General features: G+C 38.0%; 1 long non-coding RNA gene across 1 annotated transcript in view; it reads right to left on the reverse strand.

Annotated features, from left to right (window-relative positions):
• Window positions 1-1,996, reverse strand: part of LOC136244041 (uncharacterized) — a 4,528-nt gene extending 2,532 nt beyond the window's left edge. The window contains exon 1 of the long non-coding RNA XR_010695043.1: window positions 1,868-1,996. This is a non-coding gene — a long non-coding RNA (uncharacterized lncRNA). The remainder of the gene's footprint in view (window positions 1-1,867) is intronic.
• Between the last annotated feature and the right edge of the window lie 70,093 nt (window positions 1,997-72,089).

Genomic DNA, 72,089 nt, shown 5'->3' on the forward strand with positions numbered 1-72,089 from the left:
GTCAGAAGACATCAAGAAAATAATCCACAGGTGCTTACATAAACCATCATAATTATATGGGTGATGGCTCTATTGCATGTATTTTGTGGAACTGTCAGATACTTTGATGAAATGAAATGTTAAACAGACAACGAGATACATTGTTATAGATTATACACCAACAACTATGTATAAATCAAGACATATTATATTTAATCCCCTTCCTTTGATTTATACTTTTCAGACTTATACTATATGTTGCTAGGTGTTATGTTTTTTGTAAAGCTTCCAACCCAGCTGATTGACCTTTATTAGTTTTGACAATGTAGAACTCTATCAGATCCTACCAGATCAGCAGGACTTAACACAATTCAAGACTGGATCTGCCAACAGTGTGATGAATTCATGATTGTTTTTATCATATATTGTCCTAAATCAAGATGTCAGTTTCATCACTTATATATATATATATATATATAGTCATGCGAGATATCATGTTATTCTTTTATTTTAAGGAATGCTTTATTTTAAATAGGTTTGCATCATGCAGTAAAGTAAATCATATCTTAATCACAGTAAAGCTAAATTGATCTTAGCTCTAGAGAATAGAATAGCTATAATCAGATCAACTTACCCTGCCGTTCACTAGAATTGACACATATAAATCCAGCTTCTTTCCTTCCACTGCTATATGGAACAACTTGCAACCAGAGACTTTTGAAGCTTCATCTATCACCGTGTTTAACAACCTTAATTCTTATAAATGAACTATAAAATCGTAATTAGTTAGCTGTAGCTATATATTTTGATTTGTATATATTGCATTTATACTCGCTGTGCGAGGTCTTGCAATTATATAATAATAATAAAATGTATGATTGCTCTATTGAGTATCTCGATCTTCACTGAACAGAAAGACTAGCTCCTCCCCCCTCCCTCTTCCCCGAACAGAAATGAAAGCAGAGTGTCATCAGGCGTAGTCAATAGGTACGGCAGTGCAAAAACCTTCTGCTTAATATTATACGCATACCAGGTTAGCTATACTCAGATGGTACGATTTTCCGTACCATACGCGTATGGTTGTACCGTACGCGTATACGCATATGGTATGTACCATACGCGTATGGTACAAAATACGCATATGGTATAGAACATATACACTGGCAAAATGATTGTTGAAAACATTAGCCATCTCAGTGTTGGAGTGTGTCATGGAGCCATCAGCATGTTGTAGACAACTGATACTAGACTTTGATTTTAATCTGGAGTTTACATATTTCCAAAATACTTTCTGGTTAGTTTTAATATTGGAGGCGATTTTCTCTTCATAAGACTTGCGAAGAGACCTTGTCAAACTACGCAGCTCATTTCTGGCTTTGCTATATAGTGAATAGTCTGTCTTTGTGCCAGATAGCTTATACTGTTTCCAAAGCTTACATTTTTTCTTCTTCATACGAAATGCTTCACGTGTCATATAAATGTTTTTCTTCTTCATTTTAAGTGCATGGCAGGGTATACATTCCTTAAGAATTGACTCATAATGAGAGGCAAATACATCCCATGCTTGATGAATGTCTAAAGAACTTAATGTATCATCCCAGTCAATAGCCTCCAGCAAAGTCCGCATCGAATTATTAGTATACTAGTAAAATCCCATTATCCGTGTTTACGGATAACATCCTGTCTCTAATGGCTACTCATAAGGTTTACACAGTAATAATGATGGCAATAATAATAATAATAATACTAATACTAAGCTTGGCAGATGGAGTCAAAATAGAGTGGACTATCTGTCTATAGTGACTACCTGTCTATACAGTCTATAGTGACTAACCTGTCTATACATTCTATAATGACTAACCTGTCTATATAGTCTATGGTGACTAACCTCTGTATATAGTCTATAGTGACTACCCAGTCTATATAATGAGTTTGGCAGATGGAGTCGATTATCATTTGCACGAACGAAATGGAGATCACTAAGTTTGGCAGACGGAGCGCTATTGATGAGACATCTTATTGACAGTTGTGACAGATATATTCCTTTTTGTTTAATTGTCATATTTACTGTTGTTTCATTGTGTATGCTTTAATGTGTTTGATTTCAATAATAATAATAATAATTGATCTTTCGTCTGATGGCATCTCGGTCGAAACTGTCTGCATCAATACGGACTCGAAAACGTACTTGACGATTACAATTGATCGGGCTTGTGCAAAGTACTTTTATACCTTTTTCTTGGCGTAGAAAACCACCCCTATTATCGTACTCCGTTCTAATTCTTACAATGGATGGTTTTGAAGTAGCGTGATGCATCCCAAAACCCAGCAAAGAAGGTATAATACGGGAGACCTTCAAGATTCTCTTCTTGATGTTGACGGAAATTTTTTGTCTTGTATTTTTAATATAAAATAATAATAATGAATAATAAAAAAGATCTTCATGCTCAAACAGTCCCATAGTTTAAGTGTGATCCCATAGTTTCATAAGTGGATACTTCGTCTGGTTGTTTAACATCTTTCCAAGAGGGTTTCGCTCCGCACTCGCTGACACTACACTGGACGCCATGATCTCAATAATTAAGTGCGGTCTTGTGACATGAGCTACAAATAAATGTGTCGTTAACACCATCTTCAAAGCCTTTTGATCTTGTATGGCGTCTTAACCAACAACCCAGGAATTAGCTTAACGCGTACGTACTATATATAGCTTATTGCCTTTCGTTGAATGGGAGCAAAGCTCAGCAGAGGATCCTTGCATGACATAGCTTATGCTATCTTGCGTACCACTAGAATGTGTATCCGCGGTTCCTGCACCAAGTAGAGGTCCATTGGACTTAATGATTGTACTGCAATTACTTTGGACTAAATTATCGATCTGTTTGTTTTGTTATTTATGTGTGTGCGTGCTTATTACATATTAATCATAATATAATAATATTAATAAATAACATAGCAACACTATTACTTACAAACACTGTGTCATGAGTTTTCGGATACTTTATCTGAGGAATCGCTATTGACATCAAATTTTGGTAGCGGTTCCGTATTTGTTTTTTTGCTTGCTTGTTTTGAAGCATTGTAAAGCTGATCATCATCGCTAATATGATGGACGTCTATTGTTGTCGAAGCACTATGGCTGTGTTTTAAATGATCGGTGGTTTTTTTATTTAAAATATCTGCATTAATGTGATCTAATCTTATTGGTGATTCATCTTTACCTATCGGTGATTCATCATTGTTCGCTACATCATTCCCAGTATTATTGCAATAATTCTTAGTTTGACTAAGATTCGGAAAGCCCTTGCTATTTTTACATGATAAATCTTTGCATTCTTCATCCTTTTTTACTACTTTTTCTGTAATATTCACTTGAAAAGTGCATTTCTTAACTCTTGACATAGAGCCTAAAAGCATGCAATCAACACCTTCCTTGAAGTAATTTGGAAGATTAAAATGATGCCAATTTCCATCACCAATCCACATATCATTGCTATAGTTCCAAACCTTTGTCGTATTGCTTACTTCACCGTCGAAAGAAATGATACACCAGGTGTTATTTTGAAGCGAAAAATATTTTAAAAATGGATCATTAAAGTAAATTACGACTGCATGACATCCAGTAGCTTTGTATCCTATTAGACCATTAATTCCATAAGACCCTGAAACTCTTATCTTTACAGTTTCACTGGGATTTATAGTCTTAGGTAATATACCATCTGGTGATCCTTTGCTACAAAACACTCCGCACGATTTGAAAGTGACACACGTTTCATTTGATATTCGTAATTCTATTGAGCGTTTTCTGCTTGAAATTTCTTCGCAAGGTGGTTTTAATATTTTATCACCTGCACAATTTCCCGTTGCTTCACCTAATCTCTCTGCAACTTTTATGCCTGTGCTGTATGCTATAGGCTTAATCTTAGCCATGATAAGAACACAGAAAGATCAGATAGATTAGCAAACTAAATTTTACGTTTTATATGACTTCATACAGTATTTATACTAAACGCGTGTTCTGCTTAGCTTTACGCGCCTTATTTCGTAATTAATTCACTATTAATTTTCTAAATCATCGTACAAATGACAGTTAAAGTTATTATGTTTATAAATCATTGCCTTTGTCCTTTCTTAACGTAATAGCTATACACATTAGGCTGCCATAATGGTATGGGAGGCTTTATGCTTTTTCTTAAGTTGCTTGAGAGAAAGTGAAAATCTAATCGTTGATGACAGTTTTTAAAATCGCTCTTTTTCCCCTACTAAGGGAGTATTATACCGTGCTCATTTTGGATTCTTTACTAACGGTACATGCCTATATTGTCAGTACTATTGTTTTTGTGCATGATTATACCTAGACACCGAGCGTTAGCAATATTGGAGTGAATAATGGCTGCCAAGCCAAATACAACGTCTCTCCCAAACAAGGACGGTAAAAAAACATAAATGCGAAAATTGTGTCATTTGCTGTAAGCCAGCTACCCATAATGTGATGGAGTGCGTTTGATGTGAGGCTCGACTTCACACGAGCTCGTAAAGTTAAGCAAGGAACAATATATTTTGATTGGCAATGCCTCCAATAATATTGTATTTTCTATACCCTTTGTCTTCCAGCACTCCCTGCAGCTTTTAATTGATACGAAGGTTTTTCACTTGTGGGTGCACGGATTTAAACTATCGAGAAATCTGTTAGTGAGTTACAGAATTCTGTCCTACAGGGCCTGAAACTTGAGTTGACAACTCTCCAGACAATCACTCAAACCTTGCTGCAAAGATCGAGGGACTCTGTACCCAGAACACTACTCTAAAGGACCAGTTACAGAAAACTTCATCTGAATTCACAATTTAGTCGACTTCGTGTTCAAGTGGTTAACTTAAAAACAAATAAGTATAGCTACATTATTTTGTGGTTTTCTTTTATTTTTCAGCAATGTCATGATAGTCTAAGGAATGAGTAACCAAAATTTCTGTAGATTATTGTGAGTAGTTTTGGAATTACAGTGCTAGAAAGTAGGAAAACAAACGAATTATTTTATAGAGCAACAACTTATGAAAATTCCATGAAATCACTTTTCATAGGATTTTCATTGGTATTTTTCATAGGGATTTCATTTTCATTGTCATTTCCATTTTCATTGTCATTGTCATTTTAATTTTCATTGTCATTGACATTGATTTGTACTACGAAAATGCCATGAAAATACCATGAATATCAAACGTCATTGGTACCAACAAATAAAATTTAACAATTCATAGGTTGTGCATGTTTTTCATAGGATTTTCATGTACATGTCTCTAGTAGTGTACAGTGACTTCACCAAAATTAAATATAGGCCCTTACATTAGCATCCATAACTTCCGGTTTGATTAGTCTACAAGTTGGGATTTGGCTTCAAGTGTTCACGATGGATTTGAAGATCAGCCAAAGTATACTTTTAGCCCTGCAGTCACCTAATTTCTCCCTGAAATTAGGTTAGGTAATCCTAAGGCTGCAGCACATGTTGCTGTCAGACCTTCAGTGCTGGTCGCTGTAAAGTGCTAATAATAATAATAATAATAATAATAAATCGACTTCTACGATCTCCAGCTGTTGTACTGTGGCGTTTTTAACGGTACCACCAAAGGCCAGTTGTTTGTTATTGTAGTGCATGCGTTTGTCTCTCTGTTGTCTTTAGTCATAGTTAGGGTACGCAATCAGAAAAATCAACTTCTACAAATCGATTCCCCTACCATTGTGGGATGTTCATTGTAGTATCCCATTGCTTGATCCACCATGAAACCGGAGGCACGATTGTTGTCTTCACAGAAATATCACTTTCAGTATCTCACAAGATGCAAGATTTATTTTTAAAATTTCGTGCTCCACACAAAGGACTGGATGAAACTAGCTATTTAGCCAAATCGTATCCAGAGTTGTTGTAGTTGAAAACTACGCGCAGAAATAAGTATATTATTTACTGTGTGCCCGGCACAGGGTTGCTTTCTTTGAAAAAACAGACAAAGAAATACGAAGTTTTGAATTCAAACTGCCCTACCACCCAGGGCAAGAGAAGCCAACTCTTCCTCATCGTGTTTCGATACGGTTGGGTGCATAGTCTGTCTATCCTGTTGGTTTGGAAAAGATCTGAAACTTCTCACCATCTGGGTGACGAGCGTCAAAATTTTCTGCAGCATCGAAGAATTGTGTCGCGCTTTCTAGCCATTTCCAGCGCTTCTGCAGCCACAACGATCATCAATTATAGACTAAAACCATGGTAAAAGATGTCCCTGAACGTTTGGTAACAGCGATTGTCAATTATTATTTCATCTACAGCTTCCACGCCTCGCTCTAAGCTATGCATTAAGGGAGGCAGCAAAATCGTCCAAGTTTGATTTCACATCTCACGCTCCACAGCAGCCTCAAATCTTCACTATAGATCACCCTACATCACCATTATGCTGCAAAACATCCCAAAACAAACAGAAAAATGCGCAAAATCTTTCATTTTTTATTCGAACTGGGTGGAGCTCCTGGTGAGCTGCTAGTATACTGCATCATATGTATTCACAGAAATACCACCTACTACTACTACCGAACGTTTTTAACCATCTTTTATCATCATTCTAAACAAAATTAAGTGACCAGTGTAGCATTAGAAGTACTGGAAAGCACTTTGGTACCATTGAGAGAATCCCTTGGAATGATGTACGAAAATTTTGACGCTCTTCACCGAGATGGTGAGAAGTCTCAGATCCTTTCCAGACTAACAGCATAGACAGACTATGCATCCAACCTTATCACATCACTATGAGGAAGAGTTGGCTTTTCTTATCTTGGCAGGTAGGGTCGTTTGAATTCGAAAATTCGTGTTTTGTTTTCTGCTTTTTGAGAGAAAGCAACCCTGGGCTGGGAACCCATTGAATCATTTGCTTATTACTGTGCGTATTTTTTAACTACACTAACTCTAGATAATACCTAGGTAAGCAGCAAGTTCTATCCTGTTCTTTGCGCGGAGCACGAAATTTAAAAATTAATTTTTGCATCTCACAAAATACTAAAATCGATAGTTCTGTGAAGACAACAATCGTGCTTCCGGTTTCATGGTGGATCTAGCAATGGGATACTACAATGAACATCCCACAATGGTAGGGGGTCGATTTGTGAAAGTTGATTTTTTGGATTGCGGACACTATCATAGTGGGTATTAATCAGAATTTCGGCCGTTAAGCATGATAAATGGAGCTGTAAAACGAAGGAGACAGCCACACGAGTCACCAGATAAGGTGAATAGTCAAAGTAAAGACGTTTCTAAGAAAAGGAAACAAGGTGAGGAGTATATTTGTCCAATTTGTACTGATATCATTATTGAGAATACCAAAGAAGTGGATGGTTATGATGCTATCTTTTGTGAGGGTACTTGTAATTCTTGGCTGCATCGCCAATGCACAGGTTTGTCAAAGTCTCTGTTTCACTCCCTTGCTAAGTCAGAGAAATCATATCATTGTCCTCACTGTCGACTAGCCAGTTATGAATCAGTAGTAGACAACATGAAATCTATCATTTCCTCCCTAGAACAACGAGTTAAAATTCTCGAGACTAAAAATTCAACCAATGCAAATATAAGCTATGCTTCTGCTACAGCTAGTAGCATAAGTTCTCAACCAATTCCTGCTCCTCCAAGCTCTGTGACCTCACCACCAAATGATCACATCACAACAATTGTTTCATCATACCTTAATGAGGAAAAAGAGAAGTCTAAAAGACGACTAAACCTTATTGTGCACAACTTGAAGGAGCCATCTTCTGAAGATGGTACCACACGTAAGAAGGAAGACATCAAACAGATCACTGAATTGCTTCAAAAACATGTGGAAGTGACTCCCTCTATAACTAATGCAATCAGGCTTGGGAAACGTGGAGATAGACCAAGGTTACTAAAAATCACTGTCTCCACTGAATTTGAGAAGGCTAATGTACTAAAGAACACATTCAAGTTGCGTAGAGAACAAAAAACCAAGAACATATTTATCTCACCTGATATGACACCTAGAGAACAGCAACTGAACAAGAAGTTGCGGCTTGACGTGAAAGAACTAAACCAAGACTGAAACCGATACCAGATAGAAAATGGCAAGATTGTGTAGCGGAGGGGGCAGTTTTAGCTCCCCTCCCTGCACGGATCCCCCATACCCTTGACTTTGATAACAATGTTGAGCACATATCTGATCAGGAAAATTATCCGAAACCCCTTTCCTTTGATTATGAAAATCACTGTACTCCCTCAGATGACCCACCCTGTTTAACTTCTTTAAAAGTAATCAGCTTAAATTGTTGCAGCTTAAGAAGTTTAGGAAAGAGAACTGTACTGAGGGCCATGGTTGATGAACATAAGCCTGACATTATTATAGGTTGTGAAACTCACTTAGATGAAACATACACGAGTAGTGAAATGTTCCCACAAAGTTATTCCATCATTAGAAAGGATCGATGTTGTGGAGGTGGAGGAGTGTTTCTGGCAATATCTCAAAGTATTCCTTTCCTTAATGTGTCAATGACTACTAACACAGAAATGATCCGGGCAAAAGTTTCCCTAGTACATGGAGAACCCATAAGTATCTGCTCATTTTATATACCACCTGACAATAATGTTAATCCTATGGAAGATCTCAAAACAGCCCTAAGTATGGTAACCAATATTAACAATCTAATCCTAGCTGGAGATTTCAACCTACCAAGCATAATATGTGACCGGATTTCATATAACAAGGCTTCCACGCACACAAAATCAAACTTACGATTTTACCAGAAATGGATTGCTGGTCTAATACACTATCATATTTCACACTGTACTTCCTTCAGCACTGGCAAGTCTGGTTTCTGTAGCAGCTTTCTTCCGACCCAGTCAAAGCCACGAGTGTGAGATTGGCACCATTAAATGGCCATGGCTTTGTGATAATGGTGTGTAGTGAGCTGGGACTTCACAGAGAGCTCGCCAATAGTGTTCTCAGTCAATTTGGAGTAATTTGAGGGCCATGGAGGGCCATGGAGAGCCCAAACTTGGCCTCTGGACTCCAATCGTCTTCTTACTCCATTTTATACCCGTATATTAAGACCACCGTCCACCCCCCACCCTCCCACCCTTAGTACTACCCCCACCCTCCCACCCTTAGTACTACCCCCACCCTCCCACCCTTAGTACTACCATCTGTGATATCATTACCCGCTCGAAAAAAGCTGCTCAAAACAGGACAAATTTTGGGTATCAGAAATGTATACACCCACTCAGTGATAGCCAGTGAACAGATGAACAATTGGTGCAAATTATGTTTGCACAGCTGTAGGCACTGGGAAGTTATTACACAATGATTCCTTAAAATCGACATATCTCCTAACAAAGCTTTGTGCGTTGAAGCCTTGTTTTGTCAAATTCAGTCACATATGGAAAGACAACATTGGACAAATTGCAGCAAACCCAGTGTATGGTAGAGAAGTAAATAGTATGTTTCTAGATATAGTAAATGAATTTGGACTTGAACATCAAGTCTATGAATGTACTAGAAAAAATCACACAATAGATCTAGTGTTTGTATCCCAACCCAATACAATAAATAAAAATTCCAGGTATGTCAGATCATGATGCTGTGAGCTTTGAAGTGCTCTCTAGTTTAGAAAAGCACAAAATACAAAGAAGAAAATATTCCAATTTCACAAAGCTGACAAAGATGGAATTATATCAGAAATGCATGAATTTTGTGAAACATTCTTTGAACACTATCCATACCGTCGAACTATCCAAGATAATTGGCATCTCTTTAAAACTAGTATTATTGATATCATCGAGAAATTTGTACCCACTAAAGTAATTAAGCCTCATAAAAATGTTCCTTGGCTAAATCAGTTTATCAAGCAAAAAATGAGACTCCGAAACAAATTATATGTTCATGCTAAATGCACACAAGTAGGATCAGATTGGTCCACATATACACTGTTAAAACGAGGTGTTACAGGTACACCCATCGTAAAGGTGTTCATGTACACCCATGGTATTTACAACACCCTAGGGGAGTATTGTAGCACTTGGGGTGTTGTTGAACACCACAAATGTCATTTTACTCCCCAATAATAGCTAAGCCACCCTAAGGGTGTTTGCCTACACCTAGGTATATTGAAACCCACAATTGGATGCTTCTATTGAAGATTAGGTTATAAGTACAGTTTGCTAACTTCTATAAGAGTGACTTGGAAACAACTATATGGTAAGTATAAGGTGTTGCGAATATATTATTGCGTACTGCTAATGTGCTTTGTTGTTGGTAGTCATTGAGTATAAATTGAAATCAACATGAAGGTTACTGGAATGCTATGGCAAGCCTACATTTCTTTTCAACAAAATGCCACCATGGAGAGCACTAGAACACCTTTAAAGTGTACTGTGACACCTTTATAGCTATTCCTAGAACACCTTTAGGGAGTGTTACAATGCCCTTGTAACACCTTTTAGTTGCTCCTAGAGCACCCCTGGGGAGTACTACAACTCCCTTCAAAGGAGTTTAATTTAAACAGCAGTTAGAACTCCCCCAAAGGTGATTGGATTACACCCTATTTTTAACAGTGTAGGCACGTGAGAAACGAGGTTAATAACTTAATGAAAGATGCCTATCATAATCATTGTATATTGTAAAAGATTTTGGTCACTGATTAAACATCAGTGGAAAGACTTCTCCAGCATAACATCCTTAGAAGTTGATGGGCAATGCATTACCTCTCCACAAGAGAAAGCTGAAACATTGAACAACCAATTTTTTACTTTCTTTACAGATGAAAATACTTCATTCTCAAACTTAGAAACCACTTTTCCACTAATTGGAAGTCTTAGTTTTTCTACTAAAGGAATTGAAAACGTTTTAAACAATCTGTCTACTAATAAATCTCCTGGACCTGACTGTATCCCTAACTTTGTACTAAAACTCTGTAGCTCAATCATTGCTCCAGTTCTACAGGTAATATTCACTCAAAGCCTTAAAAATCAGACACTTCCTACAGACTGGCTATCTGCTAACATTGTACCGATTCACGTGAAGGGTAACAGAAACCTGGCATCCAACTATAGGCCTATTTCTCTGACATCTACATGTTGTAAAGTAATGGAGCATATTGTATTTCATTTCATAATGGAACATCTCAACAACAATAACATCATTAATAAGCATCAACATGGTTTCAGGCCTTCTCATTCCTGTCAAAGTCAGTGACTGATACTAACCAATGACATTCTTCAAGCTATGGATGAAAAGAAACAAGTAGATCTGATCTTTTTAGATTTTTGCAAAGCCTTTGATAAAGTGCCACATAGACGGCTATTAAACAAACTAAAGCACTATGGAATTACTGGTAACCTTGTTAAATGGATAGAGCAATGGCTGACTAAAAGAAACCAACAAGTAACTCTAGAAAATCATGTGTCAAGTAAACTACCCGTAAAGTCTGGAGTTCCACAAGGAACTGTATTGGGACCTCTCATGTTTTTGTTGTACATTAATGACATTGATGAAAATATTTCCTCAACTGTTCGGCTATTTGCTGATGATTGCATTATGTATGGGATAATTGATTCCTTAGAAGATTCACTGTGCCTTCAAAGAGACCTCAGTACCATTCTTAACTGGACTAAAAAGTGGCAGATGCAATTGAACATTGACAAATGTGTAGTATCAAGGTGTACAAGATCAACATCTCCCATTAATTATGACTATAATTTAAATGATGAAACTCTTCAAGTAACAGAACAACATCGATACCTGGGACTTATTTTTCATGAAAGCATGCAATGGTCGCATCATATTCAAGCTATGTGCATTAAAGCAAACAGATCCTTAAATTTTCTTCGGCACAACTTCAGTAAATATAGTAGTAATGTCAAGCAAAATGCCTACATTACCATTATAAGACCATTGTTAGAGTATGCAGCTTGTCTCTGGGACCCTTATCATGAATACTTAATATATGACTGAAAAAATCCAACGACGTGCTGCAAGATGGGTCCTTTCTGATTTTAGTTGGTACAGTAGTGTGACAGATATGTTGAACTTCCTTGAATGGCCAACCCTACAAGAGAGAAGACACATTAATAGGTTAAGCCAATTTCACAAAATTGTTCATCAGCTTATCCCTTCCATACAGCTACCATCTTATTTCTTACCAACTCAGTATCCAACTAGACAGCTTCATCAACATCGATTTATCATCCCAGTCAGTTCCACTGTATCGTATCAGAAAAGTTTCTTTCCGAATATTTTAAGAGAATGGAACACTTTACTTAACAATTTTATTGAAGAGCAATCCACAGAAATTTTTACCAACCACCTTGTCATCACACAATAAATAATTTTATGTATGCATGTATATGTTAAATGTTTTTTTTTTTTTGTTTGTAATTACCTGGGTCAATTATCAGCTGTGCTGTCTCGACCCAGTATATAATCATAATCATAATCATAATCATAACCAACCACCACAGCGATATGAAATGCTTTTTCAAGTAAACGCCAGATGGTACCAAATGAAGGCCGAGGGCGCTAATTTATGAACTGTAATGCAAATATCAGCATGCCAAGAAAGCTTCGTCCCAGACTTACAGCATCCAATATACATTTTGCATGAATCTGGTGTAAACCACAACTCGGTTAATCAGTACAATTTGTGCACGTGACGCTTTATAATGACTTGACCTTTTCTCCTTTTCCAGCTCCATTTGCATATGCTGTTATTGTTATCTAGAAGAGTCACGTTTCCTGTTTTCTTTCATCAGCAGTAAGGTAGGCTATACGCCAGTATACGGTACTTTCCTTATCAAAAAATATACGCTTGCCAAATCCACTGAAACGAAATCTTTTGCTGCCAGCACCATCCACACTGAATCCTACTGACGATTATCACTCACTGTGACTCAGAGATATAGTACCACGACTGTAGTGTACCACGCTTTGACTCCATTTAAAATTTCGAATTTAAACCGCGCCAAGGAGCGTGGCACGTGCGTCTTTTATAGGGACTTTTCAAGGGATTTTCCGCGTAATGGATCACGTGGTATACAATCTATCTCGATCTCTTCTGAAGACATGGTTCAAGAAATTAGGGCTCAAACAAATAGTGTTTTTTACTATTCAAATATTCTTTATTCACAACTACTGAATATTCGAATATTCCTTTTCAGCATTGATATGGATGAGATCAATAATCCTGCGGCTGTACAAGATGTCTCTTTAATACAATTCAAAATCAACATGATTCGATCACTTATGTCATAGATATGCTTATGTAGGATCAAGAACTTCCATGTACTCTACCACTGATGTTATATATTTCCTTTGAAACGAATATTCTCCGAATATTCAAATAATAAAATATTCGTTTGAGCCCTACAAGAAATGAGGTACATGTTTACTTTTTAAATTTATTTATGATTACTGGGCAGTCAGCACAGCTGATGTGCCCAGGAAAAAAAGGGAATCACAGTATTAGGTAAAATTATATACTAACTAATGTGGTGTTGATTGTTTGTAAAGTGTGATATCAAGTTAGTTGTAGACTCATCATAATTTGTCATCTCTATAATAAATACAGGCAGTTCATTCCATTCTTTGATTGATCTTGAGTAAAATGATTGTTGATGAGATGTTGATGGTGTGGGCAGGATAAAATGCAAGGGATGATAGTGTCTTGTTTGTCTCTCTACAGATTGATAATATGGGGGGATTGATAGGGATATGTCTTGATGGAGGATTTTGTGGAGCAGTTCCAGTCTAGATATCTTTCGTCGTGTCTGTAGGGTAGGCCAGGATAGTTGATTTAATATTTGTGTCACGGAGCTAGTTCTGTTGTAATCACTGGTGACCCACCTGGCTGCTCTACGCTGGATTTTTTCCAATTTGTCTACATCAACATTCTAACAGGGGTCCCAAACAACTGAGGCAAACTCCATTTGGGGTCTTACCATGGTAATATATGTTTGTGCTTTTACTTCTCTTGAACAATCACTCAGATTATGCTTTATAAAATTTAAAGTATTAGATGCTTTCTTAGCTATGTTTGATATGTGTGACGACCATGACAATGTCTTATTCAACATGATCCCCAGGTAGAGATGCTGGTCAGTTTCTTTTAGGAAAGGATTATTAAGTGTATAGTGATGAACTATTGGTGTTAGGGATCTGCTACATCGAATTAGTGCACATTTTGTAACATTTAGTCTAAGCTGCCATATTTTGACCCAATGTGAGATTTGATCTAGGTCTTGTTGGAGAATGATGGTGTCTTCTGGAGAGTTAATAACTCTGTACAAAAGACAGTCATCTGCAAATATTCGTAAAGGCGACTTTATGTTAGTGGTGATGTCATTTATGTACAACAGGAACATAAGAGAACTGAGGACTGTGCCCTGAGGGACACCAGATGTTACAGCTACTGAGCAAGATGTTATACCATCAAGAAGGATTTGCTGGGTGCGGTTGGAACGCCATGCCTTAATCCAGTTATAAGTGTCATTCTGAATTCCATAAAAATGAAGTTTGGTAAGGAGTCGTTGATGGGGAACGGTATCGAAAGCTTTAGCAAAGTCGAGAAGGATTACATCAACTTGCTTCCGGTGATCAAGAGCATATGATATGTCTTCTGTTAGTGTTAGTAACTGGGTGACACAGGAATGATTTGCTAGGAACCCATGTTGATTCTCTATGAGAATATTGTTGCTGTTTAAGTGATTCATGATGTTGTGATATATGATGTGCTCAAGGACTTTGGAGCAAATAGATGTCAGAGAGATGGGCCTATAGGTAGAAGCATCATCACGTCTTCCTTTTTTGTGAACTGGACATATGTTAGCTGTAAGCCAGTCTTTAGGTAAAATACCTGTTGTGAATGATTTGGTGAATATCACTTTTAGCACTGGAGAGATTTCTTCAGCACAGTTTTTAAGAATATAGGGAGGAATACGATCAGGACCACTTGCTTTATTTACTTGAAGATTACAGAGTGCTTTATGCTTTACAGTATCAAAGTAGGGTGGTTTTGTGTGCTGCTGTGAATCCTCGCGTGAATCTTAAGCTATTTGTGATAGTTGGGAAAAAGTTTGTGATGGTTGGGCAAGAAACTGTGATGGTTGGACAAATTCCCGCCCATGCCCACCCTTGGCTACACCACTGTTAATGCTTGCGTTTCTGAGGAATGGCTCAATCTAAACATTTGTATAATGTGACCGGATCTGCGAAAGCAGGATACAATCGCATAAGTATTATTTTCGATTATGGGTTAGAGCTTATTTTTCTCATCCGATTTCTCCTTCAAATAACAACTACAGTTTTACAATCCTTACTTTAGACGAACCTCCCAGCAAGGAAACATTTGTCTCCAGAAGCAGGAGGAATCTCAGTAGTCCCGGACAGCGATACTACACCCGCCAAAACCACTAACGCTGTTGTACCATGGCCTCCCTCTCTAACAGTATCCGTGTAACTGGTTTAACCCAAAAAAACAGGTACTAGAATTAGTGACAACGTGTTCTCTCTTATTAACGCACACACTACTTTGTACAGGCACATGTGATATTGTATTACATAATGTTTATATAACACAGTTAAGTTACTAGTGTTACATCACTTCCCCCTCAGGACTGAGATTCGTCCAGAATCTTCGGTACAAATCGCCTGGGGGGTTGTACTCCAGAATGATCACGGAGAGAATAATGGTTTTCTGCAGAGATTGTAGGAGGTTGTTCCAGTCCGGGTCCTTGCAACTCTTGCCCATCACTCACATCACCAGAATACTCATCAAAAAGACTGTCCAAACCCAAATCACTTACTTCTGACTTTCCCTGTTGATCCCGAAACCCTTGTTCATCTATTTCCTGTATATCGTCCTGTTCACCATCAACATCATCTTGATCATTACTATCTTCTACATGACTTGACCCTTCTCCTACTACTGGCAAGGGATTCTCTAACATTTGATGAAGCCATTGTGGAATTCTTCCTGGGCAACTGCGGTTTCCCCCATACCAATAAAACCCAGCAGGTAATCGTGGAGGACAAGGACAAACCCTCATCTGGTGAACTTGTATCGTGCCTTCACTGGGAAAATAGACCTTCACAACAGTTACATTAGTGTCATTACAACAAACAATCCGATAAGGGCCATGCCATGGCCGTGACAGCTTCCTCAGTTTACCAGACTCTTCATGGGGAAATCTTACTAGTACCCAGTCACCCAGTTTGTATGTCTTGGGATTGGCTCTCAGGTTGTAATACTTCTTATAGTGTTTCTGGGATTTCTGTATATGAGTGAGAGCAAGTTCCCGAGCCGATGAAAGAGACAGCATCAATTGTTCCCTATAGTCACTTACAGTGGTAGTAGTTAGGGGCTCTGCTGGCAGGAGAGCAGCTTCAGTAGGTGACTTGCAATCCACCAAAAACAGAAGGAATGAAGGTTTCTCCTTGGTGGACTCATGCCGTGATAGGCCCATAGAACTCCTGGGAGATATGTATCCCATTGTCTACCAAATTTTGCCAAGTGCTTATGCAACATGTCCTTTAACATTCTATTCATTCGTTCTACTACCCCATCACACTATGGGTGGTATGCAGTTGTATTCAACTTTGAAATTCCCATCAGTTCACATACATCTTGCATCACTGTTGCTAACAGATTAGTACCCCTGTCTGAAAAAAGGGATTCAGGGCACCCAAACATTGGAATCAGCTCTTCAGCAAGGAGTTTGGCTATTCTTATTGCCTTCTGGTCCGGAGTTGGAAATACCAAGGGCCTTTTGGTGAACAAATCTTGGAAGACTATCACGTAGCGGTTGTTCTTTGAGGTAGTTGGTAATTCCATAATATCTACACCCCAAATTTGAAAAGGTCGGCCAACTGGAATTGGGTGTAATAAGGGTCTACCAGCCCTGCCCACACCAGACACAACAGCACATTCTGGGCAATTTCTACAATAAGTTATGGAATCCCGATACAGCGTTTCCCACCACCATTTGTTACTTACCAGTTTAGATAACCTATCTCCAGAGAAATGGCCAGCCATAACACCTCCATGATTCTCTTTCAAAATCTTCTCTTGAAAATGGGCTGGAACTGCTGCCCTTCTCTTCCCCTTGTGCTTAGAATAAATAAAGTACAGAATATTATCTACCACTGCAAAATGCTTGGCTTTTGCACAAATTTTTCTTGCCTGTTGTTCATCAGGTGGTACAGATCCATTCACCATGTAGTCATACAGTATCTTCAATGCCTCATCCTTCTGTTGTTCCTGGTGTTGGTCTGCCATCACTGGAGTTGAGGTTGTCTCTAACAGTTCATATATTTGTAGGTCAGAATCAGCACGAACTGTAGCAACCTGCAGGTCCATATCATCTTTATCAGCAGATAACACTGGATTTCGAGATAGAGAATATGCTTTAGTATTATCTTTACCTGGGCGATACTTGATCTCCAGGTTCTTTACTCCACTACCAAAAACCTTCAGCCACCATCGGGCATGCTTCCCACTAGGATTTGGCGTTTCCAGAATAGCTTTTACTGCCGAGTGATCCGTGACTACTAGTACTTCATGACCATACAGATAGGCTCTGTAGTGTTGTATAGCCCACACAACTGCCAGTGTCTCAAGTTCTGTAATGCCATAGTTTCTCTCCGCCTTGGACAAAGATCTACTTGCAAAGGAAATTGGGTGGAGTAAGCCATCTCTTGACTGTGAGAGCACTGCTCCTAGACCACTAGAGCTGGCATCGGTCTCCAGTGTAAATTTCTCATCAAAGTTAGGGTACATCAGTATTGGGCTCTGTATTAGTCGTTGCTTCAGTGTCTCAAAAGCTTGTTGACATTGCTTGTCCCAACTCCATTGGGTGTCCTTTTTGGCTAACTGGTATAATGGTGCAGCTATCCTGGAAAACCGTTTTATAAAGTGGCTGTAGTAGGAGGTTAACCCCAAGTACTGTCTCAGCTGATGTATTGAGGTTGGTACAAGAAAATCATGTACTGCTGCTAGTTGTCTGGGATAAGGCTGTAGCCCTGACGGTGTAATTATGTGGCCTAGAAATTCAACTGACTGTCTAACAAAATGGCATTTAGTTTGTTTCAGCTTCAGCCTAGCTTGCCTCAGCCTGTCCATCACTAGCCGGAGATGCGTTAAATGGTCCTCAAGCGAATGCAAGAACACTAGCAGATCTTCAATGTAAAAACATACAAAATCAGGACCATCGGATGGATTCAACCCACTGATCACTCTTTGCATCAATCGTTGGAACACGGCTGGAGCGTTAGTTAAGCCAAATGGCATAACCCTGAACTCGAAGAGTCCTTGCTGTGTGGTAAATGCTGTTTTCTTCCGAGAGCTTTCTTCAATACGTACCTGCCAATATCCTGCTGCCAAGTCGAGGGTAGAGAAATACTGAGCCTTACCCAGCTGATCCAGTAAGTCATCAATTCTCGGCAGTGGAAACTTATTTGCCTTAGTGACCATATTCAATTTCCGATAATCTATGCAGAAGCTCATTGTGCCATCCTTCTTGTGTACAAGAACAATAGGATTTGCCCATGGGCTGTTTGATGTTTGAATCACTCCATTGTCTTGCATCTGCTTCAGTTGGCGGGAAATCTCACTCAGTACTGCAAATGGGACACGACGTGGTGGCTGCCTTACTGGTGCTGCATCTCCTGTTTCTATATTCATTTCCACCCAGTTAGTCTCTCCTCTTTCACTGCCATTAAATGAGAAGACATCATGGTACTCTGTTATAAGTGACAGTAATTCTTCCCTGTCCTTGCCTTGCAGAGGGAATTCATTCAGGAACAACTCTGTGAGTTTGGCCTTCCTTTGCTCCAATGCTGAAATATCTGGCAAGGTCTTATTATCATCAGTTGTCAAACTTCGCACCTCCAGATGGGAGTCTGCCAGGGGTGGTGGAATAGGCCGAAGAGTGAGGGGGCCAGGCCAGCTGTAAGTTGAAGACCAAAAAAAAAAGCCACAGCCTACTGACAATAGCTGCTCTCCACCAATTACATCTCCTTATTTATAACTGCACATACGTAGCTAAAGAATTTGCTACATTGCTTCTCTGAATACTGTGACTGCTCTATTAGGCCACTTATTGTTAATTTTATGTTTCAGATCCCCCTCCCGCATTGCTTTGCTGCACCACCTAAATTTAGTCATTATTGTGATGTCATGTCTAATTTTCCATTATTTTTTGTACTTAAAAATTTTTGTAATGTTTTCGTGCCAGTTATTCAGTTAGCTAGTATGCATGGCTTCGAATATCGTAAATGTTATTGTGTTCTGCAAGTCGACAAACAGTACTTTGTTGCCTTGGCAAATTGCCAAAATTCATCCTCCTTCTGCTACTTTTTGTTCCTTTTTCACTGAAATTATTTCCAAGAAAATGGCGCCACGGCCGCGGCATGATGGAACAGTAGGAAGCATTGCAGAAGTTTTTATTGGTAAAAGAAAGGACCTGTTAGATTTGGTGGATCCTGATCTACAAATTACTGAGGTTACTCCTACCTTTGGCCAATTTATCAAGTACTACATGCGCGATTGATCTGCTAGTGAATGCGGTGTGACAACAGTGACGACAACGGTGATTCAGTCGAATGGTCAGTGCAGAAATGCGTTTCAAATCATGATGGCAGCACAAGCCGAATTCTGCAGTAAACAGTTACCAGATGTTAACCCCAATCCTCGAAATGGAAAAGAAAACCGCTTAGAAACGACGTTCTTTTATTCAGGCCTTGCAGCCAAAGGATGCAAGTGGAAAAACATGCAGTTTGAAAATACGTGGTATAAATAATGAATAATGAATAATGAACCTCCCTCCCGCCTTACCATACAGCAAATTTCCTGATCTGAAACATAAAATTAACAATAAGTGGCCTTAGAGTATCCAGCTCCTGACTGTTCTATTAGAGTATCTCGATCTCTTGCAAACAGTGTCCCAAAAAGTGGGGGGGTGGTCCCCCCGTCTCCACCACCTATGGGGTTTGCCATACCCTGGGTTGATTCTGCACGTCTTTCTCCTGCATCAACAACCTCAACTGGTTGTGCTGTTCCAATGTGTACTCCACCACCCATCTTCTGAGTGAACCCTAGTCGGTTCAGGATAGGCACATAGAACTTCTCCTTGTGATTGGGCAGAACAGTCTCCATTGCATGTATCCTTTCCTCTGCCAATGTCACATCAGGCTCAAACAACAATGGGGAGTTTGTAAAAGGCGGAATAAGGAATAGCGGAATAATGGAATAGCAGAATAACTTTTAAGTTACGATGAAATAGCCTCTTATAAGGCTTCACACGCAATATTAGACTCAGTACACTATTATAACTGAACTACGCCGCTTATCACTGACGCTATTATAACTGAACTACGCCGCTTATCACTGCGAAGTGCAATAAATGGAATAGCTTTTACAGTATTGTACACTGCAGACATTTACTATAAGTATAGTCACCATAGCACACACAGAGAATACAGTACCATCTATATACAATAAAGTACCTTTTCATACTTCACCGGGAACTACTATGTGATGCGCATTAAATAGAATTTATAGCTCTTTAAATGGAATGTCAGAACATCAGTGCTCTTTAAACAGAAATTCGGTGTGACAACACGTATATTGGAGTTGCTCGCAGTATAATAATCAGGTAATGTATTTCATGCTTAGAAATGCTAGTTTAATTAGTTAGGCTAACCCTTTGTGTTTAATTACTAATGCACCAACACGCACAATAAAGTACCTTTTCATACTTGCACCTGAAACAATATTCAACTTATACCATGCACATTAAATAGAACAAAATTAATGCTCTCGTTAAATGGAATTTTGACACCCACACGCTAAGTGATTGCCAGTGTCAAAGTGATAAATTTATCGTACACACGTGCTTGGTTTCGAGTAAGGAGTAGCTACGTCACTAAGCCAGATGTGAGCTTTTCAGACTTTCATAATTTTGATTCTGATTTAATGTGATAAAAAGCAAAACATTGAATGCAGCATTAAATCAATTTAAAATCTCAATGTGTACTTAAAACCAACTATTCTTACAGTTCACAATAGCCATGATGAATGTACTCCTCTAGAGTACTAGTGCAAATTCTTGGTGAAGTTGTTGTTTCTGGGAAATCGTTAGCTTCTCTGTGATGGCTTCTGGTACAACAAGCTTGTTAACATCAAATGCTGGGCCCCACTTCAATTGAATGCAGGATCTCCTTGCATGATAGTAAGCATTGCCAAACTTCGAAGCAGGTAAACCAGTCTGTGGATTAGTATAATGACGAAACTCGGCATGTTGAATAACAGTTTCGTCAGACCGAACGAACGACTTCCTGCATCCATTGCATACAGAGATATTCCCTGTTTTAAAACAGAATTTAAAGCAATCTGAATCACCATCCCTTTGTTGTGGTGTTCCATGATAAGTAGACATGATAGTTTGGTTAGTTGGATACAGTGATGGATATGGTGAAGAGGGTGGCTGATATGGCGTTGATGGCAGTTGATGACTTGGATATGGTGGCTGATAAGTTGGATAGGGCCCATATGGTAAAGGTGTTGACTGGTAAGGTGAAGGTGGTGGTTGCTGTAAGTGATGAATTGGAGAACACAACCATGGATACAAACTATGATCCATTGGTTGATGGTGATGAGACTGCTGAAACGATAGGTAGGTAGAAGGTGGTAGTTGCTGAAATGCAGGGTCAGTAGAAGATTGACAAACATTCTGTGGCCTCGTCTCTGTAGCTGTAGTTGTATCTGTATGGTGTGGTTTTGGACTGCAAGACACTATATTCAGGGGAACTCGATTCTCTTCAGATGGCACCTGCTTTGGTTTGCTCTTCTTTCGTGCTGTTTTTCCATCCTTACGACCAGCTCCTGGTGGCATTCCATGTACAGCCATTTTCATCAAGGATGGGGCACCATGACTACGTCTGGTACAAAACCAGTTCACAAAACTAACTAAGTCACCATTGCTCTCAGCTGCAGCAACCACATGGGAGCATATGTGAATGGATTTAAACTGTGGACATTGATTGTCACATAGGTATTGGCAATTGGATACCTTTACCAAGTATGGGGGCTGATCCTGACTTGGACTTGACCATCTTGTCCTTGTCACCAAATCCTGGAGCAGGCACAATTGCATTAGCTTCAGTTATTAGAGAAGCAGCTTTCCTCCATATTCCTTCAAGTGTTGTGTATGGTAGCTTAATTTTAGTGACAGTCTCATTCAGCAATAAGGCCACTTATTGTTAATTTTATGTTTCAGATCAGGAAATTTGCTGTATGGTAAGGCGGGAGGGAGGTTCATTATTCATTATTCATTATTTATACCACGTATTTTCAAACTGCATGTTTTTCCACTTGCATCCTTTGGCTGCAAGGCCTGAATAAAAGAACGTCGTTTCTAAGCGGTTTTCTTTTCCATTTCGAGGATTGGGGTTAACATCTGGTAACTGTTTACTGCAGAATTCGGCTTGTGCTGCCATCATGATTTGAAACGCATTTCTGCACTGACCATTCGACTGAATCACCGTTGTCGTCACTGTTGTCACACCGCATTCACTAGCAGATCAATCGCGCATGTAGTACTTGATAAATTGGCCAAAGGTAGGAGTAACCTCAGTAATTTGTAGATCAGGATCCACCAAATCTAACAGGTCCTTTCTTTTACCAATAAAAACTTCTGCAATGCTTCCTACTGTTCCATCATGCCGCGGCCGTGGCGCCATTTTCTTGGAAATAATTTCAGTGAAAAAGGAACAAAAAGTAGCAGAAGGAGGATGAATTTTGGCAATTTGCCAAGGCAACAAAGTACTGTTTGTCGACTTGCAGAACACAATAACATTTACGATATTCGAAGCCATGCATACTAGCTAACTGAATAACTGGCACGAAAACATTACAAAAATTTTTAAGTACAAAAAATAATGGAAAATTAGACATGACATCACAATAATGACTAAATTTAGGTGGTGCAGCAAAGCAATGCGGGAGGGGGATCTGAAACATAAAATTAACAATAAGTGGCCTAATGAAAGAGTCGTATTAGTAGTCGGGCTTAGCCGTCGTCCCACAGTGATGTCATGGCCAGTAGACGAGCTGGGTCCACTCAAACTTAAAATATCTGCACTGCTACTCGTATTGGCAGCTGTAGACATTGGAGTAGCAGTAGTGGACTCTTCAGAACCCGTCATGTGATGTACTGTGGCTGCATTAAACTTCCTGATACATCGCTGGCGTTGCTCTTGTGTCATTCTGAAACATTTATCATCTGTGACAGCCAAAGAAGAGAACTGTGGTCGTAATTGATACTGACCATATCCAATAATGGCCTTCTCCATTTCCTGTTGTTGCTGTTTCACCATGTCTTTTATTTTTGAGTTAAATAAAGCCCATTGATGTTTCTTGTACCCAAGGCATCCTTTAAGCATGGCATTGACTGATTCACTGTCGTTAGTATAGAATGCCTTGGTGGTGAACCTAAACCAATGTCTTCCCTAAGGGTACATAGTGTACAGTGACGAAAATCTTCAGCTTTCCACTCTACAAACCAACTGTGAAAAGCTGGGTTGTGTGATTTACGGTCACTGAAGGCAACACTCTCCAAGCAATCCCATCACTCTTTCAATGACTCTATTGCAGTATTGAATGCGGTAATATCAGGGAAATCAACTAACCCTTCATGATAGATTCCACCAGAGTCAGTCCAACCAAAAATATCATGAGTATATTCCTTCACAGCATCGGAAGGAAATTGTTTCTCTCTTAGGTGACTTTCTACATTCTGCTGCAAGTGCCTAAAGCAACGCACATGTGCAGCCTGGGGAAAATTGCGTAGCACAGCATCAACCAAAGCCTTCTCTCCATCAGTGCCTATAGCTTTTACAGATGCTTTTCTTGCTTTAGGCCAATCAATGTAGAAAAGAAGTAGTTATAGCTACGAAACTCTTTGCGGTAATGCACAAGTAGTGGTCCAAGCATTAAAGGAGAGTTTCCAGCTGAATTTTGAAAAAGCAAATGCCTATAAACAGTTGGGGTAACACTGAAGTCTCCCAAATTAAACGTTGGGTCTATCCCAAGAGTGCAAAATTCATAAGGATCGCAACCAAATCCTACAATGTCACTCAACTGTTGTTCACTGCATAAAACTGCCATTGGTTCCGGAGCACATGTCAAATCTTGAACGAACTTGTCATTCTTTTCTGCACATTTGCACTGCTCCATTACCACATACAAGATGTCCCGCGTGTTACTTGGAGAAATGCTACTGCTACCACAAGCACCTGTCATTCTTAACTGTTGCTCTTTCCTCTTGAGGTTGTACGTCTGTGTTCTGTCCCTAGGAAGATCTCCTGCACATTTAGCCATTACAATTCCTCCTTTTTCTGTGAAGACATTATCGGTGGCATCTTTCGGACTGTTGTGATCTAACTCTGTCTTGAGGAGATTGATGGTACTTTGCTTGGTTCTTTTATAGGGCTGCCTGCCTTTTTTAGAATTACCATGGGGTCGAACTAAAACAGGATGGTCCTGTACTCTGTCAAATTTGTAAACAACCAGTGCCATAGAACAGATTTCATTGGAAGGATCTAAAAAAGATGGTTATTAATAATTTTGATGTGAAATGTCAATAACCATAGCTTATAGTATTGTTTTTATGATTATGCATACAGACAAGAGTATATAATGTGTTAGGGAGAGTGTAAAACTATGCTATACCCCGTGAAAAATGAGCCCATTAAGTATTTTCGGATACCTCTGTGTATTCACGTAATCGCACCTGGTGTTGATAGCCATAAATCGACACGTCTCATGCATGGCTTTGTGTCTGCAACCACTCATTATAATGGTTGACCACTCGGGAAGCCGGCTACCATGTTTCTGCTTCATGGCGAAGATTTGTTAGCGCATTACAATCTTTGCCGCCTATGCTGTGCCTAGTCTCGTGCCCAGACACCGGCTTTTTTTCTTTTGTGTGGATGCTAGTTCATCATTCTTCAATTACTCGCTGATCCAGTTGTTCTTCACGCCATACTGTGTGTACTAGTACCCAGGCAGCTGTTTCCAGTGTACCATGCTCTGTAATATTACAGAGCATGTGCTGTACCATGCTGTGTCGAGGCCATAGGACTTTACGGGCTCATTTTTCACAGGGTATAGCGTAGTTCGACACTCTCCATAACACATTATATACTCTTGATACAGATATAAACGATTAACTTACGCACCATATATAAAAGCAGTTGTTTTCCTCAGGGTTTGGTCTGTTGAATGGATACGGTACACTCTCTTTACTGTGTATCTGTTTGATGAATCCACACATGACGTGCATTTCTTTATTTTATTTATAGAAAAATTCTGAAAAGTCACTTCAAACTTAGTCTTGTCAGTGCCATTGTTTCGCCACACTCCCATATCGTCAGACAATATATCCTCCTTTGCATCCAAACTATTGAGATTTACAACAAAGGATACACTGCTACATATCATAGTTGGCACCTTGGTCGCAATAAATTTCGATGATTTCAAATTCGGATTAAGCAATAAATTGACAATATCTTCAACCGAGTATACACGTTTTTTTCCTTGCTTATTCTTTCTAATATAGGCATATCCTCATTATCATTGTAGTAGCTTGGTGATCCTTTAAGGAATGTGTCCAGTTCGTTTATACTATAAAACATTATCAACTAATATGCAAGTTACACAAATTTAAGTTACTCACTCTAGATAGTGAATGGGACACTGTTTCACCAAGTCTGTAAATTCACTATCAGAATCGCTTGATCTTAATTCATCATCCTTGCTAGGTGATGCCGGCATCACTGGTTCATCGGAATCAGATATAACAATCACATCATAACATTAGCTCTTCTATCCTCATCAGTACTGGCTCCTCTATCCTCATTAGTACTAGCTTTTCTATAGAATGTGAAAGAGCAATAGCTATCACATATATACAGTGCTTTTTCCCACACACTAAAGAAAAAGTACTTGCGTGGTCTGGCTACGCGAGACTAATTTCGCACTACACAAGGTAATTTAAACAAACTATGGAGCTATCACATAACTTTACCTCAACTTCTTCTTAAATGGTGACAGTGCAGACAGCATCCTCCCATCCGAATGTCAAGGTAGCCTGATCACATGCTGGCTCAGTAAGGGCTAGGCGAGCGGGGCTAGGCCTACAGAGTAATTAAACACAAAGGGTTAGCGTAACTAATTAAACTAGCATTTCTAAGCATGAAATACATTACCTGATTGTTATACTGCGAGCAACTCCAATACACGTGTTGTCACACCAAATTTCTATTTAAAGAGCACTGATGTTCTGACATTCCATTTAAAGAGCTATAAATTCTATTTAATGCGCATCACATAGTAGTTCCCGGTGAAGTATGAAAAAGTGCTTTATTGTATACAGATGGTACTGTATTCTCTGTGTGTGCTATGGTGACTATACTTATAGTAAATGTCTACAGTGTACAATACTGTAAAAGCTATTCCATTTATTGCACTTTGCAGTGATAAGTGGTGTAGTTCAGTTATAATAGCGTCAGTGATAAGCGGCGTAGTTCAGTTATAATAGTGTACTGAGTCTAATATTGCGTTTGAAGCCTTATAAGAGGCTATTTCATCGTAACTTAAAAGTTATTCTGCTATTCCATTATTCCGCTATTCCTTATTCCGCCTTTTACAAACTCCCACAACAATGGCTTCCCTAGCTCACTTATTCCCTCTGTAGTGTAACCTCAGCCATAACATGCTGATTAGGGAGTAGACTGATATCACGAACCAACTTTACTCTCACCATTGGGATCTTACAGTCACCAACTGCATTTGATTCTGCCTTCACTGTCACATTCCCAAGTTTAACTTCAGGATGGTACCTTATTACTCCCAACTGGCGGCAGACTCCTTCCGAAAGCAGGAGCTGTTCTGGTGCATCCATTTTAACATACACGCAAGTCTTCATGGTATGGTCACCAAAGCTAATATCCACCTCTATCCGCCCGTCTGCATGGAATGGCTGGAGGTTGTACGTACGTGGTTGTTTGTCTGCAGACTTAAAGTCCCTCTTGTGCAGCTTAGCTACACTGGCAACCTTCATAAACATTTCTTTGCCAATGATTGTAATGTCAGAGCCACTATCCACTACACCATCCATTGGGACTCCACCTACTATAACTTTAACAGTTTGTGGTTAGCTGCCTTGATCTGCTATTCTGACTTCATTTACTGCCAGGGTGTCTTCAGAATCGGATCCATCACTCAACAGGTACAACAGAGGATTGTCACTCTCACTGCTGGAAGGGCTGCTGCCGCCATTCTCTCTATCTCTAGTCTCATTGCTGGAAGGGCCGCCATCATTCTCTCTGGTCCGTGTACTTGACACCATCCTGGAGCCACGTGGCAGCTCAAGTTGCCCACTACTCTCATGCCTGGGTCCTCTACACTCAGCTGCTATATGGCCAGCTTTCCCACAATTCCAGCACCTTCCTCATCTGTATCTGTCATTGGCTGCACTGTTCCTCATTGTGGTCTGAGCAGATGTCTGGCCACTAGAATTCTTGCCTTTGTCAGGATTACCCTTGTTGTTATCACTTCGCCTTAGGGTATTGCTGAGTTTTGGAAAATTTGACTGGTATTGTTGCTGCCGCTGTAACTCTGTCAACCTCCGTTCTTCACTACGTGCTGCTTGACACAGTTCATTGTAGTTCCTGGCTCATGAGACTGCTAGTGACTTCATCAAGGTATACTTAAGTCCTTCTTGGAGATGGCCATACAAGATTTATTATTATTTATTATTATTAATTAGCAAAGCCCACCAGGGGCAACACGCTAATGTGCATTGCAAATCACAAATTGTTTAGCTTATCTATAATGTTCTTAAAAGTGTCAAGGTTAATTGTGTCAATGTTGTCAATTTTCAAGTTATTCCAATCAATAATTGTGACTGGATCTACGAAAACCGTTCTTATCGCCCAAGACAGGAAGTTTGATTTTTTCACACAAACACAAAGCTTAATGAATGTACTATCAAGTTTCACTGCCTCAGTTCACCAGAGTAAAGTGGTCTGCTTCTGCTGGCTGCTTTTCTAGAGCACAGTGGCGAGCCGTACGAGTGGTCTGGGGTCTTGATGGAGCCCTGGCCAGCCAGGAGATGGCTGTGTGTGGCTGTGCAGCTCTGTGGTGTTGGACAATGACTTGTGCTGTACATTTCCTTTCATTTTAGCCAGTTCTGAGCCCTGAATGGCCTATAACTTGGCCTAATTCATCCCAGCACGTCTCTTTTCAATTTTTGAACACCATCTTTCCCGCCTTCCAGGGCCCCCGCCTCTCACCCTTCTGGAGCTCGCCTGACACAGACAACCTCGGTTTAAAAACTATCTAAAATGGCGGGAAACTTAGCTGTTGACTACTTCTTCAGTGGATGATCAGGAAGGTAAGAAATTGTTGTGAAACGTGTGAAAATTTGGTATGCGTAGCTACCACCATTGGCCAGCTACAACACACAGAATATTTAAAACCGACGTTTCTCGATACTTTTAAATGGGCGATAAGACCGGTTTTCCCAGAGACAGTCACAATTGTTCTTGGCAGAAAAGAATATTTATATAAATCAATTCTGGATTGCAGCTGTGCACATTTGAGGGGATTATTGGCACGAGTATATGATACAGGGGTTGGCTGGGGTAAACAATGATTTGGTAGCACCAGTAAGTTACTTACAATCTTGAATAATAATATAAGTCTAGCATTCCTTCTCCTACTTTTTAAACTTGGCCATTGAAGGTAATTAAGTATATCTGTAATACTGTGTTGTTGACTGAATCTGTGCCATGGTTTATTAAGAACAAATCTTGCAGCTCGGTGTTGGATCATTTCTTATTTGCTAACTGTTGTTTGGTGATAAGGATCCCAGATGGCTGAGCAGTATTGAATAGAAGGTAACAATAATTGTTTGTATAAGTGTTCTTTGATTTGTATTGGGGCATTATATAAATTCCTTTTCAGAAATCCAAGAAGACGGTTTGCCTTTCCACAAATATAGTTAACATGAGGTTCCCATGATAGTGTATGATGGAGGCGGATACCAAGATAGGTGTGCTCTGATACAATATGTGACCGGATTTGCAAAAAGGTACCTTTTCACACATTTGACATACCAGCAAACAAAATTTCATAACTGTTGACTCCTTGCACTGATTGACTTTCTTTTTGTATCAAAATGTAGCCACATAATGTAGGCATACTCATAGAAAATTACAGATACGTGCTTGCAATGATACAAAAGTTACAAAGTTTGAAATTTGAAAAATGGGTCAAATTTTTATGTGTGAAAAAGGTACCTTTTCGCAAATCCGGTCACATATTCAATGGAATATTAGACATTTTATATGTAAAAGTGCTTTTACTGTGGTGGGTTGTAAATTGTAAAATATTGCATTTGGGAATGTTAAATTCCATCAGCCAGTTGCTAGCCCATTGTGTTAAGGAATCTAAGTCATTTTGCAGTATTCTGTGATCGTTGGGCGTAGCTATAGTTTTAAAGAGTAGAATGTCGTCAGCAAATAATCTAATTTCACTCTTGATGTTTGTTACAATATCATTAATGTAAATTAGGAACAACACAGGATCAAGTACGGAACCTTGTGGAACACCAGATGTAACTTGACATGTAGAAGATCTAGAGCCTTCTACTACAACTTGTTGGGTACGACCATGAAGGAAGGACTCTAGCCACTGTAAGACAGTTCCTCTTATACCATAGTAATTTAATTTGTAGAGAAATCTAGAATGAGCTACTCTGTCAAACGCTTTAGAAAAGTCTAATATAGCAGCATCAACTTGCAGGTTCCTGTCAATATCTTTTGCAATGTCATTAACAGTAATGAGTAGTTGAGTCTCACAGGAATGTTTTGATCTAAATCCAAACTGGTTGTCTGAAAGAATATTGTGGTCCTCCAAATGCTTCATAGTTTGACTCACGATGATATGCTCCATTGTTTTACAAACTACTGAGGTGAGTGAGATAGGACGGTAGTTGCCTGGGTGAGCTTTGGAACCTTTTTTAAATATTGGGGTGACATAGGCAAACTTCCATTGTAATGGGACTTCACCAGATTCTAGTGATTGTTTGAAAATATGAGTTAGAATGGGAGATAATTCGGCAGCCGTGGCCTTCAGTACATACGGATGCAAGGAGTCAGGTCCTGGGGATTTGGATGTGTCACAGGTACTTAACAAGTTGTAGACTCCCTGTTCGGTAATCTCAAATGTAGGTAAAGATGGAAATAAGGATGGACCTTTGTCAGGAATGTTACTATTATCTTCGGATGTAGAGACAGACTGAAAGTGTTGATTGAGTGTGTCTGCTTTTTCCACAGGATTGGTTATGATATAACCATTTATAGGATTTATTAATGTACTAATACCATTGTTTTCTTGTTTTCGTGACTTGATGTGGTGCCATAAAGACTTTTTGTTACTGTCTGGTGATGAAGTTAGGTTTGTCAGGTAGGATTTGTGTTGGTACTTTAGTTTATGATCTATCTCTTTTTGTAATTATTTATATTCATTCCAGTCACTATCTCGACAATAACGCTTTGCTCTTCTATAAACTCTTTGCTTTTTACGTATGAGTCGCTTTAAAGCAGAAGACAGCCAGGAAAGGTGAATTCTTGTACTTAATTTCTTGGTAGGAGTATGAGTGTTTATTATTTCTTGTAAATTTTGTAAGAAGAAGGACCAATTTTCATCTAAGCTTTGGGGTGATGCTTGATTTATTTCAAAGTAATCATGTGACAAGTCTGATAATTCCTCTCTTATTTTTTCCCAGTCAGCTAGCTTGTAAAGGTAAACAGTTCTGGGATGTTGTTTAATTACACGTTTAGGAATCTTGATGGATACTAAAACAGCGTCGTGGTCACTCAAGCCTGGAAGTGGTTCACATGATATTACAGAATTAGGATTAGTAGTAAAGCATAAGTCTAAAACATTTTGAGCTCTTGTAGCTAACTGAGACAGTTGGTAGTTGTGTGATAAGTCAATAAGTTTTTCACGAAAGTGACATGATACATAGGAATTTATTAGTGTACTGTTTTCCCAGTCAATACCTGGACCATTAAAGTCACCTCCAAGAATGATTTGAGTGTGGGGATACTATTGCTTAATTGTGTCTATGGAAGTCTGCAAGTTGTCAAGTATTGTATCACTTGAGTGAGGAGGACAGTAAAAGGAGCCAACGATAAAGTCATTGTTGTTGTCAAGATGAACGTGGGCCGACACTATTTCAATAGTTGAATTGTCATTAATTTGTGTACATGGTATAGAACTCTTTATGGAAATAAACACACTACCACCAGAAGTGTTTCTGTCTTTTCTGTATGTTTGATAATTATTTGGGAAAACCTCAGAGTTTAGAATAGATTCATTCAAATGTGATTCTGTCCCTATAATGATGTCAATTGCATAGGTAACCACAAAAACTTCAAGTTGGGTTTGTTTGTTAGTAACACTACAGAAATTTACAATAGACAGTTTCAAATCACTTAATACATTATTTGAGTTTGGGTTATGAGTAGAGTTATTAAATACCTGGGGATTTGAGTCAGGATTTGAGTTAGTTATAGTGGAAACAGGGAGTCAGGATGACTCCATGCTTGTGGCAGAGGTATTATTAAGTGGCTGTGCTGATACAGTTACATACTCTAATTTGTTACCATCTGTACTCATTTTGCAGTGAAGCTTGTTGTTGAGGTATAAGGAATCATTTCTTATTTTGATGTATCTCCGTTCGGTACCATTGTCAATTATAGAGATCTCCTTTCCTTCAATAATAAGCGTTCCTTTTGACACTCCTGGGGAGTTAGATCAGATTTTATCTAGATTGGAGCTTCAAGCTTAGACTTAGAACTTAGGATGTCAATTGCTGTGTTTGGACGAAGGAACTTCACCAGAAGGGGTCTGGGACGCTCACTCTTTTGATCATACTTGCCGAGGCGATACAAATCTTTTATATCACTAGGTTCAATGTCAATATCAGTTGCAGACAGAGCCTCCATCACGTTTTCCATGTCCTTTTTCATTCGGAGTTGTCTGTTGGTATTTTGGGGATTTTCTGCTACACCATACACAACGATGTTGAATTTCCTATCAATGTTCAAGTATAATTTTTCTCTGTGAATAACAAAGAGCAAGGGTTATCCATTGGTACCCATGGTGAGTGTGGACATGTCAGTTCACTATTGGGCAGAATAGGTCCTTTCATTTTCATGTGTAAGGTGTCAAAATTCCCTTGACGTTAAAATTATACTTTTAGCTAAACTTCGCATATCTCAGTTTTCTTGCTTTTTTTTGAACTTTTCCTGGGTATTACAAGGGTAATCCATTGGTACCCATCGTGAGTGTGGACATGTCAGTTCACTATTGCGCAGAATAGGTCCTTTCATTTTCATGTATAAGGCCCTGACGTTAAAACTGTACTTTTTAGCTAAACTTTGCATACCTCAGCTTTTTTTTTTTTTGAACTTTTCCTGGATCTGACAAGGGTTATCCATTGGTAACCATGGTGAGTGTGGACATGTCAGTTCACTATTGGGCAGAATAGGTCCTTTCATTTTCATGTGTAAGGTGTCAAAATTCCCCTGACGTTAAAACTGTACTTTTTAGCTAAACTTTGCATATCTCAGCTTTCTTTCTTTTTTTGAACTTTTCCTGGGTCTGACAAGGGCTATCCATTGGTACCCATGGTGAGTGTGGACATGTCAGTTCACTATTGGGCAGAATAGGCCCATTCATTTTCATGTGTAAGGCGTCAAAATTCCCCTGACGTTAAAACTGTACTTTTTAGCTAAACTTTGCATATCTCAGCTTTCTTTTTTTGAACATTTCCTGGGTCTGACAAGGGTTATCCATTGGTACCCATGGTGATTGTGGACATGTCAGTTTACTATTGGGCAGAATAGGTCCTTTCATTTTCATGTGTAAGGCGTCAAAATTCCCATGACTTTAAAACTGTACTTTTTAGCTAAACTTTGCATATCTCAGCTTTCTTTTTTTTTTTTTTTGAACTTTTCCTGGGTCTGACAAGGGTTATCCATTGGTACCCATGGTGAGTGTGGACATGTCAGTTCACTATTGAGTAGAATTGTCCATATTTACAGCTTATCATGTACTTTACTTTCCCTTACTCAATACCAGAAATTTAGTACATTTTTTGGTCATGTGCATTAGTGTAGACAACCTGTGTAAAATATTCATATAATACAATCACTTTTGAATACGATGTTTTTAAAGCTATGCATATGTTGGAATAAATGTCTAATGATTGAAACCAACACATTCCAAAGGGTTTGAAACCATTTAGTCCCTAACCACAACATTATCTTGCACTAACCTCAAAATTTGCTTCCACTTAGTACACTTTCAAAGCCATACTGTGTATGTAGTGTGTGTCTGTGTCTGTGTGTGCATGGTTTAATCATGGCACATTTATACCTCATAAATTAGAGTGTTAACCACATCAAAGGGATACTCGAAATAACTGTTTGTTTGCTTAAACTTTCTCAGTTAAGGAACATGGTGTGAGATACAAACTGTTTGTTTCTTTGTTTTTTTTTTTTTTCAATTTCTGTTGTAATTTACAAGTACATGTTCCTTTATAGCCTGCAGCTCGTCTATACAAAACCATTCATCCGGAAGCCACAAGTCACTGACTAAACTGATGATTGTTTATAATGTGCATGCATGTGTGCGTGTTATTGCATTTTTAAATTAATTGAGTTGATTGACTATAATGTAGTCTGTATCACAACGCGTATGCCATAAGTGTCTTGTCCTGTAGGAAGCTGGTCTATCACATCATATTTCAGTCGTTTTGCTTTGTTATTATCGCTAGCATAACTAGTCGAGCAATTTTTGGTCCAAATTTACACCTGATTTAACCTTAGATGGGTAAATTCTCAAAAAAATCTTCTGTGGGGGCATGCCCCCAGACCCCCCTAGACGAGAACATGCTCTAGGTTTTGCACTGCGTACGTGCATAGCTATATGCTCAAAACTCCTTAGTTTAAAAAAGAACACCCATCATAATCTGCTGATTTTATTACAAGCATTTTCTAGTTCGATGTACGTGATTTTAATATACCCTGAAAAGTAGACTATCTTATTTGGTGCCGGTTTCAACTAGCTACTACTTTCGTAGTTTACGTGCTGGAGAAAACGGAACACCTATAATTAGTTGGATTGAGCTTTCTAAGTAAGGTCAGTGCTGGATTTGCCTATTAATGACGAATGACGTAGGCAATACGTCAAGACTGAAGCAGTTTCTAATTTGTTGGAGCATCGCTGGACATTTATGGGCGGCCTGGAACCACAACTAGATGGCTGTATTTAGCGAAGGTTTTAGCCTACGCGTTAATAATAAGGTGAAAATGATTGGTTGCATACAGATTCAACCTACTTCGTAGGGTGAGTGAGTTTATTGTATGTTAAACCCATACATTTGGGACTACTGAACCATAGTCTGTATTGCCACATGTAGACGGACTTCAATCCTACCAAATGGGTCATTTAGCCTCTATTTATACATATTTCATTACCTTAACTACAGAGCGGACATTGTACCGCTATTTGAGATGTATTGCCAATACAACACTGTATGTCAATTTAAGTTTTAATTAGTCGGCCCATGACCTCAAATTTCTGATATTGGAGTATAATTTTTCTCTGTGAATAACAAAGAGCAAGGGTTATCCATTGGTACCCATGGTGAGTGTGGACATTTCAGTTCACTGTTGGGCAGAATAGGTCCTTTCATTTTCATGTGTAAGGCGTCAAAATTCCCCTGCCGTTAAAACTGTACATTTTAACTAACCTTTGCATATCTCAGCTTTCTTTCTTTTCTATTTTTAAAACTTTTCCTGGGTCTTACAAGGGTTATCCATTGGTACCCATGGTGAGTGTGGACATGTCAGTTCACTATTAGGCAGAATAGGTCCTTTCATTTTCATGTGTAAGGCGTCAAAATTCCCCTGCCATTAAAACTGTACATTTTAGCTAAACTTTGCATATCTCAGCTTTCTTTCCTTTCTATTTTCAAAATTTTCCTGGGTCTGACAAGGGTTATCCATTGGTACCCATGGTGAGTGTGGACTTGTCAGTTCACTATTGGGCTGAATAGATCCTTTCATTTTCTTGTGTAAGACGTCAATATTCCCCTGACGTTAAAACTGTACACTTTAGTTAATCATTGCATATCTCAGCTTTTTAAAAAACTTTTCCTGGGTCTGACAAGGGTTATCCATTGGTACCCATGGTGAGTGTGGACATGTCAGTTCACTATTGAGTAGAATTGGTCTATATTTACGGCTTATCATGTACTTTACTTTCCCTTACTCAGTATAGTTTTTCTCTGTGAATAACAAAGAGCAAGGATTATCCATTGGTGCCCATGGTGAGTGTGGACATGTCAGTTCACTATTGGGCAGAACAGGTCCTTTCATTTTCATGTGTAAGGTGTCAAAATTCCCCTGACGTTAAAACTGTACTTTTTAGCTAAACTTTGCATATCTCAGCTTTCTTTTGTTTTTTTTTTGTTTTTTTGAACTTTTCCTTGGTCTGACAAGGGTTATCCATTGGTACCCTTGGTGAGTGTGGACATGTCAGTTCACTATTGAGTAGAATTGGTCCATATTTACGGGAAGGAGTGAAGGTACGTGTTAGTTCTGGCTGCCAGGTGTATGAATCTCACACTGTGACCGCAGGTGGTTGTAGATGATTGGATAAGATGGTCATGTGGTACTGATATAAGACTATTGATAATTTTATAAAACATATGTAACTTGGCTTGATTTCTTCTGAGCTCTAAAGTTGGCCGGTTTAGGTGGTTTAGCATTAATGTTACACTAGCTGTTCGGTTGAAGTTGTTATGCACAAACCTCGCTGAGTGACGTTGGACCATTTCAATTCTATTTACATCTCCAACTAGATGTGGAGACCAGACAGTTGAAGCATACTCAAGTGTAGGGCGGATGTAAGTAGAGTAGCAAGCTGACTTGACAGATGGTTGGCACTGATTTAAGTTTCTTTGCAAGAAGGATCTAGTTGAATTGGCTTTTTCGTTATCTTGTTAATGTGTTCAGACCATGAGAGATTGTTGGTAATAGTAACATCAAGGTATTTTGCACTGTTGCTTTGTTCAATGACTAAGTCACAGATTGAATATCTAGATGGTAGAAGTCAGCCTTATTCCATAAAAATATATGCCTAGATATTTCAGGAGTTGTCATTACATTAAGGTGGGTTTCAACATGTACAGTTTCATGGTTGCCAATACCAGGGATTACCTTGCATTCTGTAATTAAGGATGGTCTATTTGTGGCAAAAAAGTCGAGTATATTGTTGTTTCTTGTTGGATGGTCAACAAGTTGACAGAAACCATGAGTAATAAACAAATCTATTATAAGGTTACACAATGCAAGTGGGTAGCTGTTATCTTTAACTGTCCAGCTTTTCCAGCATATGTTGGGTAAATTCAGATCACCAGCTATCCATATAACACTATTAGGATGGTCAAGGATTATTCTTTCAATAGTTTCACTAAGAGTTTCAGCATATGAGAGATTATTGGTAGGGGGACGATATACTGATATAATAATCAAGTTGCCTTCTTCAAGGTCAATCTTACATGATAAAATTTCACAGTCATTGGTTATGTTGATACGTGTGCATGTGTAGGTATTACAGCAACCAAAGAAAACCCTCTGTAACCATCAAAACGATCTTTTCTATGAATTGTGTAACCCGAAGGAAATATTTCATTGTTGATGTCATCCGAAAGCCAAGACTCTGTACCGATAAAAAAGTCTGGATTGGTGGTTAATAATAGGTGGGTAAAGGAATCTTTTTTGGATTTAATACTTTGACAATTTGTCACAATCAACTTATATGTACTTGGTGGATAATTCAAGGTGTTAGAATCATGAACATGATCAGGGGTGTGGGGGACAACTATTTGTCCCTCTGTACAATCTTCCGGTTTTTTTATTTTATAGTGTTTACCAGATTTATTTAACTCTAGAAGTTTTGACCTTAAAGCCTTATTTTCCTGTTGTTCCTTTGGAGTAAGGTCTGGTGTGATATAAATTCTTTGGATGTCTTCGGGATGGTCTTTGTTACGAAGCTTTGTACAGTTTTTTTTAATATCAAACCTTTTTCATGATTAGAGCTGACATAAATTTTAAGTAGTCTAGGTTTGGCTCCCTTAGAACCCAATCTGATTGCACTTGTGATGGTAGCAGGTGTTCCTATGTATTTCTGGATTAGTTTTGAGGAAGCATCTATGTCATCAGTCTTTCTAGATTTTGGATCTTCTTTAGTGGACTCAGCTAGTTGATGTACAATCAAATTGAGTTGGCATTTCTCCTTCTCTCTCTCTTCAGACAAGATGGCATTGATAGTTGAAATGATGGTAGGATTAGGTATTTGTGATGAATTAGTTAGTGGTGGTCCAGAACTGGGTTTGTCGGAAGGTTTAGGAGTGGAAGAAGGCTGCATTTCACTTGGAGTATTTGTTTGCTTAGTGGTAGATTGATCTTTGAGTTACAACCTCATTGAGTTTAACTCACTTGTGAGTGAGGTGACCAATTTCTTTAACTCTTCAATTTCATTTGCTTGGTGTTTAAACATGCATTGAAGACAGAAGTAAGGTGATTCCTATTCCGTGAGTGCTTCATATGAATGTTTACTAAGGCCAACACACATTCTATGTACCCATGCATTGCATGTACCTTCACAGAACACGGCATCGTCTCCTTCTATCTTTTTCTCTTCATTGTGCTCAACAATAACTTTACAACATACCGGACAATGTGCTGGGGTTGAGTCTTCCTCTCCTCCTTTTTTGTCATGCTTGTGCTTCTGGTCTTTAGGTGGTGTGTCATGCTCAGGATAATTCCTCTTCGACATAGATTGAGTGGATGACAACAATTAACGCGCCACCAGCCTGGTTATAAGTACGAGCAGAGAGAAAACACAATATCGGGCACCACCAACCTTTCCTGGTACCGTTAAGAATCTGATCGCCACGGTACAACAGCTTGAAAGCGTCAGGACGAAGCAGTACTAACAGGATGATGAAAGTAAGTGACCCTCCTAAATGTACACGCGCGAGATAGGCGATGCTTCGGTGTCCTCCAACCCGGGTGGCCTGTGTTCTGCAGTTTCCATTGTCAAGTAATCTCGGTGGGACTTCCACTGTAACTGGTTTAACCCAAAACAACAGGTACTAGAATTAGTGACAATGTGTTCTCTCTTATTAATGCACACACTACTTTGTACAGGCACACGTGATATTGTATTACATAATATTTATATAACACAGTTAAGTTACTAGTGTTACATCCGTAAAGGTTGGACTATCACCAAACTTTAATCTGTGTGTTCTCTGCTTTTTGTTTTTGCAGATTAATTCAATAAGACCACGTCAACATCTACTAACCAAGAGAAGAGGAAGCTCCCCCTAGTCCAGGCATCTCACCACCCGACGAGATGCTAAGTAAGGTACAGAAGCTGCCAGGTGAAATATGTAAGCATTGCAATACACCTTGTTCTAAGAAAGGTACATCATTCCAATGTGAAGTTTGTTACAGTTGGGTACATGCATCATGTGAAGGGTTATCAAATGATAATTACAAACTGTTTAATAAATTGTCTGCCTCAATGCCAAACATAGTTTACTGCTGCAATTTAAACCAATGTTACTCCCATCTAAGCCAGTTAACCTCAGTGGCAAATAATCCTCCAACTGAAAATGTTGACCACCACAACTTCCAAACTTTCATTGATAATCACAATGTCCTAGAGAACCCTGTCTCCAAACTTGCTACTCAGATTGAAGCTCTTTCCCAGGCCAACTTAGCCTTGGAGAAGTGTTTCAGTGATCTATTAAATACTCAATCTGAAACTCAGAAAATTATAAAACCACCAAAAGTTTCAACAGCAGCAACTGCCTCATCTATTGCGGATGAGCTTTCTGAACGTGAACGCAAGAAAAATAACATTATAGTTTATAATCTCCCAGAAGCACCCGAACAATCTTCAGAAGAACGGAATTTTGCTGACCTGTGCAAATGTATTGTTAAAGGTGACCTAAATATCCAGAAAATCTTCCGTATTGGCTGCAAAGATAGTACTAGAGTAAGACCTCTGCTGGTATGCTTAACTTCAGAAGATTCCAAATTGACAGTTCTATCTAATGCTCCTGCCCTCACTTCCATGACAATTACAAGAAAGTATTTGTCGCCCCCAACATGACAAAGTTCGAAAGAGCCAAGCACAAGAAACTAGTAGATGAATTAAAACAGCGTAGACAACAAGGAGAAACAAACCTGATCATAAAGAATTACTCAATTGTACGAAGACAACTGAGAAGATACAACACAAGTAATGTTAACACAAGTGCACCAAATCTTGCCCAAACTTCCCCACTTGCTCAAACCTCCTCATCAACTATGTCAATCGATGTGGGTAATCAGAATTCCTGATACCCCTGAGTTTAACCAAAGTATCAATGAACCTAACTCACATTTAATAAGACCAGACCCAATTCCAGTGTACTTGTGGAATTCTAGAAGTCTTGTCAACAAGTTGAAGAACTTTAATAGTTTTATACTTACTTCAAATTACAAAATCTATGGAATAACAAAAACTTGGCTTTCTGACCATATCTATAATCATGAAATTTTTCCTCCCAATTGCATTATCTATCGTTAAGATCGCTTATCTCGTGGTGGTGATGTTATGTTAGCAATTGACATGAGTATTCCTAGCAAACTGTCAACTAGTCCTGATGATATTGAAGTAGTTACCATTGAAATCCTGACCAGCAAGCCCTGTAAAATCTGTCTATTGTATAATCCTCCAAATAGTGGAACTGACTACCAAGACCATTTACTTTCATATGTATCTCTCCTAATGAAGGAGGATGATTCTATTGTGTTTATGGGTGATTTCAACACCCCAGATGTTGTTTGGTCAACACTAAGTGCAAACTCCCAGTTTTCTTCTAAAATCTGTTATCTAATATTTCAGCGTAACTATACCCAGATTGTTGAATATTCTACTCATGTCCAAGGAAATATTATATTGGATCTCATAATTACCAACTGTGATGAAAATATTTCCAGTCCCCAAATTCACACAGAAGATAACCCATTACTTAAATCAGACCACTATCCTGTTACCTTTAATAATCTTAACCGCTTCATAATTGCAAAGCCACAACAGTAAGTGATTCTATTAATTTATATGAATACTCTAAGGCAGGCTTTGATTCAATAAATGAATACCTTTCACATGTTGACTTTTCTTCCTGCCTTAATTCGTCTGACGTAGAATTTGTATGGACTTTAATTTTAAAAAATCTACTTGATGCAATTCACCAGTTTGTTCCACAAATCAAGATAACACTCAACGATTTTCCTAAATGGTTTACCCCAAGTTTAAACATAAAATCAAATGCGTTCACTTAGAAAGCGGTACTCAAAATTTCCCACACCTCATATCAAAGATCGATTGCAGGCTGCTGAGTTTGAAGCTGCAGAGGAAGCCTCAGCTGCTCAATCTGCACATGAATCTAAGCTTATTGATGACTTTGCTACTACCAATCAACCCAAGATATTTAGCTATATCAGAAGTTTGACTAAATCCGATCCTATCCCACACATTGTGTATTATAATGATAACAGCACAACCAATGATAAACAAAAGGCATCATTGTTTAATAATTACTTTTACTCTGTGTTCACTACTACTAATATTAACGAACCCCCTCCTAGTGAGCCTCTAGACTCTAGCACCCAACAACATTTAGTCTTAATTGATATTTCTGAAGAAGATACTTTTAACACTCTTAACTTGTTGGACCCACATAAGGCAGTTGGTATTGATGGAATTGGGCCAAAAATTCTGAAAAATTGTGCTTCATTTCTCTATAGACCACTACGCAATTTGTTCAACCTTTCACTTCGCAAACATGTTATTCCACTAGAATGGTGCACTCACACTGTAATTCCCATATGACAGAGGATCAGTTACAAACTACCGTCCTATATCATTGTTATGTAACATCTCAAAAATACTTGAAAAATAGATATATAATAAAATTATTGACCATCTAAACAAATTTATTTCACCTGCACAATTTGGATTCATCAAAAATAGATCTGTAATTCAACAATTGCTTATCCTTTTCAACCAAGTAATAAATACTAACCATCAAACTGACATTATCTATTTGGACTTTCGTTAGGGATGCGGCGATTATGCCGGCATAATTTCGGGCATAATAGATATGTGTGGGAATCAAGAATTATGCTAGCATTTTCAGGTGATTATAAAGCTTTAACAGTAGGGAAATCTTCGGCATGCACAATTCCGTTTAAAAAGATCGAGATACTCTAATAGAGCAGTCAGAAATTCTAATAGAGCAGTCACTGAATATTATTTACTCTAATAAAGCAGTCACATTGAAACGAAATACTCTAATACAGCAATCAGCTAAAGAATTCAAGACTATTTGGATCTTAAACATCAATAAAATGGTCTGATACAGCAATAAACTGGCATTATTAGCCAATTATGGTGGCATAATTTTGGGAATAATGGGCAATTCTCAAAAGCATAATAGGTGAATTTTTGAGCACTGCTCAAAAGCATAATGCTCACTTTTTGGAGCATAATAGCCTCATGCCTAACTTTCGTAAAGCATTTGACAGTGTGCCTCATAATCAACTATTGCTAAAACTAAATAGACTTGGTATATCCGGCAACCTATGGCTATGGTTTCAATTCTATCTCCTACATCGTCAACAGTGTGTAAAGATAAATAATCAATTTTCTGATTTCCTACCAGTCTTATCAGGGATTCCCAAGGGCAGCATCTTGGGCCCTTGTCTACATTAACGATCTACCAGACCATGTATTGACTTCAATATTATTACTATTAATTTTGTAGATGACACAAAATGCTTTTTTAAGTCTATAACTGATACAAATGACAGTCTAGATCTGCAAAAGGATCTAGATACTCAAGATGGATGGAGTATCAACTCTGATCTACTGTTTTAGTATTATCAAAATTTTATTCATGTCCTTTAAACCTCACCTGCAAACATCCTACTCTATAGGCAACAATGTTATATCCAAAGTGACTACTCATAGAAATCCAGGTATCATTATCTCATCAGATTTAGACTGGGAACCCCACCACCAACACATAGTATCAAAGGCTTATCGGATGTTAGGCTTATTACGACGTTCCTTTTCAACTAACGTAACTGTTATATCCTAGAAACATCTATATATATTGCTAGTCAGATCACAATTAATGTTTTGTTCAACACTATGGAAACCATATTTATTAAAAGATATCAGACAACTAGAACAGCTTCAGCGTTGTGCAACAAAGTACATATTGAATGACTATACCAGTAACTATAAATCTCGATTACTTGAACTCAAAATTTTTCCTTTAATGTATGTCTTGGACATCTGTGACAAAATGATTTTTAATCAAAAGCCTTAAAGCCCCTACAAATGCATTTAATATCACTGACTATATTAAATTCACTTCAGGAAACACACGATCAGCATCTAGCTATAAACTGAAACACATAAGGAATACTAATGTTTCCAGCAGCAACTTCTATTTCAACAGACTCCCTCGTATATGGAATGTTTTACCAATAATAAATTACAATCTTAGCCTACCTACTATCAAGTACAAACTTACAAACTTTCTATGGAATCATTTTGAACTAAATTTCGATCTTGACAATGCATGCACTTTTTCTTTTGTTAGTCCCTATTGTAATTGTAATAAGTCCCCCAAACCTCCCAACTTTGATCACCTGTAACCCTTGTTTTAAATGAGTTCTTATATAATATAAGTACTTATAACTAATCTTAATAACTACTTACTCCTGGCCACTGGCACTGGATGCCAGCGGACCTTCAGCATACACTAGATTTTAAGGTCTACTAATGTTTATACTGTATGTATCTTGTTGTGTGTATGCTGTAAAGCAAATCCCCCCCCCCCCCCCCTCCCCCCCCAAAACACCTTTGCTGTAACAAAAGGCACGTCCAAGAAACTACAAGTATCTGTAACCCTATGTAAAACAGATAAGCTGTAGAAAACACTCCATGAAATTAATGGGTACCTGAAATAGCTGGTATCTAGAGTAGCCAAGAATCAATAATGTTATACAACTGACTATGATTAACAAAGAATACCTTGGCTATAGAACACGCAAATAAAAGTAACCGGCAACCAAAACAGCTGATATCTGAAGCGGCCAAGAATAAAAGTTAAGTTGATACAACTTACTACAATTATTAACTTGCAACATTGAATCTTAATCATTCAACTGTGTTCTATACATTCACTCTTGCTACATCCTAAATTAATTCTTTGTAACTCTAATTGGCTGGTAAATTAATTCTGCTTTGTAGAGGTATTGCAACCAAACCCAAATCTGCTGATAGGTGGTGAGCGTATACCATACATTCCTATAGTAGCTGTTAATTTTTTATTAGGACAAGGGCCAGTGGAAATTACTGGTCATGCCAAGCAATAATGGCTACAGTCAGTGTTAGCAAAGATGTGTGTAAAGCACTTATTTGCAAAGCATGCTTTTCTAGGTGATCTTGGGGAATGCCACCATCTTGAAATAGCAACTCTGTGATTGCATCTGGGATCTGGGAGTGTTTTCAGACAGAGATGTAAATATTCAGCTATATTGTTCAATGACTGTTCTATTAGAGTATTTTATTGCCTGACTGTTCTATCAGAGTATTTATTGCTTGACTGTTCTATTGGAGTATATCAATCATTCTGTATTTATCAATGAATAAAACCTGCAATGGCCACTGCCATAGTGTCCTGGGGACAACTTATCAACTTGGTTTGCCACTTGTAGAGCTAGATGCTTTGCTAAGGGTTATGAAAGAGATAAACATCATACTATTATTCTCATTTCACTACATACAAATACACGCTTACATCATATACAAGCACAAGACACAAACAAAATGTGCAAACACTATACACACATGTTCACAAACATAAACCACATATTGGTTGTACTCAAGTTAATATCACATCTTGTGTGAAATGCTCTTGTAGGCGAGATGGTAGTGCCATTACTTGGTGCTAAAAAGTTCTTGCAGAAAAGAAAATTGTGTTGTAGATTCTGTTTAGAGCTGAATCAGCTGATTAATTACACATGTCACTCCATAGTTAAGCTATGAGGATACCCAAGCAAGTGCCTTTGGTATTGTGACTGATGTTCCAGGTTAGTTGCATGTGTGTTTAATTTGAGGTTAAGTTCAGTGCCTGCTTGTTCTTTTACAGGTCTCACTTAACACTGTGTTGTCATGCAGACATCTGAATATTGTGCAAGCTGTGTGCAACAACTTAACCCCAATTCATATACACAATCATTGGCAAACCACGAACCACATGCATATGTACATTCAAGTAATCTGTTTAAAAAATTAAAAGCCACAACACAAGCTCATACCGGCAAACCACAAACCACATTCCAGCAATTTGTTACAAACTTTGTTCATCATGGTATGTGCATATAATGATAGATTAATGAAAGCCACAACACAAGCTCCATGGTGCATTAATGGAAATAAATAAGTTCCACCTGACTAGCAATTATCACGTGACCTATAATTAGGAGATATCCCTTGGAAAGTCCCTGTGCAGTAACACTTCAAGTGATAAGTGAATACACTTGATACGCGATTTATGTTATTATTGATGGCAGTTCATGTCTTGAGAGGGAAGTATATAATATTATTAAATTTACATTAAAGTACGAGTACCGTATTGTAGAGCACAAGTTCCACTCGACTGACAATGATCACGTGGCCTATTTAGGGGAAAGGTCCCTGTAACCTCTCAAGTGAATACACGTGATACGTGGTTTACATTGATTATTGATGGCAGTCCATGTCTTGAGAGGACTGAATCCTACTAAATATTTGTTATATTGTAACTGGATTTCAATGGAGTGGCGAAGAGTACTTTAATTGATTTGAAACTAAGATATGTACACCGCTTGAGAAGTCGAATGGATATTAAAGAGTTCAAGTTGGGTTGGGTTGGGCTTGCATGAAGCTACCAGTACCTCTTCAGCAACCTTTTTAGGCTCTTGTTTCAGAACCCAAGAATTGTGTTCTCGTCTGCTCTGGTCTTTTAGTGGGGGTCCTGACGTGTTTCCATCCCAGATCAGGATGTTGCTACCTCTATTCTGCCCTTGATTAACAGTCATTCCCTTCCTGATCTTATCCATCCAGCTTGTGGGCAGCGTGTTTCCAAAATGAACTTGATATTGCTTGTCAGACCCTTTCACTTAATTCACTTACCATTCGGGACCAAGCCTGAATTCGTTCAATTTCTGCTGACTGCTGTGCCAGTTCATGGATTCAGTCCATTCCTTGTGATTCTTTAGGCCTATCCATGTCTATCACTTCAACACCGACAATATGTAACTAGATTAAAACTCTTCTACAACATTTTTTACTCCTCGTCAGTCTTAACAGTCCCAAATTACTTCACTAACACCACATATTTCATCCGCCACCACCACCCCTTCCATTTTGAGATTCCATTTGCTAGGACAGATCATTATAAATTTAGCTATTACCCCAAATCTATCCGCGATTGGAACAATTTACCAACTGACACAATAGAATCCCAATCTCTGCAAGTATTTATAGATAAATTATAACTGACTCTTATCTATGTGATTTGTAATGTTTTTCCTTACCTGAACATATCAGTTTGTAACTGTGTTTTCAGTAATCATAATCATAATCATAATCATAATCATGTCCTTACAGGAGTTTGTATGTTCTCTTTGATACTGGCTTGGTGTCCTTCTCTTTTCTGCCACTTCTCCAGTTCGCTGCCCATGTGGTACTGTTGTTGATCAATTTGGTGATCATCTACTGGGCTGTGGACATGGACTCATGCGTATACGTAGGCACGATGCTTTATGTGATGTGATATATCATGCTTTACTTCAGGACAACACTGGTTGCCATAAAGAGCAACGGTGTGCTGGCTTCCGAATGGATCGTCCGTGTGATATTTTTCACCCTGACTTTGTGCATGGGAAACCTGCGTACTTAGATGTTACTGTGCGTTGTCCATTACAAGAATCTTTGTTGGGTCGGTCTGCAGTTTCAGCAGGTGTGGCTGCTGTTAAGGGAGAAGAAGACAAGGATGCTCACTATGATGAGCTTGTGCAGGCTGCTGGAGGTGTCTTTGTCCCCCTGGTGATTGAGTTCTTGGGTTTGTGGTCTACTGCTAGTCGTCCTGTCTAGCAGGATATTGCTTTGAGGTCAACCACCAGGAGTGGAATTTCTCGTGGCCTAGCTTACCGCCATCTGCTAGAGCAACTCTCTGTTTGTCTGTGGTGCCACAATGCCCAGACATTTTTATGGTGGGGTCTATTCTACGGAACGAAACAGAACAAAACGGAATGATGGACTAAACTATGGAAAGGAACGCTTTCTCAAATTGAAGCCTGCAGTTTACTGTTGCTGAAACTGCTCTTACATGTTATCGACGGACCTTCAGAGGGTGATTAAACATGCTCTCAAGAAAGATAGAAACAATTAAAGGACTGATTGTGGGTTCTTGTTGGTTATCATTAGTAACAAAGTACTTATTCCTCGGGATTAACTGTCTCAGTGATGAATTTATCACGAAGGGTATTTAATTCATTGCTTGTTTCATCAAGCCTATAGTATGTGAATTGTTTATGCTTACTTATACACTCTGGGGCCTGGGCTGGTGTTTCAATTATGCATCTGTACACTGGAGGTACACTACATAGAAAGCAAGGAGACAAGAAAGAGTCAGTGGAATTAACTCAGTCAAAAAGTTAAGGAATTTCATGCAGTGTGTGGAGCAATGATACTGATAGACTGGGCCATGTGTCATAAGGAGGCTATATTCTGTGAGCATCCATAAAGTGGCATGCCTGAATCCATTAACTACTGCAGTGGACTGAAGCCAGCAGTGAATTGAAAAGTTTCTGTTTTCAACTGCTAGCCTTTAATCAATACTTGAGACCAACCAGACCTCCTAAGACTCCTATGTATGTATACTATGTTGATAGCCACCACAGGGATTTCTGTAGTGTAACATTTCACATACTTCTCTGCACATGTACAAAGAAGTTAACATGTATACTGTATTCATTTGTATCCTACTTGAATATGCTGCAACATTGTGGCCTGTGTGGGTACCCGACCTGGCAGTATACCTTGAAATCTCAACTGTATAGCAGATCAACACAGAGCAGGACAAATACATGAACTTATGAACCCATTGGACCAGCTGGACTGGGAATCACTCGAAAATATGTGCATAAATTTAAAAATTATGTATGTTGCACACAGCATGATGAAATTGATATAATATTTGATTTGTTACACTCCCATTCAAGAGAAGATAGAGTGGATTATTATGACACAGTCAGTATGGTTTTGGATAGTTAATGAATCATCTTTGACAGTGCTGTCTAAAGGTCCTTGCAATTGGTTTTAGCTATAATATGTCAGAAACACCAACTTCAAGTGTATTTGTAATTAGTACATACTTTATGATAGCACATATATATTAATTATATTTAGTACATAGCTACTTGTATGTGAGGCTAGAATTTTTGCAATTAAAGATGCAGTAAGATTTCATTTTACTTAGAGAAAACTTCAGCTTGTCATTAAAACTGGATTTATTTGTATATTGTGCAGAAGTCACACAAGATTATAATTCACATGTACTTAAGTTATTACAAAACTGAATGAAGGAGGGAGAATTAATTACATAAGGGGAGTGGGTTCCAAAGCTTAATTACTGAAGGGAAAAAATTTATATGAATCAATGTTCTGTTTGTCATTAGTTGAAAATATCCATTCCTTTAACCGAGGGTCACAATGGATAAAGAAATCTTTAGTGATATCAGTGTGGTCATTAATAATCTTGTACATTATTGTGAGTTTAGCTCTGACTCTTCCCTGTTGTAGTGTAGGTAGATCAGCATATTAGAACACTGGAGTATCTCGAAAAAATCATTTAGACAGAGTCTGGTAGCTTTCTTCTGGATGGCTTCAGTTTTGTTTTTGTGGGGATCCCAAACAGGTGATGCATATTCCACAATGGGTCTAACCATGCTTCTGTAACAATTGTACTTACACAACTTGGGAATGCAGTGATGTAAAATTCTGTGTATATAGAAGGTGTTGATTTGGTTGGTTCTTCTGAATATGATATTCAAAGTCAGCTTGCTCTCAAAACCCCTAGATAGGTAGCAGACAAAACTTCCTTGATTAGTGTGTTCTCAATGTAGAAAGTATGTACGATGGGACTTCTCATTTGTCACTCTTAAAACTCACATTTTTGAGGATTGACAGACATCATCCAAGTGTGAGACCATTGGACTAGCAAGTCCATATCTTGTTGCAAGGCAACACAGTCATCTGTATTGTGTATAAAAGAGTACAAACAAAAACATCACCATTATAGTCCATTGCAACTAAAATTTGATGAATTAAATCTCATAAATCTTCTGATGTGGTCTAAAACTCTGAGTGATACTTCACTCACTCAGCCACGTAACTATTATGCTGAAGTTAGACTGAATCAAGTTGTGATCAACTAACCTTTTCCTGTCACCAGTGCCTTTCTGGTTTCTGGAAGATGTGGCCAGTTTATTGTGACTGTGCTCTGAAACTGATGAAATTGATTAGCCTTCTGAATAGCTTGTCAATACCAGCAAAAACAATTAACTGACTTCCAATCCGGCATCTGAGCCACTGTAATAAACTCGCCTCAGTCATCAATAAATGAATTAAAGAGCACTACTTGGTATATTAGGGAGGAGAACAGTCACTGAGACAGCTAATACCACAATTACAAATTCGTTGCTAATAACGACTAACACGAACCCACAATCAATCCTTTAATCATCTCTATCTTTCTTGGAGGTATGTTTAATCACAAACTAGAAGTCCGTTGATAACTTGTAAGGCAATGGTAAGCTGCATGCTTCAATTTGGGAAAGCGTTCTGTTCCGTAGTTTAGCCCATCATTCTGTTCCGTTCCGTAGAATAGACCCCACCCATTTTTATATCGATTTAGCCTGTTGCCTGGCAGACCTTTGTGGAAGTTAAACTCTGTTTCATGCTCCCAATCCCTGCAGTTTGGTCAGTAGTCTGCAGGGCATTCTTCTTAAGGCCCCTGTCCAGGGGGTTTTACTGTGTGTATGCATGCTGGCGGTGTCACAGTGATATATTTTTCCCCGGGTAACGTGTTTCCCGCACACATATCCCTAGGGATCCGTGCTTCCCCGCACACATATCACTAACTCGCTAGCGACCTACAAGTCACAGTGATATGTGTTTCCCCGGGTAATATGTTTCCCCTTTATAAAGTCATGTGCAACGTACATAGTGTTAGCATAGGCGCGCATACACTTTTAATAATCATAGCCAGCCATACCTATGCAACTATATAGAACTATAATTATACATGTTGATGGAGGAAATCAAGCCATTCACTGGCATTCAACTATAACTGCTAACCTGTGCTGTGATTTGGCTATGTAGCTATAGCATCAGTTTAATAAAACAGTATAGCTACAAGTACATGTATACAGTATCTCTAGCTATATAGAGTAAATCATGTGATTGCATGCAGCTATGTATAACTAATCAATGTAGCTACAGCTTTGGCATGCAGTCAGTCATTATCTACCCCCTTGCCGGTTCTATCTGGGGTTCCCAAGGGAGTATTTTGGGACCCCTACTCTTCATTATTTACATGAATGATTTACCATCTTGTGTTACCATCAGTAAAACTTTACTGTTCCGGCATTGACAACACCAAGATTTATAATACTGTATGTTTGTAGTCTTGGAGATATTTCACTGTTTCAAAATGATTTAGACTCAGCAACTTTGTGGAGTATGAGATATAATATGTTCTTTAATCCAAAAAAGAGTGTCTGGGCCACCTATGTTAATGCAAAAATCATTACTAATTACAAAATAGCTGACACACATGTTTTAACAAATAGTTCACATAAAAATCTTGGTATTATAATATCATCAGACCTATCTTGGGATCAACACTACAAAAATATAATCCTAAGACCTACAGAATGCTAGGACTGCTCCATCGCAGCTTTAGCAAGCATCAAACAGTGACAGCCAAGAGAACTTTGTATATTTCCTTAGTGAGATTGCAAGTTATATACTGTTCAGTAATTTGGAAACCTAACCATATCAAGGACATCACACTTATTGAGCAGGTCCAGAGAAGAGCAACAAAGTTTATTTTAAATGATTATTAGTATAGCTAGCTAGTATAATTATTGTATTAGCTTATATAGTAGCTATAGCTAGTTAGCTAACTATAGCTATATACATGCAATATGCATGGGTGTCTATTAGCTAGATAGCATGCAATATATCTACTGAATGGTTGGATCGCGTACTGTTTGCAACTAGCCACGTGACCTTGGAGTTACTGCACAATGGCTATATCTTAGTGGGAAACACGGATCCCTGGTGATATATGTGCAGGGAAACACAAATCCCTAGGGATAAGTGTGCGGTGAAATATTTAAAAAATCGCTACGGGAAACATATACCACTGACAACTTTTGGTGGGAAACACGGATCCCTAGTGATATGTGTGCGGGGAAACACGGATCCCTAGGGATCTGTGTGAGGGAAACACGTTACCCGGGGAAACATATATCACTGTGACAGGTATGTCCATGCGGTGTTTTTGTAGGTCTGTGTAGGCTCTTTAGGTTTAGCTGCTTTTTTCTGCTTTTTGTTTTTTTTTATAAATTAAATTAGGTTTAACTTCTAGCTAGAGATAGGAGAGGGAAAATAATATTAAAGAGTCGCGAGAATACGAGGAGTGGAGGTTCACTAACGAAACCAGGATTAGACTAGTGTACAAAGTTCCACATTTATTCAAACTGATCAACCGCGTGTATGCGATTGGTTTTACCAACTTAAGTAGCAGCAAATACCAATATTATCCTGCTTGAAATTATTACGTGGATGGATTGTCAACAAGGTGTACTTGTACAGACCAAACAGCTTTCAGTATTGTCACTGTAGTGCCAATTTAGAAGTGGTGGAACTGTAGGTGGAGGAAGTAAGGTAATGTACATAATGCTTGTGCATAAAACTCTTTCACATTGTATACTGGTCTTTATGTACAGTGAAACCTGTCTAATCAGGACAATGTGTAGTAAGGTCATGCACTGCCGGGCCAATTTGTGAATCCCCAAACGTATTAACTCAAGGGTGTGATGAATTTCCAGGTCCTCAAATTATGTATTACCTCAAGAGTGTGATGAATTTTCAGTTCCCCAAATCTGTCATTTACGTAAAAAGTGAGATTTTTAGCTGTATTATATTTAATGCCCGCCTGTCGATTTTATAGGTACAGGGAACTTGGTCATAGCATGCAGTTCTCTTACTAGCATTGCTACATACATAATTTGGCTAGAGCTCTAAACTTGGCAACTAAGATCAAGCTTCAGTAGACAAAGGAATTTTATTATGTTATGTGTGTTCTTTAGTTCTCAACTGTCAAGTGTACATGGACTGTACACCAAGTGTATGTGGACTGTAGTAACATCAAGGACATAGCGGATCTTCAGGTCAGTCTGTGTGTACTAAGAAATTTTTATATTACCTCAAGGGTGTGATGAATTTTCAGATCCCAAATCTGTCATTTGCATAAAAAGTGACAGATTTTTAGCTGTACTGTATTTAATGCCCTGTCAATTTTACAGGTACAGGGTACTTGGTCATAGCATGCGGTTCTCTCACTAGCAGTGGTACATATGTAACTGGGCAACTAAGATCAAGGTTCGGGGAGTAAGTTTATATAGACAGAGGAATTATATAATGTTATGTGTGTTCTTTAGTTCTCAATTATCAAGTGTACGTGGATGGTGAGGCCTGGTAAGATCTTGGCATTATATCTCAGTTGATTGTAATTTTTTGAATTTCCAGGATGAAGCGTACAGTTGTGATGGGAATAACTATCCTATTTAATTGTCAGAATTTTATTGTTAATGTCACAAACAATTAATGTGATAAATTTTGTTATGTAACATGTGTATTAATTAAGTGACATGCATGTTGAAAGCCACAATGGGAGTGACTACTTGCTGTTAGGGTGAGTGATGCTATGTAACAAGCTGGTTTGAGCACCACCAGAACACACAAGTTATTTTAATACACCATGTATCTGCACCTAACGTACTGATCTTTAGGACTAAATTAGATGTATTTTTATATGACCGCCGGTTTGATTTTATTTAGATGTACTTGAGATTGGTTTTTATAAGACTTTGTCTTCCTTATACCAATTAACAAATAATAATAATAATGTGAGGTGTGGAAACAAGAAGTATTCTTGGAGCACCTTCTCTACACCGTTAAAAATGAAGTTTGAAGGTTATACCATGGAGTATGATGGTTATCCCTATCTTGTTGGTATAAAAAACAATTGGTATGAAGGTTATACTATATGGGATGAAGGTTATCCCTACAAGTTGGTATAAAACTTCACAGGTATAACGTTTATACCTTCGTGATGTCCTTATTCCGTTTTCTTCCGTGCATTTACTACATATTTCAATCTAAAGTGCAGCGCGTCATCTTTATGCGGCGCTTATTATATGATTCGTTACGGACGGGTGCTTTGGCGGACCGGTGTCACGATTTATCTACTTATAATGATCTGGAAGTACAGAGAAATAAGGTGGAACACCAGCAAATACGGGACACCTAAGTGGTTTGTCAGCTGCCCTTGGATCTCCTCGGATCACTGGGCACAGACGTAAGAGGATTAAGAGCGGTAGAAATATGATACAACCGGTCCTTTACAATTGTACATTATATTACTCCTGGTGATATGCATCTGTGAAATTTTGTGGCAGCTATAAAATGGAGTAATATTTTGATTAATGTAAACAACTATTAAAACTTTGCATGCATGTACATACACATTGCACAAGGAGGTGCCACAGGGACTAGTCCGGCACCACCTGCTCCTTTGCAAAAAGTGAAATACAGATACTAAATGATTCTACCACTCAGATTTAGTAGTGTGTGCCAATCACGTTCACACACAAATCACCTTGGCAACACAATGCTTTTGAAGGATAATGATCTGACATAACTAGCAATTACATACACTGTCTAATTGAATTCCTTTTAAGATTATTCAGTATCCCAGCTTCAGACCTTTACTTTTGCGAAGGGGTAGATGGCACGAGACTAACTTGCTGCACGGTCTACCAAAGTCAGTATGCAATCAAGATGAGACTTGAGACTACACAATATTGCTACTAGTAACAATGAGTCAAAATCTCAAGGCATACGAAGGGTTCAAATGTGGTGTACAACACAGACCAGCATGATATTCCCTTGCATATACATGTATGATCACCGGTTTAAAAGTGAAATAAAGCTAAGTAGTTCAGAGTGACTGCTTAGCTTTTAATTTCTTACACACAATCTTGTATGCTACAGAAAATATCTACTAGGTTACATGAATTTTGTACTTCCAAGGCAGGGGCAAGTTTCAGGAAACCACTTTGCATAAATTCAAACTGCAGGTATACAGAAATCATGGTATCTTTCATGAAACTGGAGCCTTCACCTTGTAAATAGTGTTTGTCATGCAATAGCAATGCTTGCTCTGAAGAATATTATTTGGTGAGATACTCTAACAAAGCAGTCAGGTAATTATAATACTCTAATATAACAGTCACTTAGCTGTAGAGAAAAAAAATTACTGTGTATGTCCTGCAAGGTGACATGATAAAAAAGGAAGCATTGCTTGTACAAAATACAAACAATGTCAAACATTACTAAAGGCATATCGTGTTATATTACCTTCCTCACTATCTGCGAAAGCCAATATTTGTGTACTTGTACTTAGTAGTGTTGCAGGGTGAACTGTTTATAATTATTGCAGGGTAAATGAGGCATGCATCCCAATGAGCAGCTTGTTGCTGCCAACTGGATTGAACATACCTGACTCTAGAGTCTGATCAAAGTTTGTATCTCATCAGCTACATGTCAATTAAGCAGTTGTGAAAACTATTCACAAGCAAGGAACTCGACTGAAATATTATTGCATAATTCAATGAACAACATTACTTGTGATCACAATGTTATAGCATAACTAGTGTTTGTGTTACTTGTACTTGATTTGAGTTTGTATTTCAATGACCAAGGGCTATTTGGTATACTAGCAATACCTTTCGTAAATACAATTCCTAAAGGGAGAACTAGTGGTGATCTACGAACAACTTGAGAATTCGGCCACCCACAGCTGTAATGTCGGGCAGTACCATCACTAAATCTGGTGACAGGAATTTGGATCTTAAATCGGAGCAGTGGGATCTTCTTATAGCACTAAAAAATTGTTACATCCTTTACAGGTTGCCACCACTTATTTCAGCAAAGAATTCAATGTGTCTTCTTCAGCATTATATCCAGTGCTTCACGGGCTACTAAAATTTTGGGTCTGTCTATGTGTATCATGTCCTTATATTATGTCATTATGATGTAATATTAATACCCTATGGTAATAAATGGTATTATATTGGTAATATGGGCAATACAGGTAATATGGGTAATACGGGTAACATGGGTAATAATGGTAATATGGGTAATATGGGTAATACAGGTAATATAGGTAATAATGGTAATATGGGTAATACTGGTAATATGGGTAATACTGGTAATATGGGTAATACGGGTAATACGGGTAATACTGGTAATATGGGCAATACTGGTAATATGGGTAATACGGGTAATATGGGTAATACGGGTAATATGGGTAATACCAGTAATATGGGTAATACCGGTAATATGGGTAATACGGGTAATATGGGTAATACTGGTAATATGGGTAATACGGGTAATATGGGTAATACTGGTAATATGGGTAATATGGGTAATACGGGTAATACTGGTAATACGGGTAATACGGGTAATACGGGTAATATGGGTAATACGGGTAATATAGGTAATATGGCTAATACTGGTAATATGGGTAATACTGGTAATATGGGTAATACGGGTAATATGGGTAATATGGGTAATACGGGTAATACGGGTAATACTGGTAATATGGGTAATACGGGTAATATGGGTAATACAGGTAATACGGGTAATAGGGGTAATACGGGTAATATGGGTAATACAGGTAATACGGGTAATATGGGTAATACGGGTAACATGGGTAATAATGGTAATATGGGTAATATGGGTAATACAGGTAATATAGGTAATAATGGTAATATGGGTAATACTGGTAATATGGGTAATACTGGTAATATGGGTAATACGGGTAATACGGGTAATACTGGTAATATGGGCAATACTGGTAATATGGGTAATACGGGTAATATGGGTAATACGGGTAATATGGGTAATACCAGTAATATGGGTAATACCGGTAATATGGGTAATACGGGTAATATGGGTAATACTGGTAATATGGGTAATACGGGTAATATGGGTAATACTGGTAATATGGGTAATATGGGTAATACGGGTAATACTGGTAATACGGGTAATACGGGTAATACGGGTAATATGGGTAATACGGGTAATATAGGTAATATGGCTAATACTGGTAATATGGGTAATACTGGTAATATGGGTAATACGGGTAATATGGGTAATATGGGTAATACGGGTAATACGGGTAATACTGGTAATATGGGTAATACGGGTAATATGGGTAATACAGGTAATACGGGTAATAGGGGTAATACGGGTAATATGGGTAATACAGGTAATACGGGTAATATGGGTAATACGGGTAATATGGGTAATACTGGTAATATGGGTAATACGGGTAATATGGGTAATACGGGTAATATGGGTAATACTGGTAATATGGGTAATATGGGTAATATGGGTAATACGGGTAATATGGGTAATACGGGTACTACTGGTAATATGGGTAATACGGGTAATACTGGTAATATGGGTAATACGGGTAATGCTGGTATTATGGGTAATACTGGGGGTAATACGGGTAATATGGGTAATGCTGGTAATATGGGTAATAAGGGTAATACGGGTAATATGGGTAATACGGGTAATATGGGTAATACGGGTAATATGGGTAATACGGGTAATATGGGTAATACTGGTAATATGGGTAATACTGGTAATATGGGTAATACGGGTAATATGGGTAATACTGATAATATGGGTATTACGGGTAATATGGGTAATGCTGGTAATATGGGTAATAAGGGTAATACGGGTAATATGGGTAATACGGGTAATATGGGTAATACGGGTAATATGGGTAATACGGGTAATATGGGTAATACTGGTAATATGGGTAATACTGGTAATATGGGTAATACGGGTAATATGGGTAATACTGGTAATATGGGTAATACGGGTAATATGGGTAATACGGGTAATACTGGTAATATGGGTAATACGGGTAATTTGGGTAATACGGGTAATATGGGTAATACTGGTAATATGGGTAATACGGGTAATACGGGTAATATGGGTAATACTGGTAATATGGGTAATACGGGTAATATGGGTAATACGGGTAATATGGGTAATACGGGTAATACTGGTAATATGGGTAATACGGGTAATGCTGGTAATACGGGTAATATGTGTAATGCTGGTAATATGGGTAATACGGGTAATATGGGTAATACGGGTAATACTGGTAATATGGGTAATACGGGTAATGCTGGTAATACGGGTAATATGTGTAATGCTGGTAATATGGGTAATACGGGTAATATGGGTAAGACGGGTATTATGGGAAATACTGGTAATATGGGTAATATGTGTAATACTGGTAATATGGGTAAAACGGGTAATGCTGGTAATATGGGTAATACGGGTAATTTGGGTAATACGGGTAATATGGGTAATACTGGTAATATGGGTAATACGGGTAATATGGGTAATACTGGTAATATGGGTAATACGGGTAATATGGGTAATACTGGTAATATGGGTAATACGGGTAATATGGGTAATACGGGTAATATGGGTAATACTGGTAATATGGGTAATATGGGTAATATGGGTAATACGGGTAATATGGGTAATACGGGTACTACTGGTAATATGGGTAATACGGGTAATACTGGTAATATGGGTAATACGGGTAATGCTGGTATTATGGGTAATACTGGGGGTAATACGGGTAATATGGGTAATGCTGGTAATATGGGTAATAAGGGTAATACGGGTAATATGGGTAATACGGGTAATATGGGTAATACGGGTAATATGGGTAATACGGGTAATATGGGTAATACTGGTAATATGGGTAATACTGGTAATATGGGTAATACGGGTAATATGGGTAATACTGATAATATGGGTATTACGGGTAATAAGGGTAATGCTGGTAATATGGGTAATAAGGGTAATACGGGTAATATGGGTAATACGGGTAATATGGGTAATACGGGTAATATGGGTAATACGGGTAATATGGGTAATACTGGTAATATGGGTAATACTGGTAATATGGGTAATACGGGTAATATGGGTAATACTGGTAATATGGGTAATACGGGTAATATGGGTAATACGGGTAATACTGGTAATACGGGTAATATGGGTAATACGGGTAATACTGGTAATATGGGTAATACGGGTAATGCTGGTAATACGGGTAATATATGTAATACTGGTAACATGGGTAATACGGGTAATATGGGTAAGACGGGTATTATGGGAAATACTGGTAATATGGGTAATATGTGTAATACTGGTAATATGGGTAACACGGGTAATGCTGGTAATATGGGTAATACGGGTAATTTGGGTAATACGGGTAATATGGGTAATACTGGTAATATGGGTAATACGGGTAATACGGGTAATATGGGTAATACTGGTAATATGGGTAATACGGGTAATATGGGTAATACGGGTAATATGGGTAATACGGGTAATACTGGTAATATGGGTAATACGGGTAATGCTGGTAATACGGGTAATATGTGTAATGCTGGTAATATGGGTAATACGGGTAATATGGGTAATACGGGTAATACTGGTAATATGGGTAATACGGGTAATGCTGGTAATACGGGTAATATGTGTAATGCTGGTAATATGGGTAATACGGGTAATATGGGTAAGACGGGTATTATGGGAAATACTGGTAATATGGGTAATATGTGTAATACTGGTAATATGGGTAAAACGGGTAATGCTGGTAATATGGGTAATACGGGTAATTTGGGTAATACGGGTAATATGGGTAATACTGGTAATATGGGTAATACGGGCAATATGGGTAATACTGGTAATATGGGTAATACGGGTAATATGGGTAATACTGGTAATATGGGTAATACGGGTAATGTGGGTAATATGGGCAATACGGGTAATATGGGTAATACTGGTAATCTGGGTAATGCTGGTAACATGGGTAATACGGGTAATATGGGTAAGACGGGTATTATGGGAAATACTGGTAATATGGGTAATATGTGTAATACTGGTAATATGGGTAAAACGGGTAATGCTGGTAATATGGGTAATACGGGTAATTTGGGTAATACGGGTAATATGGGTAATACTGGTAATATGGGTAATACGGGTAATATGGGTAATACTGGTAATATGGGTAATACGGGTAATATGGGTAATACGGGTAATATGGGTAATACGGGTAATACTGGTAATATGGGTAATACGGGTAATGCTGGTAATACGGGTAATATGTGTAATGCTGGTAATATGGGTAATACGGGTAATATGGGTAATACGGGTAATACTGGTAATATGGGTAATACGGGTAATATGGGTAATACGGGTAATACTGGTAATATGGGTAATACGGGTAATGCTGGTAATACGGGTAATATGTGTAATGCTGGTAATATAGGTAATACGGGTAATATGGGTAAGACGGGTATTATGGGAAATACTGGTAATATGGGTAATATGTGTAATACTGGTAATATGGGTAAAACGGGTAATGCTGGTAATATGGGTAATACGGGTAATTTGGGTAATACGGGTAATATGGGTAATACTGGTAATATGGGTAATACGGGTAATATGGGTAATACTGGTAATATGGGTAATACGGGTAATATGGGTAATACTGGTAATATGGGTAATACGGGTAATGTGGGTAATATGGGCAATACGGGTAATATGGGTAATACTGGTAATATGGGTAATGCTGGTAATATGGGTAATATGGGTAATACTGGTAATATGGGTAATACTGGTAATATGGGTAATAAGGGTAATACTGGTAATATGGGTAATATGGGTAATACTGGTAATATGGGTAAAACGGGTAATGCTGGTAATATGGGTAATACGGGTAATTTGGGTAATACGGGTAATATGGGTAATACTGGTAATATGGGTAATACGGGTAATATGGGTAATACTGGTAATATGGGTAATACGGGTAATATGGGTAATATGGGTAATACTGGTAATATGGGTAATACGGGTAATGTGGGTAATATGGGTAATACGGGTAATACTGGTAATATGGGTAATACGGGTAATATGGGTAATACTGGTAATACGGGTAATAAGGGTAAGACGGGTAATATGGGAAATACTGGTAATATGGGTAATACGGGTAATATGGGTAATATGGGTAATACTGGTAATATGGGTAATACGGGTAATGTGGGTAATATGGGTAATACGGGTAATATGGGTAATACTGGTAATATGGGTAATACGGGTAATATGGGTAATACTGGTAATATGGGTAATACGGGTAATATGGGTAATATGGGTAATACTGGTAATATGGGTAATACGTGTAATGTGGGTAATATGGGTAATACGGGTAATATGGGTAATACTGGTAATATGGGTAATGCTGGTAATACGGGTAATATGGGTAATACTGGTAATATGGGTAATACGGGTAATAAGGGTAATACTGGTAATATGGGTAATATGGGTAATACGGGTAATACTGGTAATATGAGTAATACAGGTAATATGGGTAATACGGGTAATACTGGTAATACGGGTAATATGGGTAATACGGGTAATATGGGTAATACTGGTAATACGGGTAATATGGGTAAGACGGGTAATATGGGAAATACTGGTAATATGGGTAATATGGGTAATACTGGTAATATGGGTAATACGGGTAATGCTGGTAATATGGGTAATACGGGTAATTTGGGTAATACGGGTAATATGGGTAATACGGGTAATATGGGTAATACGGGTAATATGGGTAATACTGGTAATATGGGTAATATTGGTAATATGGGTAATACTGGTAATATGGGTAATACGGGTAATATGGTAATATGGGTAATGTAGGTAATATGGGTAATGTAGATAATGTATTATGGGTAATGTAGGTAATATGGGTAATACGGGTAATGTGTGTAACTTAGTTAAAATGGGTAATATGGGTAATATGTTTAATACTGGTAATATGGGTAATGTAGGTAATGTGGGTAATGTAGGTAATATGGGTAATGCGGGTAATACTGGTAACATGGGTAATGGAAGTAATACTGGTAATATGGGTAATATAGGTATTGTAGGTAATAATTATGAGTAATACTAGGTAATACGGGTAATATGGATAGTACTGGTAATGTAGGTAATATTGGTTATGCATGCAGGTAATATGTGTAATATGGATCTGGTGGTGTGAGAAATACTGGTAATATGGGGGTAAATAATAGTTATACGTGTGCACTATCGGGTCTATGAAATTTATATAGCCATGCAAAGGTCTGAATCTGTAGCGCACGATCAAAGCGAAGGAGCTATTACATGCTATAATGGCCTAAGGGTTTATAAGTTTTATAGACTACCATATTATATATAAATAACTGCTTTAGACTGTATTTTACATTACACTCAGATTGCTTCCTTTTCCATGAATGGCTGTTTCTGCTGTAGACGGTCGAAAGTGGCTGGTTTTCTGCTTGCAAATGGTGACCCATTACACTTCGTTTTTAGCTATGCTCCACCCGTAACACAGCAATACAAATGAAGAACAGTATGAGAAGCATTTCTGCAATCAATTCAGTCGAAATGGAAAATAAACGTGATAAGTATGCTAGCTAGCAGAGCAGGGGCTAAAAAGGGGGCTAGTTGTGGCCAAAAAGCTACTTGTAAATGACTGGATAATGTTGTCACTAAGGAAATGACAGAATTTAAAATTTCAAGGCAGTCTCAAATAAATTTTTAGCAAATATCACAATAATTCAATTATGTCCCAAATACCTGTTTAATGCCCACCTTGTGGTCATCTGAATTTTCAAATGGCACTTGTCCCCTTTTGCCGCTGGTCCCTTCAATGTACTACAGGAATTTGACTAAAAGTACCACAAGATACAATCTTGAGATAGTCATTTTCAAAACTTTTCTGGTCTACACTTTGAATTGCCTTAAAATCCAAGTAGTTTTAAGTTTCTTTCTTACAGTCCACTATAAAATTTTAAAAAATTATAATAAAACAAGGCTTGCATGTACACAATTCTTATTCTTAAATTTTAGTCCCTCCAGCTTGCTTTTTATTAAAATTACTTCTAGATCTCAATCATTTCTCTAAAATTGCTTCCAAATTCAATGTTGCCACACTCACCTATGTTTCAAAAATTCCCTCCTCAAGACCCCACTATAGTCCCTACAGTTCTCCTCTTTACTTGCACTTTGTCACACAAGCCCTCTCCTTCTTTACTTTAACTGTTTGGGCAATCATGGCAATATCACTCCCCTGGTCTCAGATTAGCTACAGCCGGCTAGTTGTAAAAATAGTAAAAATAGTTTTTAGCCACTGTAGCGAGGGAATCTGCATTACACTATCATGAATCAACACCTTCAGCACTTTTGTTGTAAAACCTTAATAAATGAACTTGGTTCCATTTGGGGTTGAAGGCAATAGGTCAAATACATGTGAAGTTATGATCAGTCAAACATAGGTATAAGACCTTTTTTACAGATTTTATCACATACACACTTTATGTACTCATGAGGTGTACCTTGATGATACACATGTGATACATTTTCATGTACTCATGAGGTACATCTCAATGACACCAAGAGTCTAAAATAGAGATGAAAGTGTCTAATAGAGCATTTGTCCATCAATAATGGGTCTATTAAGTTAGAAGTATTTATTGTTCCTGTACGACCACATCCTTGTTAAGAAGGGAGGAAGGGTTTAAAGGGCTTCTGTCAAAACTCACTAGGCTTCTTTGAAATGAATATAGATAAAATGTGGTCATACAGGACAGAGTAGACATTCTCTTTTCTTTCATGGACTTTTGATGAATACACATGTGATACACACTTGATTTGTACCTTAATGATACACATGTGATACACACTTCATATACCCATGATGTGCACCTTAATGATACACCTATGATGCACTCATAATGTGCACCTTAATGACATACATGTGCTACACACTTCATGTACTCGTGATGTACACCTTAATGATACACCTATGATGTACTCATGATGTGCACCTTAATGATACACCTATGATGTACTCATGATGTGCACCTTAATGATACACATGTGATACATACTTCATGGCCTCATGATGTGCACCTTAATAATACACATATGATGTACTCATGATGTGCACCTTAATGATACACCTATGATGTACTGATGATGTGCACCTTAATGATACACATGTGATACATACTTCATGGCCTCATGATGTGCACCTTAATGATACACCTATGATGTACTCATGATGTGCACCTTAATGATACACATGTGATACACACTTCATGTGCTCATGATGTGCACCTTAATGATACACCTATGATGTACTCATGATGTGCACCTTAATGATACACATGTGATACATACTTCATGGCCTCATGATGTGCACCTTAATAATACACATATGACACACACTTCATGTGCTCATGATGTGCACCTTAATGATGCACTTGTGATACACACTTCATATACCCATGATGTGCACCTTAATGATACACCTATGATGCACTCATGATGTGCACCTTAATGACATACATGTGCTACACACTTCATGTACTCGTGATGTACACCTTAATGATGCACATGTGATACACACTTCATGTGCTCATGATGTGCACCTTAATGATACACCTATGATGCACTCATGATGTGCACCTTAATGACATACATGTGCTACACACTTCATGTACTCGTGATGTACACCTTAATGATTCACATGTGATACACATTTCATGTGCTCATGATGTGCACCTTAATAATACACCTATGATGTATTTATGATGTGCACCTTAATGATACACATGTGATACATACTTCATGGCCTCATGATGTGCACCTTAATAATACACATATGACACACATGTCATGTACTCATGATGTGCGCCTTAATGATGCACTTGTGATACACACTTCATGTACTCATGATGTGCACCTTAATGATACACCTATGATGTACTCATGATGTGCACCTTACTGATACACATGTGATACACATTTCATGTGCTCATGATGTGCACCTTAATGATACACCTATGATGTATTCATGATGTGTGCCTTAATGATACACATATGATACACACTTTATGTACTCATGATGTGCACCTTAATAATACACATGTGATACACATTTCATGTACTCATGATGTACACCTTAATGATACACATGTGATACACACTTCATGTACTCATGATGTGTACATGTGCTCCACACATCATGTACTCGTGATGTACACCTTAATGATGCACATGTGATACACACTTCATGTGCTCATGATGTGCACCTTAATGATACACCAATTATGTACTCATGATGTGCACCTTAATGATACACATGTGATACATACTTCATGGCCTCATGATGTGCACCTTAATGATACACATGTGATGTACTCATGAGCTTAATGCTACAGATATTATGTGATACACACTTCATGTACTCATGAGGTATGCCGTAATGACACCAAGTGTCTACAATTGAGTAGAAAGTGTCTAATACAGCATTTGTCCATCAATAATTAGAAGTGTTGATTGTTCCTGTATGACCACATTTTATTTATGCTGTTTTCAAAGAAGCTTTGTTATGAAGGGAGGAAGGGTTTAAAGGGCTTCTGTCAAAACTCACTAGGCTTCTTTGAAATGAATAAGATAAAATGTGGTCATACATGACAGAGTAGACATTCTCTTTTCTTTCATGGACTTTTGATGAATACACATGTGATACACACTTGATTTGTACCTTAATGATACACATGTGATACACACTTCATATACCCATGATGTGCACCTTAATGATACACCTATGATGTACTTACGATGTGCACCTTAATGATGCACATATGATACACACTTCATGTGCTCATGATGTGCACCTTAATGATACACCTATGATGTACTCATGATGTGCACCTTAATGATACACATGTAATACACATTTCATGTGCTCATGATGTGCACCTTAGTGATACACCTATGATGTACTCATGATGTGCACCTTACTGATACACATGTGATACACATTTCATGTGCTCATGATGTGCACCTTAATGATACACCTATGATGTACTGACGATGTGCACCTTAATGATGCACATATGATACACACTTCATGTGCTCATGATGTGCACCTTAATGATACACCTATGATGTACTCATGATGTGCACCTTAATGATACACATGTGATACACATTTCATGTGCTCATGATGTGCACCTTAGTGATACACCTATGATGTACTCATGATGTGCACCTTACTGATACACATGTGATACACATTTCATGTGCTCATGATGTGCACCTTAATGATACACCTATGATGTACTCATGATGTGCACCTTAATGATACTCATGTGATACACATTTCATGTGCTCATGATGTGCACCTTAATGATACACCTATGATGTACTCATGATGTACACCTTAATGATACACATGTGATACACATTTCATGTGCTCATGATGTGCACCTTAGTGATACACCTATGATGTACTCATGATGTGCACCTTACTGATACACATGTGATACACATTTCATGTGCTCATGATGTGCACCTTAATGATACACCTATGATGTACTCATGATGTGCACCTTAATGATACTCATGTGATACACATTTCATGTGCTCATGATGTGCACCTTAATGATACACCTATGATGTACCCATGATGTGCAGCTTAATGATACATCTATGATGTACTCATAATGTGCACCTTAATGATGCACTTGTGATACACACTTCATGTACTCATGATGTGCACCTTAGTGATACACCTATGATGTACTCATGATGTGCACCTTACTGATACACATGTGATACACATTTCATGTGCTCATGATGTGCACCTTAATGATACACCTATGATGTACTCATGATGTGCACCTTAATGATACACATGTGATACACATTTCATGTGCTCATGATGTGCACCTTAATGATACACCTATGATGTACTCATGATGTGCACCTTACTGATACACATGTGATACACATTTCATGTGCTCATGATGTGCACCTTAATGATACACCTATGATGTACTCATGATGTGCACCTTACTGATACACATGTGATACACATTTCATGTGCTCATGATGTGCACCTTAATGATACACCTATGATGTACTCATGATGTGCACCTTACTGATACACATGTGATACACATTTCATGTGCTCATGATGTGCACCTTAATGATACACCTATGATGTACTCATGATGTGCACTTTACTGATACACATGTGATACACATTTCATGTGCTCATGATGTGCACCTTAATGATACACTTGTGATACACACTTCATGTGCTCATGATGTGCACTTTAATGATACACCTATGATGTACTCATGATGTGCACCTTACTGATATACATGTGATACACATTTCATGTGCTCATGATGTGCACCTTAATAATACACATGTGATACACACTTCATGTACTCATGATGTGCACCGTAATGATACACTTGTGATACACACTTCATGTACTCATGATGTGCACCTTAACGATACACCTATGATGTACTCATGATGTGCACCTTACTGATACACATGTGATACACATTTCATGTGCTCATGATGTGCACCTTAATAATACACATGTGATACACACTTCATGTACTCATGATGTGCACCGTAATGGTACACTTGTGATACACACTTCATGTGCTCATGATGTGCATCTTAATGATACACCTATGACGTACTCATGATGTGCACCTTAATGATACCCATGTGATACACACTTCATGTACTCATGAGGTATACCTTACTGATACACATGTGATGTACTCAAGAGATGTGCTTTAATCATTATACATGAATGGATTTATAGAAAGTAAACACTAACTAGTGTAAGAAATAATTTTAAAAATTATAACATGGGCCGGAATACTGAGAGATTGCTGAAAAAGTAAAGAAACAGGAGTCAAACAAGCCAGTATGTTAAACACTCAGAGATCTCTATTTGAATTCAATTCAGTAAACATTTATACATTATCCTGATTTATGGAGAAACTACTATTTTTCATTAGTTTCTACCATATATATGTAGCTGTATACATTGAGTCCAAAATTAATAGAGATCTCCGTGTGTTTACATGCTGGTTTCTTTGACCCTTGTTTCTTTACTTTATTTAGCAATCTCTATTCTTATGTTTTAAAATTATTACACTAGTAAGTATGCATGTGGTGCAACCTACATGTATGAGATACAAACCATACATCATGTCACTGACTTATAAGGTACACAATACATATAGAGGACAAGTTTAGTACTAATGTTTGCATGTCAAATCAAATTTTTGCATGCATGACTTTACATATTTCAGTAAAACAAACTTGCTGTTCTTCACAACTACTATACACCGATTTTCATGTCCGTTATCCTGCTGATCGAAACACATGTGTGTAGCACAAATATTTTGAATGTGCGCACTAACAGCAGCTGCTAAATCTCAGCTGCTAAATCACAGACATCGTGTCACATGTGCATGCATGAATTTGAACAGGACAACGAACTTCAAAACTGGTGTACTGGCAGGGCAGTTTACATTAATTTTATAGACTTGTACTATATTCATGGTCATTACTGTAGTGCATTCATTGTTGTATCTCCTAGCAACTTAAGTAAGGTCAATCATTGTTAGTAATCAACCAAATTAGCACACTACAACCCATAGGGTTCCATTTTGATTTGACAACAGTAATGTGTCATACCAAAATGCCATTATCCTAACAAATCCTGGATGACTGCCCATTAGCTACAATCATCTCTGAAGAAATGTACATAAACCCATAGATATTTAAAATATATGAGAATGCAAAATAAATGTGTACAATGAAATACACACCACAAGCATGTACACGGCATTAGGTACATACTACATGTAATGTTGAAGTACATGTACATGTGCCGTAACTTTTGTATTAAAGAGAGACACTACTAAGTTTGCTTCGCACGCAAAGTGTTAGTGATGGTTGTTTTCTGCTTCCACAGTTTTTGGTTTAGATGTGTTTGTGGTTGCTATACAGTGCTTACATAAAACTGTCTTTAGGAGTGGTTCTGATCTATCAGTTAATTTAGATATGTTTGAGAAAATTGCAATCTGTACAATTTTGTAACTATTTTTTAAATTTTTGTCCTACAACTTTGCAATCTGCTATGTAATACATCAAAAATATGGTCAGAGTATATTTTCTTCAAATGAAATCATACTAACTGGCTCAGTGGCCACTGATCTGTACTTACCATTAGGTTGAATAAAAGCAACCTACCTAGGGCTTCAGTAAAGGGGCCCAGAATCATAAGTTCATAAGTTAGAAATACTACAAAGCCAATTGTCTTTCTACACAGCTACATATAGCTACTGTGTGTTATGACAACCAATTGTAAGTATTTGCAGACCACAGTAATGCAGCTATGAATAGTTTTCATACAGCACTGACAGTGTAGCTACGTACATATGGACGGTCTTCTACCAAGCAATGTCTCTGTATGAAGTAATAAGCAATAAGCATTGCATGGTTGCTCAGGGCCCCCCTAAATCTTGTTCACCTAGGGCTCCAAGGATACTATACAAGACCAGCCCAATATCTATATTACCATTAGTACCAGTATATCCCAGATTACTCATATTAGTAGCATTACCAATGTCACCAGTATTACACATGTTGCCTTGATTTTACCTATATTACCCATATCACCATTATTACCCGTATTACCAGTATGCATGGGTTCACCAGCCATAATTCAATACAAAAGGTTAACAAACAAGTATAAGGAAAACATTAGTTGGATTAGGGATCAAAAAAGTTGTGAAACAAATGAATCACAAAAAGTTGTGAAACAAGATAGGTTGCCTATACCTGCAGACATACTAGTGGACATTAATCCCTGATTCTATCATGGTTATAATAGACTGAATTAGGGATTAAACGTCCACTAGTATATATCTCTGCAGGTATAAGTGTAATTGTATGGTTTGGTTTGTTCACTTTGGATTGAGCAGCAGTTTTCAGATAGGTCTCACTGGCATCCTGAATAGAAGCTAATCGTATTACTTGAGATAAAGGCCCATGTAAGTCTAGAAGTTTCTTTGACACTCATTTGAACTAGTGATGAAGAGTCATGAGATACAGCAATAAGCACACTTGATGACAACCACATGATTCAATTTTTTCAATAGTTTTGTATAGTAGAATGTCTTGGTGTGAATTTTGAAGAGAATAATTTATTCTGAAATTACAAACCCTTCAAAAATAACCCACTATATGGTATACTGGTAATCCTAGCATTACTGTACAAGTAAAAGGAAAAATTAAAATAGAAGCAGTGAAACAAGCGAATATATAGTGAGGTTGCCTACAGGAGTTCAATGGTCTAGATTTGCTTTAGCTCATGGAAATAAGGAATGATTCATCATTTTACAAAACAGCATTGTGTGTCAGGAATCCCAGGAAGTTCAGTCAGCACATGAAAGTCCAAATATACTAAATCAAAAGCAAAATGTTGGATAGTTTGAACCCAATGGAACTCCAGTGGTATGATGTTCAAGGGATAATTAATGAACGGATAGCAAACTTCTAACTAACTGTTTCCAAAAAGTGTTACTAGATGATGTTGTGTCTCTGTTTGTACTAGTGTTCCAGTTCTAGACTCACTACTTCTCTTTATTTACATAAACGATTTGCCAGATGTTGTTAAACATAGTACTATGCGACTATTGGCAAATGGTTGTATTATTTCCAGACAAATGTGAACAAGACTCTTACCTATTCCAAGAAGATGTAAATGCAATTGCCAAATAGGCCTCCATGTGGCTCATGAAATTTATTGTATCTAAAAGTTGTTTTCTACAATGTACTGAAGCTAAACTGTACCAAGTGGATACAACACACCATGTACCCACTAATATCTGCAGATCACTGCAAGTACTTAGGGGTTACTCTACAATCAATCTTATCTTAAATTGGATAAGCACATCAGAGAGAAAGTGATAAATGCCAATTCTACTTTAGATTTGATACATAAGAATATTAAAGTTTCTTCAAATCATGTAAGAAAAGTTGTCTGAAAAGCTCTGGTGAGAGCCAAATTAGAGTACGCATCTACTGTGAGGTCACCATGGCAAAATTATCTTATCAATGATTTTGAAAACGCTCAGCGTCACTCAGCTCATTATGTCTGCAATGACTATGACTATACCTCTAGTGTAAGTGAATTGATTGATGCCCTAAAATGGGAAACCTTAGCAGACCAATGTGTAAAAGCCAGTTTACTTATGTTCTATTAAATCTTTCACAAACTTGGCAAGAATCCCATTTAACTAGTATGTTCAACTACACAGCACAGTAAGTTTTACAAGTTGATACCAATGTCTAGTAGAAAACATTCTACCAAGCATTCAGTTTTATCAAGAACTATCCCTGTGTAGAATCAGTTTCTTGAAGAAATAGGTCAACTGACTCCTTTAAATGTATACTAGATAACTTTAAATCATTATTGTAATTGAGCAAATTTTCTCTTTCTGTGCACAGTCTTTGGTGAGCGAATAATAATAATTAATGGTTCATAATATACCATCGGAAAGACGAGGTCAGCCATTCTTACTAGGTGCGGATGAACTGGATGAACAAGTGAAGTGCTATACCAGGGATGTCAGCTGGAAAGAAAGAAGCAAAGACACTTATTGCTTGTGCAGAAGCCATGGTCAAAAGTGTTGCATGGTGCACGCGGACTGATTGATCTCTCAGAGAGCTGGTCCAAGTCTCTCCTTGGGTGTATATGTATTGGGTATGTTAAACAAAAGTCAACACATTAAATTCTCATAGCTAGAGCCTGTCATTTCAAGGAACTTAAAACAGCAATACTATCTTGACAGAAGGACTGCAGTACAGATAGCACATCCTTTGAATACTGCCTTGGACCAGTAACTCAGCATACTGATATGGCACACAATTAGATTTACATTTTCTGCAGTACATGTTCTATGTACCATGTGGGTTCCACTCATCACTGCCACAAAAGTCTGTATGATTAGTATATAGTTTCTGGATAATCTATTATTATCTTAATAAATATGATAGCCTCATACCACATCATTAATTGAAAATGCTATCCTACTCAATGTCATCATGAATCCTGGAGGTCATTCACAGTGGTAGCATATGACAGCAAACACAATGACTTGATGGTGATCCATCGTACCAAGTGCCATTGGGGTTTAGGCATTCCAGTATCCGAGCTTTGTAACAGGAAAATTTTCTGTAGATTCCCCAATAGCACTCTGGCACAAAATAACAAAGTGCATTTAACCTGTGATTGCGACCTGAAACATTGTATAGGGTTTCTGATCATTGTGAAAACCATAGTTTTTGTGTGTGCAAGCTCATTACTTTCTTTTTGTCGTATTAAACAGTTTTACAGTTTGTAGTGTATGTAGAAGACTACAAAAAATGTGCAGTCAGACTGAAGTACTGACTAATGAACAATTCAAGTGGGTAATTGTTTTGTTCAGGCTGACAATTTTCATTCAGGTGGGTAGTTGCTTTTTACAGGCTAGCAATTTTCAGGTACACCCACATTACTTATATTACGCACCTGCATTACCCATATTACCTGTATTACCCACATTACCCATATTACCCATATTACCCGTATTACTCATATTACCTGTATTACCCATATTACCAGTATTACCCGTATTACCCATATTACCAGTATTACCCATATTACCCTTATTACCCATATTACCAGTATTACCCATATTACGTGTATTACCCATATTACTAGTATTACCCATATTACCCGTATTACCCATATTACCCGTATTATCCGTTTTACCCATATTACCCGTATTACCCATATTACCCATATTACCCGTATTACCCTTATTACCCGTATTACCCATATTACCCATATTACCAGTATTACCCATATTACCCGTATTACCCATATTACCAGTATTACCCATATTACCCGTATTACCCATATTACCCATATTACGCATATTACCAGTATTACCCGTATTACCCATATTACCCATATTACCAGTATTACCTGTATTACCCATATTACCCGTATTACCCATATTACCCATATTACCCGTATTACCCATATTACCAGTATTACCCATATTACCCGTATTACCCATATTACCAGTATTACCCATATTACCCGTATTACCCATATTACCTGTATTACCCATATTACCTGTATTACCCATATTACCAATATAATACCATTTATTACCATAGGGTATTAGTATTACATCATAATGATGTAATATAAGGACATGATACACATAGACAGACCCAAAATCTTTACAATGCGTTGATAATGATCTGCCAGCTATTCAACAGTGTAAAACCACAGTTGCTGAAGAAATTAAACAAAGGTGGAAACTAGACTCATTAACATCCATCGATAGGGGAAGGATT

Source organism: Dysidea avara, chromosome 2, assembly GCF_963678975.1.
Source record: "Dysidea avara chromosome 2, odDysAvar1.4, whole genome shotgun sequence".
Taxonomy (NCBI): Eukaryota; Metazoa; Porifera; class Demospongiae; order Dictyoceratida; family Dysideidae; genus Dysidea; species Dysidea avara.